This window comes from Aquarana catesbeiana, linkage group LG01 (genome assembly GCF_042186555.1).
Source record: "Aquarana catesbeiana isolate 2022-GZ linkage group LG01, ASM4218655v1, whole genome shotgun sequence".
Classification (NCBI taxonomy): domain Eukaryota; kingdom Metazoa; phylum Chordata; class Amphibia; order Anura; family Ranidae; genus Aquarana; species Aquarana catesbeiana.
In genome coordinates this window covers 960,356,265-960,428,353 of record NC_133324.1, presented here as the reverse complement: position 1 = coordinate 960,428,353, position 72,089 = coordinate 960,356,265, and the positions used below count along the sequence as shown (strand labels likewise).

Here is a 72,089-nt window from a genome sequence, read left to right as displayed (position 1 = left end):
AATGTTATGGGTATTCAGCGGTGATATAGTCGGGTTAATTTTTCTGAAAATTCTGTTCCTCTGCAGTTCAACACCGGACAACCAAATCTCCAGCTAGGCTGTAATAGATCAGTATACGGGAATCTCTGAATGTAGAGTCACTGATCAGAGAAGGGAGAGTTTCGCTTTATATAAGGGAGATGGGCGGGGAAGGCAGAGAATGAAGGAGTTCCATTGGCTGACTTCTAATGGAAATGCTGTGTAAATAACCCCGCATTGTTTTTGCCAATTTGCATATAAACAGGTTTTCTACAGAACAGGTGATAAAATTAAACACGCTGAAACCAAATTTTTTTTAAAACTTTTAAATTCTTCGTTTTTGAGTTTTAAATTTAAACTTTCCACCATATTAACTAGAAAATGGTAATTTTTGGTTTTATATATTTTTTTTATCTAATTCTAGTTTGAGTAACTAATACATGATGGCGTACTAACCAGATATTTATAGAGAAAAAAATGTAACATTGGCTGTATAGGTTCTTGCGGGTTATTTTGTACCATTATGTCTTATTTCTAATAATATTGTACACCAATAAGTTTAGTTAAAAAGGGACTTTATTGAAAAAAATAAAAAACAAAAATTGCTATATCAATATAAAAATATATTTATGAAGATTAAAAGGACCTGTCAGGATTGGACTATTGGAGCTGCCATGTCTGGGCATTTTTCTAGAGATTCATCTCCAAACATCCTGATTATGTCTTCATTACTTGGTTAGTCACCGACCTCGAACAATTATGTGTATATCTAGTAATAGAAAATATCATACTGACATGATGTTCTGGGTGAATGACAAATTAAGTATCGAGACAAGGATGGCAAAAATCGTTAGCTAGCGCCTTCAAAAGCAACAACCTTTTAAAAATGCTGCTGCTTCTGAATACCCATTAAAAAAAAAAAAAAAAAAGGTTTATACATAACTATTCTAACCATTAACACAACAGTAGAGTTTGCCATGGCATTAGGAAGCCTTAAATCATAGTTTCACTACAGAATGAACTCATTGGCAAAAACTATGAATTTCTTTAACTGCTGGAAACTTAATTCCCACGAGAAGAGAATTAGTCTAGATCAGCTTTTCACGTCCAGGGTTCCATGTATATATAAGGTTCCTCCAGAGGTCGCTAAGGGTTCCTTGACCAAAAAGGAATTTCTACTTTGATGATAAGTAGCAACCAACACCATTGATCTTTCTAGATATCTGTAAGGAAGATTCTTCTCACTGACCACAAATATAGGGAACATTTATTCCACCAACCATCACACTAATGTACACAGAGCTTTGGATATAATAGTCATTAGAAGGGGATCTCTGAGATTTGAAAAGTAATCTCGGGGGTTCTCCATTTTGAAGAGTTTGAGAAAGGATGGTTTGGATAATCCAAAATTTTTTTTATACATTTATATAGGAGAAACATACATTATATGTGATCAGTTTAAAATAAAACTAAACATAAGGGACCACATGGCTCTTGCTATAATGTAGCACGTCATGTAAGCACATTATTTTAGCACATTATAGAAAAAATATGATGTCCATGCTGCACCTAGTCGCTCTGTTGCCACCTTCTTCCGTCTTCTGGGTCCAGAGTCTTTAGCGGCTGGGTTTGATGTAACTTTGTTTTGGCACCTATCCCTGCTATGCAGAGATTGCTTGTTGAGTTGTTCTGTATGGCAGTCAGTGTATAATTCAGAAAATAAATCTAGTAGACAAGGAAAGAGCTTCCGTAGCACAAGAGCTATATGGTGTCTCTTCTGACATTAAAACCTACCTGCTAGCATTTATTTTTCAAACAAAGGTGTTTAGCTTTGCTTCAAGTAGAATAAAAATGCTCATATTTACAAGAAGGGAGTCACAATGACTCATTCTATATAGAGAATCTGATTCCATCTTGTCATATTTTGTTTTACTTCTCCTCACCTCAAAGTTTTACCAGCCTGAATAGACTGTATAAAAGCAATACACTTGCTGTGTAGCTTCCCCTTTACGTCACATGTTGTTCATCAGAAATGCCGACTGCATGGAGATGGCCACTAAAAGAAGAACCTGAAAATCTAAAATGTAGTGAAAAATATAAACCGGCAACCATTTAAACATTTGGATAATTAAAAAAATACAACTGAGATTGTGTTATTCACTAAAAATAGAATTTTAGTTTTGCTTAAACTATCTGACAATGACTATCCACAGAAAATAGAGAGAACTGTCACACCCTGGACACAAAGGATCATCTCAATGGTCATGGGCTAGTGAATTGATATGTTAAAGAGGAGGTAGAATACCTGGCTCAGGTGTGGCTGCCACTATTGTTTCCATCACAATGATCATGTTTATGGCAGCCAACCTGCATTGTTGGGACTGGTGGGGTCCATCTGAGACCCTCAGGAAATGCCAAATTTGCATGATAATCTCAGAATAGGAAGGGACCTCCATTGTCTAGATTTTTGGATCTCATTATACAGTGTGTATAATATATATATATATATATATATATATATATATATATATATATATATATATATATATATATATATATATATATATATATATATATATATCTATATATATATATCTATATATATATCTATATATATAGATATATATATCTATATATATATAGATATATATATATAGATATAGATATATATATCTATATCTATATATATATATATCATGTTTTGGAGTTTTAAGCAATTTTCTAGCAAAAAATATTAAGTTGTTTGTTTTGATATTGTAACGGTATTACAATATCAAAGAAGCCAAATCCTAGCTCAAACTGGGTTCACAAAGGGAAGAGACTAGGATAATATAATAAAAACTTGCACATTGGTGGAATATGTTCAGAGAACCGCCATGTCTTCTGGCCGTTGATGCGGAAAAAGCATTTGACAGAGTGGGATGGCGGTTCTTGGAGGAAACACTAATCCAGATAGGAATGGGTCCCAAAATGCTTAGTAGGATCCTTGCATTGTACTCCAACTCAAGAGCTAAGGTAAGAGTAAATTGAATATTATCAGAATATATAAAAATATCAAATGGAACCCGACAGGGATGTCCCCTTTCCCCTTTATTATATATATTGGTAATGGAACATCTTATCACGGCAATAAGAAAAATAAGGATATTAATGGGATAAAGATCAAAGATATAGAATATAAGTCGGCCGTATATGCAGATGATTTGTTAATATATGTAACGAATCCTATCATAACAATTCCAAACTTAATAAAATAATTTAAAAGATTTGGGGAATTGAGTAACTTTAAAGTTAAATTATGATGAATCAGAGGTACTAAATATATCATTATTAAGAAAAAAAACATACACACTTTTGCAAAAAGATTTTCCATTTAAATGGAATTAAGAAGCAATTAAATATCTAGGAATATTTATTCCTGAGGACCAGAATCAACTACAGGAGTTGAATTACAATGCAACGATCCGAAAAGTAATTAAACTATTACAAAAATTTGATAAAATAACATATTCATGGATGGGGAAGAATTAACATAATAAAAATGGATATATTACCAAAGATATTATACATTTTTCAAACAGTTCCCCTAGTCCCTCCTAAGAAACTGATGATGGAACTGAGAAAAGCAATAGTGAGCTTTATTTGGGCTCATAAAACCCCTCGAATAAAGAGAGAAATTTTAATTAGAAATAAAAAAAAATGGAGGTTTAGCATTACCAGATTTTACAAAATACTTACAAGCAGCATCATTAACTAGCATTATTGATTGGCATCATAATAAGGAAACTAAACAATGGGTAAATCTAGAAGAGGAATTAATAGGACCACAACTTAGGTTCCTGCCTTGGATTAAACCCCATTTAAGATCAAAGAAAATAGAATGAACAATTTTTGTAAATGCTACATTAAAAATATGGTATACTATAATAAAAAGGGGGAAACTTTCCACTATGACTGGTCCTATGACACCTTTGTTCTCCAACCCTGAATTTCCGCCAGCTTTAGAAACCACAAATTACTTAAAATGGAATATTTTGGAGAACGCAAGGGTGGAACAGATCCTAGTGGATGGTAAACTACCAAAATTGCAGGACTTGGGGCCTGAATATAAAAGCAAATGGTTACAATATTATCAATTAAAGACATTCATTGAGTTAAAAATACCTTTGTTAAATAGACCAAAAACAAAATTTGAAAACATATTAGTAGAGGAACAAGAACCAACTAAAAATGATCAAAGATATATAACTTATTACTCCCCTCCGGTTCCCTTAGAGAATTAATAGGAATGAAGAAATGGGAAAAGGAAATAGAAAATCCTATATCAGAGGAGGAATGGGAGAACATCTTTGAAATAATACATAAATCATCTATAGCAAATAAATATCAAGAAATAAATTATAAGATCGCAATGAGATGGTATTGGAGCCCAGTAGCTTTAAATATAGTTAACAAAGTTAATACAGAAACGTGTTGGAGATGTGAGGTAGAAAGAGGGACTATGGATCATGTATGGTACAGTTGTCAAGGAGTGAGGAGCTTCTGGGACAAAATATTTGAGATATATCAGAAAGTGTCAGGAGTAGAAAGGAGTCCAAATATAAGCACCTCGTTGTTTTCCCTTACATCAGATACAATAAGGGTAATCAAAATAGATATTCTTCACCACATAACAACTGCAGCTAGAACAATTATAGCGCAAAATTGGAAAAAAAACAAAAAAACAATTAAGCCAACTGTGTTGGAATGGATATGTGAAATTAACAAAATTGAATATATGGAAAAACAGATAAGATAAGAAGGGTATGTAGGGGGTCGGATGCCAGAAATATGGCAAAAATGGGAGGAATTTCCGTCATCGAATAGATTGATGGAGTATTTAAAATTGGAGGGGAATGGGAAGGATATGGGATGAAAGGGAAGTAAGAAGGGGGAGGGAAGGAAGAAGGGGGAGGAAAGGAAAAAGAAAAAAAAAGGAAGGGGAGGGAATTTTTTTTTTTTTTTTTGAATGTTTGGATGTATGTATGAGCAATAGGAAATGCATGTTTTGAGGTATGTATGAATAATAGGAATTTAGTTAGATGATTCTATAGAAACAGGAGGAAGTGGGTATCATTAAGATTATTTATTATGTAAAAGGAATTTTTAATGTATGTATTTTTGAAGATGGTATGATGTGTATTACTTGTCTTTTTAAAAAAAAAAATAATAAAAAGAAGATTGATAACAAAGAAGCCAAATCCTGGTATAGACCTAATCACTACTGATATTACACATGACAATTCACGAGATTCTACGTGCCTACTAGTGCACTTGGAGGACCTTTACACAGATGACAATTAAGTGTATGTAGCCTTACTCACACCTCTCCTCCAGTACAACACACAGCAATTAGAACTAAATCTATCTTTAACCCTACGCATGTGAAGGGACCTTACATGCAAAATTTCTACCAAGAGGTCTACTCTGAGATCCTACAAACCTCTACTCACTCTCCTGCATATTGCAATCTCACCCCAAAAGAAAAACTAGCTCTCAACAGTCTATCTAATCATTTCAGTATCATTATCTAACCAGCTGACAAAAGTGGAGGGATTGTTGTACAAGACAGGGATCAAACCCTGAAGAAGCACATATAATATAATATTGGATACCAACAACTATATTTGACTACAATATGATACCCTATCCCAGTATAGTGAGGAAGCATAAACATTGGTCAACAATGCACCAAGTGAGGGCATCATCAACAAGGCAGGAGCCTCTTTTTTGAAAATAGAAATCTATAATATGCCATATGCCACGTACACACGATCACACATTCCGACAACAAAATCCATGGATTTTTTCCGACGGATCCGTGTACAGGGCATTATATTTACCACCTACCCAAAATCCACAAAAGTCTTCAAAATCCCCCCCCAGGTGTTGTCCCATTGTTGCAGCCAAGGAAAGCGTCACTTCCTCCAGCTCCTGGCCCAGAACCTATCAGTATACATATGTATAATCAGATGGGATTGATGCACTTAAAATGTATTAGAAAAATATATCAATTCAAATTCCATTCAGTGTTAAAAGCATAACGGTTTCGGGCTTTACCGATAGTGTCCTTCTTCAGAATCAGACACATACAATGATCTTAAGTATATATATACACACACACACACACTTTTCTCTCATATGGGATCAATCATGCACTAAAGAAGAACAAACCCTTATAGTGTATATATATAAACACATACATTCACTATTTGTGTTTGTTCTTCTTTAGTGCATATCGAATGTAATGAGAAAGGCGATAGCACCTGAATGACCCATAATCCCATATGAGAGAAGAGTGTGTGTATATATATATATATATATATATATATATATATATATATATATATAAATAGTGACGGTATGGGAGGTGATATAGTGGATAATCGCTATATTTCACCTCACATTCGTTCTGTTGTAAGGGATTGAATCAGAATCCGGCCCGGGTTTTTCCAGCCTATGTGGCAGGCTAGATTCCGGTCTGGATGTTCTGGTCCACTTGAGCCCACACCCTGGTGGACTTTAAAAAACCAGGAAGAGAGCTCAACAAGGCTCTGGTTTTGAGTCTCAGGAAGGAACCTGAATGAGAGGAGCTCTGGCTATTGGACTATAAGGTTTGCTTTACCGCATATTTTATGGGTGACGGGACCAGCCCTGCACTGTCTAGAGAGGAGATGCTTTAGTTAGCGCTGGACGGCAAGGATTTACTTTACTGTTTTGTTAATTTTTATTTTGCAAACATCCTTGTAAATATACCTGGCATCCGCCAGATTTTTTAGAAAATGCCCGTTTGCTGGCTGTCCTTCAGAAAAGGTGATCCCCACGAGCTAAATCTTCCCACCATATATATAACTAGATAGATAGATAGATAGATAGATAGATAGATAGATAGATAGATAGATAGATAGATAGATAAGCTTGTAAAGATCACTATCATTGCATGTGTCTTATTCTGAAGGGCGCTATCTGTATAGCCCAAAACTATCATGTTTTTAACACTGAATGGAATTTGAATTTATATCTTTTTCTAATAATGTGTAAGTGCAGCAATCCCATCTGATTTTCTCTCTATATATGGCCTGTGGAAGGGTCTGATTGCTTAGCACTGCTACATTGGAGCATGTGCACTCCACCCTCAACACTTGTTATATTGTGTGTGTGTATATATAGAACACACACAAACACATATGATGGTATCCACCTTGTAGACATCTTGAAAACATACCTGGGAACCACCATATCTGTGGGTATCCCTTGATGTTAATTCCCTATATACCTCAATCACCCATGAGTTCAGACGTAGAGCAGAGCAATACTTTCTCATCCAAGACCCACTCAAATCTCAGACAAGCCCAATTTATAATGGATGCCACTTATCTTTTTGTGTGTTTTTACACACAACTAATTTTCCTTATAAGGTGACTATTTTTTACAAATACAGGGCACAGCTATGGGGGCAAATTTTGCCCCTAGCTATGCAAATTTGACCATGGACCTATAGGAACACCAGTCTATCTGGAACAACAACCCCTATTCAAGAAATATAGTCTTTTTTTTGGTTGTTCTATTGATGATATCTTCATTTGAGATGGCCTGCGATTCTTGGTAGAGAAATCTGTTACATATTGGAACTCCAAACACCCTAGGCCTCTCATTTACATCTGTATGTGATCCAATCTGACCTTTTTGGATTTAAAATTGTGCCATGCGAAGCAGACTATATATGCAAACAATTGTTAAAACAACCACAGACAATTATTTTCTACAGTTCCATAGCTACTACCATTCTATGTGGACAGCCAACATCCCAAAAAGTCAATTTCATTGACTTAAACATAATTGTACACATAACAAATACTTGTCACAAGGTCACCTCCTGAAACAAAAGTTAAATGAAAATATATCAACCTCCTAAATAGACATGGGCCATGCCAGCAGGAGAGTCGGGTGAAAGATATAGTGCTGTGAAGGCTGTCGGAGGCCCTGAGGGGTACTCCCTAGTCTGGGGGGGTGACCTTGGGCTGGGGCTCAGGTGCTGGAAGTATCTTGCCATAACACTCTGAGGAAGCCCTTCCTGGAGACACGGGAGCAGGAAAGAGGAGAGCATGAGTAGGTCACCACTACTGGGGGCTAATAAGAGGGAAGACTGCCACATCTAGACAGTTCTGCCTGAAGACTGTGCTGTGCTTAAGTCTTCAACCTTTTCCTAGGAGATCTCTTGAGAGTCAGCTGGGTGGGCTGGTGAGAGTCAGTTTGGTAGGCTGCTGTGGAGAAGTTAGCCCGGAGGGCTAATGAAAGAGGCAGATGCAGCCAGGTGGGTTGGCAGTACCTGAAGCGGTGGTGCTGGGATCAGTGACCACAGAAAGGAATTGATGTGAAAGTATAAGCTGTGTCACTCCACTGTTCTACACTCATAGGGGCTGCGAGTCTCTGCCTGTAAGGGGCTGTGGTTACATTTGACTGGAGGCTGTCAGATCATCATAGAGTGACATAGCTGGAACAAGCAAGTGTGTGTTGAAGAAAGAAGTTGGAGCTGTATATAGAGACATGTATAAAATAAGAATGTCCTTTAAGTTTTGTTGTTGAATTCAAGTGGGCATCCCATAATCTCCCATCCCTATCCAAGTTATTAACCCTTAATAATTAACAAAAACAAAGTCACAGACTGTTCTCTGAATCTGCCTGGGAGTGCCTGTGAAATTCAATGTGCCTGGCTGTGCAGGAGTGGGGGGTTCCAGTTTATCTGTGGCTCCTAAGGGGGTGCACTATGCTGAAAGGCTGGCTGGAGGCCAGGCTGGATCTGTGGGAGGAGTCCGGGGCTATATAGCCCTCCATTCACAGCCGGGTTAAGCGTCCGCTCGAGTTCCGGGTTGCCGACGTCACATCCAGTGGATTCAGTTCCTGTGTGTTTTCTTTCTGGGCTTCTAAGTGCAACGCGGCACCTCATAGCGTTTATCCAGTCTGGTGGGTGGAAGGCAGCTGAGGGGGGCCCTCTTCAATGGCTTGGGGGGTGCCGGGGCAATGTGGCTTGTATATAGTATAGTATTATAGTATAACCGGTCCTGTGATGGGGCAGGGGGCGGAGCCTAACCACACGTATATGCTGTCATGCTTGCATCAGGAAAGGAAAATTACTGTTAGGTAAGTATAATTTTTTTTTTTTTTCTTTGGGGTGGGGGGGGGTCCTAGGCATTTTTTTTTTCATTCTCATTGTAGGATGTGCTATTTACAAAGAAATTTACAAAGAATACATGATACCATTTAAATTTCCAACAAAAGGACATTCATTGGCAGTTTATTTAAAAAAACAAAAAACAAAAAAAAAACAAAACCCACACAGACACCTCTAACTCAAACACGCCTCCTAAAATACACAGCAGACCCTTGGAGGGGTCATTATGCTTAACACAATGCAGAGGTCAATCACATATCATTTGCTGGTTTGAGCAACAGTTTTCCTTAGTAAATGACAGCGCCGCTGTGGCACTTTATGTATATCCCAGAGGCAGGAACTGAAGGGTCTGCTATAAATTGGGGGAGACCCCCTGTGTTTTTTGTGGGGCTTCCCATTAACATCTCCATCCTTATATAGGGTCTGGTATAGATGACTGGAATCCCTTGCCCCCTGGATCCTGTTCCCTCGCAAATGCTACGCTCACCCTCTGACTCGATTCTACGCTCTCTAACTCACATTTTCAACCTCTCCCTCTCTTGTGGCATCTTCCCAAACTCTCTAAAACATGCGCTAGTCACCCCCATACTAAAAAAGCCCTCACTGGATCCCACCAATCTCAACAACTTACGTCCCATCTCCTTACTCTCCTTCTCCTCCAAACTTCTTGAAAGACTGGTCTACAACCGATTAAGCGACCATCTGACCATGAATAAACTTCTTGATCCCCTTCAGTCCGGTTTTCGCCCTCAACACTCCACGGAAACTGCTCTCCTTAAACTCTCAAATGACCTACTAATGGCTAAAGCCAATGGACACTATTCTGTACTACTTCTCCTGGATCTCTCTGCTGCCTTTGACACAGTGGACCACCCCCTCCTCCTCAAAAAACTCCACTCCTTTGGTCTCCGTGACTGTACTCTTCGCTGGTTCTCATCCTACCTATCCCACCGCTCCTTCAGTGTCACTTACAACTCTACTTCCTCCTCTCCTCTTCCTTTTTCCGTTGGGGTCCCCCAAGGTTCTGTTCTCGGACCTCTCCTTTTCTCAATCTACACCACCTCCTTGGGTCAGTTGATTGCCTCCCATGGCTTTAAATATCATCTCTACGCTGATGACACCCAAATCTATCTCTCCACCCCCCAGCTCTCTCCATCTGTCTCCTCACGCATTACCAACTTATTAGCAGACATATCAGCCTGGATGTCACATTACTTTCTCAAACTCAACCTATCCAAAACCGAGCTCATGATATTTCCTCCCTCAGGTGCCACTTCCCCTGATCTCCCTGTCAAGATAAACGGCTCAACTATCAACCCATCTCCCCACGCCAAGGTCCTAGGTGTAATCCTGGACTCTGAACTAACCTTTCGACCCCACATTCTATCACTATCCAAAGCTTGCCGCCTCTGTCTTCGCAACATCTCCAAGATACGCCCCTTCCTAACCAATGACACCACAAAGCTTCTAATCCACTCCCTGGTCATCTCCCGCCTTGACTACTGCAACTCCCTCCTCATTGGTTTACCTCTAAATAGGCTATCCCCACTTCAGTCCATCATGAACGCTGCGGCCAGGCTCATCCACCACACAAACCGCTCAGCGTCTGCTACACCCCTCTGCCAATCCCTCCATTGGCTGCCACTCAGTCACCGAATTAAATTCAAGATACTAACTATAACTTACAAAGCCATCCACAATCTGGCCCCTAGCTACATCTCTAACCTAGTCACAAAATACCAACCTAATCGTTCTCTTCGCTCCTCCCAAGACCTCCTGCTCTCAAACTCCCTTGTCACCTCATCCCATGCTCACCTTCATGACTTCTCCAGAGCCTCCCCCATCCTCTGGAATGCTCTACCCCAATCCGTCCGATTTTCTCCTACTTTATCCACTTTCAGACGATCCCTGAAAACTCATCTCTTCAGAGAAGCCTATCTGGCCCCCACCTAACAACTGTACATTTATCTTCTCAATCAGCACATCACCCACAGTTATTACCTCTTGTATCTCTTGACCTTCCCTCTTAGATTGTAAGCTCTAAGGAGCAGGGCCCTCTAATTCCTACTGTATCAAATTTTATTGTATTTGTACTGTCTATCCTCAAGTTGTAAAGCGCTACGTAAACTGTTGGCGCTATATAAATACTGTATAATAATAATAATGATAATCCCCAGTTGTTTAATTACTTCACCCGGGTTTACGTCATATGACGTTGGGGATTTGAAGTGGTGATATCTGAATGATGGGTGCAGCTGCAGGCATCATCCAGCTATTCTTTTCAGCAGGCAATTCCCTGCACAATATAAACATTCATAGCAGCTGTTTCACCGCTTGATTGTTTCTACAGGTGGCGGCAGGGGACGCCCCCCCCACCACCTTCTGGTGCTTCTCCGTCTCGCCCGTGCGATGGACGAGCCAGAGAATGAACTGGCCAGTTGCGGAAGTTTACCATAGAGCTGACCAAAGACCACATGGTGCCCCGTCATCTCTATGACTCTCAGGGGCTGGAAGCAATGCCATGACGTCACTTCCGGCGCCAGCAGATGTAAACACTGTCTTTTTTTGTTAATTTTTTTTTTTTTTTTTTAAATCTCAGACTTTTCAGCCTAGAGGAGAGATGTGGGGTCCTATAGACCCCACATTTCTCCATAAAGAGGACCTGTCATGCAATATTCCTTTTACAAAGGATGTTTACTATCCTTGTAATAAAAATAAAAGTGATCAAAAATGTAAAAATTAAAAGGGAAAGTGTAAAAATAACCCCCGCCATCCCTGTGTGCTCGCATACAGAAACAAACGCATACATAGGTTGCACCCGTACACTTAAACTACATTCAAACCTTACATGTGAGGTAACGCTGCAAACATTAGAATTAAAGCAATATTTCTAGCTCTAGACCTTCTCTGGGACTCTAAACTTGTAAGCTGTAAAATATGTTAAAGCGTAGCTGATGGAGATTTTTAATTAGAAAAGTTTGGTCCCATCCCAGGAGTGTGCACAATTTTAAAATGTTAGGTATCTATTTACTCGGCCTAGCATTATCTTTCACTTTATTCAAAAAAAAAAAAAAGGCTAACTTTAGAGTTGTTTTTTTTTTTTTTATTCATAAAAGTGTTTTTTTCCCAAAAATGTTTGCTATATATATATATATATATATATATATATATATATATATATATATGTATGTGTGTTTGTGTGTGTGTGTTTGGGGGTCTTGAGTAATTTTCTAGCAAGAAAAATGATGATTTTTTAAATGTTAGGAGAAGTGTCAGAATTGCTCCGGGTACAAAGTGGTTGAAAACAGAACAAAGCTGCTGGGAACGATCATCTTTTCCTACTATTAAAACGTGCTTTCTTTTTGTAAATGTCGGTGTTCCTGTAGTAGGTTGCATACATTGTACAGATACAACACTTCACAAGCAGGGTCAGGTCACCCCCAGACTAGGGTTGCCACATCATCCCTTTAATCCAGGACACACATTACACAGGTTCTGTTGTTGATTAAGGTGGTAATTAAACTCATTTGGTGCCTTATCTGCATTAAATCAGCCTCAGAACCGGTTTAATTAATATGTGTCCTGGATTAAAAGGATTTTGTGGCAACACAACCCCAGACATGATGTTTAATGGGGGTTTGCATATGTAATGTTTAAATAAGCGTTTATTAAAGCTCTTCCCAACCAAATTGAATTTTTAGATGTTTTTTCTTTGCTGTATGTCCCTAAGGGCCGTGCCCAGTTCTGCAACTAATGGCATTAAAAAAATTGATTTGGTACATGTCTCCAAGGTCAGTGCCCAACCCCCATCTCATTTGTTTGACATTCTCTTGCCTATTAGGTCAGGAAATGTCCAGAAATGTATTTTTAACATTTGGCTCCCATTGACTTCAAAGGGGTTCAAATTAGGCACGCAAACCTGTTCACCGAACCCTGTTCAACCACCCCCCAGGTGTGGTTGGTTCATCACTACCCACCACCTTTACTCTTTTTATTTATTTTGTTTTTAATTTGTGAGTGGTCATTTGGATGCAGAGTGGCTATATGTTCATTGGCCTTATACTGTAGACTGGGATTTCAATTTATATTGCCTCCTCTTCTATCTTATTCGACCTCCCTATGAATCTCACATCTACAGTAACCCACACTATTATTGTACAGGAGGAATTACAGAGTTGTTTATTTCACAAGCAATTTATATTTCATATAGGCCTTGCAGGACCTTGGTGTGTGTTTTTTTTTTTTTTTTTTCTTTTACCTAGAAGAGGCTTTCACAATACCATTCACTAGAAAAAAAGATTTAATAAGATCCCTTTCACACTGGAGGCATTTTTCGGGCACTTTAGTGCTAAAAATAGCGACTGTAAAGCGCCTGAAAAATGCCTCACCTGCAGTCCCAGTGCGAAAGCCCGAGTTCTTTTACACTGGGGCGCTGCACTGGCAGGACGTTCAAAAAAGTCCTGCAAGCAGCATATCTTTGGGGCACTTTAGGAGCAATGTATACACCACTCCTAAATGGCCCCTGCCCATTGAAATCAATGGGCAGCGCGCCGAAGCGCCCTGCAAAGTGCCATGGTAGCAGCGCTTTTAACCCTATATTCGGACGCTAGCGGGGATTAAAAGCGCACCGCTAGTGGCAGAAAAGTACCTCTAAAATGAAGGAAAAGTGCCGCGCTGTCAGTATGAAAGGGCTCTAAAGGAAAGAGAAAAGGGAGAAAAGAAAAACACACTATCTTCTCAATATACTTAAAAAAATATATATAGATAATAATTACACCCACTCCTCCAGACTGACATCCACCCATCAAGACATTTTCCTAATTGCATAACTCCTCCATGGTTGTCAGTTCAAACAGGAATTTAGGAGCTCACTGGATTTCTGGCAGGATCAGCGGGTATTTTTGTGTATGGAGAAAATTCAAGAGCACAACCCAGTGCACAGGAGGAGTAACTACTATATATGTACAAGTTACATCCCCCCATGTACCAGGCAGGGGTCTTGTTCAACCCTTGGAAATAGTCCAGACTTGTCATCTAAAAAATATAAAGAAATATTGTTGGAGTAAAATAAAGAAAATTATCTGTGAACAGCAAACATGAATATAGAATTAATAATTAAAAAATGCACATGGTCAGTTCTGAAAGATTTCTTCCTCATAGAATGACTGACTATCCTGCCGTAAATAATGATATATGAAATGCTAAACATTTATAAGGTTACAGACACTGACTACATAGGTGTTTTGTGTAAATTAGAAAACAGCCCTGGAATAGCTAATCTTAGTTAATGAGACAATAAACAAAAAGGAATAGAGACCTAAATCATCCAAAAAGAAACCATCCTTTACTAGTTATACTCTTCTAGATTGATAAAAAACAAACTCAAGTTCCTATGAATTACTGCACCAAATATGTAAAAATTGTTCTTGGCAATGTCATATTAAAATTAATCAGTAAATCATTTAAAATAATTAATCACAAAATGATAAGAACATACCCAACAAGAGTCCTGCTATTACCATTGTAAGCTAGAAGACCTTTTATATCAACCTACTTGATTCTAGTTTTGCTTTAATAATCTTAACTGCAAGGCTTAGCCCCACCACTCTGAGAATGGCTAACAAAAGTTATATGTGTCATTGGCATATCTCCCAACTTTCTAAGATGAAAGGGAAGGACAAATAGCACAAAGTATGTACGTATAAAATGTGCCAGTGCCATGTTCGCAATAGTTTAATCGCTGGATGAAAGATTTACTCCGCCACAACATTATTGGTAGTGAAATAGTACATTTCTTTGAAAATCTGTACAGCAGAAGAGGGACAACTGAGGAGGTCAGAGGGATCTATTTCCAAAAAAAGAAGTGATCTCGCTATATGCTTCGGATGAAGATTCCATGCCTTTAGTAACACAGAAATATTAGTAGGGATATAGACAAGAGTAGTGACTACACACTTATTGAAGAACTGCTAGTGTGACATGGTCCTAAAAGTTGGAGTGGACTACAAAATACATATAGAATGTTATGATCAAATTATTTCCCCAAGAAAGTCACATACCTGAGAAAAGTTGAACCTATGTGATGATGTTTCAGACGAGCCATCACTCACCAATATTCCTCATCAAACATAAATTGGTGCCTCTGACATGTTGTCCTTCTGTGGCTCTGGAATCATCTCAGACTGAGATCCAGAGGGGTTTGTGGTCAGAAGCTAAGACAAAGCGCTGATAGTAGATGAGATGGATACACTGCTCTGTGACGTGTTCAGGTGGGAAGCCAATGTCAGCTCAGACTGGACTGAAGAAATCCTTTCAATGGAACCCCCCTCCTCTTGTATTAACCACTTGCTGACCGTAGGACATCCTGGGTTTGTGGGGGTATATCTGAATGATGCCTGCAGCTAGAGACATCATTCAGATAGTCGTTTTCAGCCGGCGATTCCCCCTACACCATAAGGACAATCATAGCAGCGGGTCAGCCGCTTGGTCGTTCTTACGAGCAGCGAGAGGGGATGTCCCCCCCTCCTGCCGCCCTGTGGTGCTTCTACCAACTCACCTCTGCAATCGGTGAGTCGGAGAACGGATCCGCCGGCGCCGGATGTCCACCATAGAGATTTCCGGCAGACCAGATGGTCGCCAGAGTCTCTATGATTGTCGGAGGCCGGGCGCGATGTTATAATGTCACGCCCAGCCTCTGCATTCAAATAAACGGCGCTGCTTCGGCTGGGAATCTGTGATCGTTTTATTTTTCTTTTGCTTTTAGGCTTCCCAGCCTAGAGGTGAGATGTGGGGTCTTATTGACCCCATATCTCACTGTAAAGAGGTCCTGTCATGCCATATTCATATTACAAGGGATATTTACACTCCTTGTAATAGGAATAAAAGTGATCGATTTTTTTTTTTTCAAAAAGTGTCGCACGCAGAAGCGAACGCATACATAAGTCCTGCCCACATATGAAAACGGGGTTGAAACCACATGTGTGAGGTGTCGCCGCGAATGGTAGAGAAAGAGCAATAATTCTAGCCCTAGACCTCCTCTGTAACTCAAAACATGTAAGCAGTTAGAAATTTTAAAGCATTGCCTATGGGGATTTTTAAGTACCGAAGTTTGGCGCCATTTCACGAGCGTGTGCAATTTTGAAGCATGACATGTTAGATTTCTATTTACTCGGCGCAAATTCATCTTTCACATTATGCAAAAAAATTGGGCTAACTTTACTGTTTTTTTTTTTAAAGCATTTCCAAAAAAAAAAAAACGCGTTTGAAAAATTGCTACCATGCAAGATAAAAAGTTGCAATGACTGCCATTGTATTTTCTAGGGTCTCTGCTAAAAAAGCATATATAATGTTTGGGGGTTCTGTGTAATTTTCTAGCAAAAAAAATGATGATCTTTACATGTAGCAGTGAAGGGTCAGAATTGGACGGGTTGGTAAGTGGTTAAAGTCAACTCTGGAGTTTCTTCTTTCCAGCTTTCACCCAGGTATTTTAAGACTACTGAAGTTTTACTTCTTTTGGCGCGATCAATTGCCAAAAGATCCAAAAACATTCTTTGTATGCCAGCAGGAACCTTTTCCCATGTTTCTGGAGGATTAACCTCCCGGAAATCATTTTGCCAGTCAACATACTGTTTATATGATTCATCATCAAGCATGGCCACCCGCCATGGAAACTCTCCTGTGACTAGGCAGTAGATGACAACACCAAATGCCCACACATCAAGGCTGCCATCTACAGCCAGTCCATCTGAAATGTTCAGGTTAAACATCTCTGGGGCCATGTAAGATTTGCTTCCACATCTTGCTCTAATAACTGTCTCTGTGACCTTAGTGAGTCCAAAGTCCGTGATCTTGACACAATGGCAGTCCTGGTCAAACACAAGAACATTTTCTGGTTTGAGGTCCATGTGTACAAAACCTCTCTCAGATATAAATTCCAGAGCACTGGAAATCTGCACAGCACACCTCTTTGCTGCGTCTTCTGGAATTCCCACCTAGAAAAAATCCAAAAACATAATAGATGTTAAATACAGTATGGGAGAATATAAGGATGAATAAAGAATCAGTTAAAAGCATACATGTATGGCCATAAAGGTTTTCATTTATTTATTTTAGGCTAGGGATGGATTTTATTGTTGAATGTGTCACCCCCAGGGAGATTTGCTTTGTCTTAATTTTCAGTGGTCACCAAGACATTTAGAAAAAGTGATGGGAAATTCAAATTATTAGTTTTAACTTTTTTTTAAAAGGATTTAATAAAGAATTGGCCATTCCTACAACTTAATGTACTTACATTTGGAAAGATCATGGAGAACAGATCTCCATCAGGTGCCAGTTCCTGGGCAAAAACAAAATAGTCAATGGTGGAGAAGAAGAAGCCAAAACATCCGATGATATTTTGATGAGAAGACAGTAAATATGAAATACTGAATTCATGGAGGAAAGACTGCTGACTGGTTTTGTCCTTATCCATAACCTTCATTGCCATTCTTTGACCTGTGAAAAAATGAAATAACTTAGATCAAGAACTAGAAATGTTCAATTGGTAATTTTTATATCTTTAACTTGAAAATATTCAATATTTTAAGAAGATATGTTCCTGCCAGATTGAGACTGTACCATGCTTCATTGGAAGCTAAACTACTGCCTTACCAGCACTCAGCTGTACAAGAACTTCTCCAGATAGAGCCCACCTCATTTCTTGACTAGAGGACATCCAGCATCATATGATCCCCAGTCTGACTGTTCCCAACCCCTTCCTTTTATTCATTGGACTTAACATCACATGTGATCATAATCTATGGTGTTCTGCATACAAATACGGTCCATCTAGGAAAGCCCTCTCTTCCAGACAGATATGTACCCATCAAGACATTTTGATATTTGCATAACTCCTCCCAAGAAACAGCCCAATAATTTAGTCTCTAGATAATTTTTCCAACATTAATATTTGAAACATTTTCTATTCATAACAATGTAATAATTTCACGTAATGGGCCATATTTGCTCACTGCATTTACCTGCTATTCTTTATTACGAGTGTTGCACAGTGAATATACTTTATTACTCTTTATCTACAGCTAGTGACCTCTGGAAAAAGCCTGTATCTTGCAGATTGAATTTACATCCATATATACAGAGGTTACTGAAATAGCGGCTAGATTAATTCACTCACCTGTTTGCTTGTCGTTCACCAAGAATACATTTCCATAGCCACCTTTTCCAAGCTCCTCCTCAATGAGGAAGTACTCTTCAAAGTCAATCTGCTGTAGTTCTTGTGCATAGAAAGACACCATTCTATCCAGAAGACCTTCCACATTATGGTCAGCAGAGGCCATAGTGTCCTGCAGAGTAAAACATTAAAACTTGTTACATTAATAAGCAAAAAAAAAAAAACCTTTGATAAGAAACTTTAGAAATGTGTCAAATATAAATACTGTTACCTGCATTTATAAACCTATAAAAACAAAATGCGTAGTAGACCACCATATCTACAAGTATAATATTTGGGAATACAAGTTGGACACTAAATATAGAGATTGAACACAACAGAAATATATTTAGTACAGCTAAAGGACCTTGAGCAAATTCCAAAAACAAAAGGAAAACCCAAGACATATAATACATAAATAAATAGCAGGATATATCCAGTAGCTTCCAGTTCAATTGTGTATGTGTGTGTGTGTGTGTGGGGAGGGGGGGTGCTCTCTAGAACTGGGTCAAAAGACTAATTTTATCTTGAAGTGTCCTTCAGGAAACATGTGGTGTATCTGCTGCCAGATGCAGCTTGGTGACCTTCATATTTTTGGCAGATTCGGTCATTAAAAGACTAAACATACCGTAAGGATGACCTACAAAAGATACCCTGCTTTCTTGTTGCCAAACAGCTATGCAGAGTTTCGGTTTCATTACAGAAAGTCAGGAGGATGAACCCAGAGCTCAGCCAGATAGGAGGTGTAATTTTCATCAGAACTATCATGTAACATATGGAAATGGTTGCTTCACCTTTTGTACTCAATAGAAGACAGCAGAGGCCATGCTAAAGGCCATCAAAAGATATTACTGACACTTACTGAAATCATTCTCCCCATAACGTTAAAGTCCTAGAATGACCCACAATAACCAAACACTCAACTTCCACATCCCTCAATTTTCAGGCACCCTTAATCATTTTCAAGGCATTTTTTGTACAGATTGGAATATACGTGTAAGAGGAGCCTTATATAAATTATACATTACTTGGCCACAAAAACTCATCTGTTTCCCATTGTATTGCATCACACAAATTACCGCCTCAATTTTTATTACATATTCCATATTACTAACAACTTTTTCATCAGGGTGATCATGGCAAGCCTCCAATGTCTATCCTATCTTTTCTATACATTGTATTACATATTATCTTATCCTGAACCTCAACCCATTACCCATTTTCTCAGGAATTCATATATAGTTTTTTATATATTTTTTCACATACACCTCATACATCTCTGGAGAATTGCTATCAAAATGTTCAATAAATAATAAATATCCAATGATTGGTTAGAAAGTTCCTTACCTTAATGTTATGGGTATTCAGCTGTAATGAAGTCGGGTTAATTTTTCTGAAAATCCTGTTCCTCTGCAGTTCAACACCGGACAACCAAATCTCCAGCTAGGCTGTAATAGATCAGTATACGGTAATCTCTGAATGTTGAGTCACTGATCAGAGAAGGGAGAGTTCCGCTTTATATAAGGGAGATGGGCGGGGAAGGCAGAGAATGAAGGAGTTCCATTGGCTGACTTCTAATGGAAATGCTGTGTAAATAACCCCGCATTGTTTTTGCCAATTTGCATATAAACAGGTTTTCTACAGAACAGGTGATAAAATTAAACACGCTGAAACCAAAATTTTTTAAAAACTTTTAAATTTTTAGTTTTTGAGTTTTAAATTTAAACTTTCCACCATATTAACTAGAAAATGGTAATTTTTGGTTTTATATATTTTTTTTTATCTAATTCTAGTTTGAGTAACTAATACATGATGGCGTACTAACCAGATATTTATTGAGAAAAAAATGTAACATTGGCTGTATAGGTTCTTGCGGGTTATTTTGTACCATTATGTCTTATTTCTAATAATATTGTACACCAATAAGTTTAGTTAAAAAGGGACTTTATTGAAAAAAATAAAAAATAAAAATTGCTATATCAATATAAAAATATATTTATGAAGATTAAAAGGACCTGTCAGGATTGGACTATTGGAACTGCGATGCCTGGGCATTTTTCTAGAGATTCATCTCCAAACATCCTGATTATGTCTTCATTACTTGGTTAGTCACCGACCTCGAACAATTATCTGTATATCTAGTAATAGAAAATATCATACTGACATGATGTTCTGGGTGAATGACAAATTAAGTATCGAGACAAGGATGGCAAAAATCGTTAGCTAGCGCTTTCAAAAGCAACAACCTTTTAAAAATGCTGCTGCTTCTGAATACCCATTAAAAAAAAAAAAAAAAAAAAAAAAAAGGTTTATACATAACTATTCAAACCATTAACACAACAGTAGAGTTTGCCATGGCATTAGGAAGCCTTAAATCATAGTTTCACTACAGAATGAACTCATTGGCAAAAACTATGAATTTCTTTAACTGCTGGAAACTTTATTCTCACGAGAAGAGAATTAGTCTAGATCAGCTTTTCATGTCCAGGGTTCCGTGTATATATAAGGTTCCTCCAGAGGTTGCTAAGGGTTCCTTGACCAAAAAGGAATTTCTACTTTGATGATAAGTAGCAACCAACACCATTGATCTTTCTAGATATCTGTAAGGAAGATTCTTCTCACTGACCACAAATATAGGGAACATTTATTCCACCAACCATCACACTAATGTACACAGAGCTTTGGATATAATAGTCTTTAGAAGGGGATCTCTGAGATTTGAAAAGTAATCTCAGGGGTTCCTCCATTTTGAAGAGTTTGAGAAAGGATGGTTTGGATAATCCAAAAATGTATTTATACATTTATATAGGAGAAACATACATTATATGTGATCAGTTTAAAATAAAACTAAACATAAGGGACCACATGGCTCTTGCTATAATGTAGCACGTCATGTAAGCACATTATTTTAGCACATTATAGAAAAAATATGATGTCCATGCTGCACCTAGTCGCTCTATTGCCACCTTCTTCCAGTCTTCTGGGTCCAGAGTCTTTAGCGGCTGGGTTTGATGTAACTTTGTTTTGGCACCTATTCCTGCTATGCAGAGATTGCATGTTGAGTTGTTCTGTATGGCAGTCCGTGTACAATTCAGAAAATAAATCTAGTAGACAAGGAAAGAGCTTCCGTAGCACAAGAGCTATATGGTGTCTATTCTGACATTAAAATCTACCTGCTAGCATTTATTTTTCAAACAAAGGTGTTTAGCTTTGCTTCAAGTAGAATAAAAATGCTGATATTTACAAGAAGGGAGTCACAATGACTCATTCTATATAGAGAATCTGATTCCATCTTGTCATATTTTGTTTTACTTCTCCTCACCTCAAAGTTTTACCAGCCTGAATAGACTGTATAAAAGCAATACACTTTCTATGTAGCTTCCCCTTTATGTCACATGTTGTTCATCAGAAATGCCGACTGCATGGGGATGGCCACTAAAAGAAGAACCTGAAAATCTAAAATGTAGTGAAAAATATAAACCGGCAACCATTTAAACATTTGGATAATTAAAAAAATACAACTGAGATTGTGTTATTCACTAAAAATAGAATTTTAGTTTTGCTTAAACTATCTGACAATGACTATCCACAGAAAATAGAGAGAACTGTCACACCCTGGACACAAAGGATCATCTCAATGGTCATGGGCTAGTGAATTGATATGTTAAAGAGGAGGTAGAATACCTGGCTCAGGTGTGGCTGCCACTACGGTTTCCATCACAATGATCATGTTTATGGCAGCCAACCTGCATTGTTGGGACTGGTGGGGTCCATCTGTGACCCTCAGGAAATGCCAAATTTGCATGATAATCTCAGAATAGGAAGGGACCTCCATTGTCTAGATTTTTGGATCTCATTATACAGTGTGTGATAGATTATATATATATATATATATATATATATATATATATATATATATATATATATATATATATATACCATGTTTGGGAGTTTTAAGCAATTTTCTAGCAAAAAAATATTAAGTTGTTTGTTTTGATATTGTAACGTTATTAAAATATCAAAGAAGCCAAATCCTAGATCAAACTGGGTTAACGAAGGGAAGAGAGACTAGGGATAATATATTAAAAACTTGCACATTGGTGGAATATGTTCAGAGAACCGCCATCCCGACATGTCTTCTGGCCGTTGATGCGGAAAAAGCATTTGACAGAGTGGGATGGCGGTTTTTGGAGGAAACACTAATCCAGATAGGAATGGGTCCAAAATGCTTAGTAGGATCCTTGCATTGTACTCCAACTCAAGAGCTAAGGTAAGAGTAAATGGAATATTCTCAGAACATATAAAAATATCAAATGGAACCCGACAGGGATGTCCCCTTTCCCCTTTATTATATATATTGGTAATGGAACATCTTATCACGGCAATAAGAAAAAATAAGGATATTAATGGGATAAAGATCAAAGATATAGAATATAAGTCAGCCGTATATGCAGACGATATTTTAATATATGTAACGAATCCTATCATAACAATTCCAAACTTAATAAAATAATTTAAAAGATTTGGGGAATTGAGTAACTTTAAAGTAAATTATGATAAATCAGAGGTACTAAATATATAATTATTAAGAAAAAAAAAAACATACACACTTTTGCAAAAAGATTTTCCATTTAAATGGAATTAAGAAGCAATTAAATATCTAGGAATATTTATTCCTGAGAACCTGAATCAACTACAGGAGTTGAATTACAATGCAGTGATCCAAAAAGTAATTAAACTATTACAAAAATTTGATAAAATAACATATTCATGGATGGGAAGAATTAACATAATAAAAATGGATATATTACCAAAGATATTATACATTTTTCAAACAGTTCCCCTAGTCCCTCCTAAGAAACTGATGATGGAACTGAGAAAAGCAATAGTGAGCTTTATTTGGGCTCATAAAACCCCTCGAATAAAGAGAGAAATTTTAATTAGAAATAAAAAAATGGAGGTTTAGCATTACCAGATTTTACAAAATACTTACAAGCAGCATCATTAACTAGCATTATTGATTGGCATCTTAATAAGGAAACTAAACAATAGGTAAATCTAGAAGAGGAATTAATAGGACCACAACTTAGGTTCCTGCCTTGGATTAAACCCCATTTAAGACCAAAGAAAAAAGAATTAACAATTTTTGTAAATGCTACATTAAAAATATGGGATACTATAATAAAAAGGGGGGAACTTTCCACTATGACTGGTCCTATGACACCTTTGTTCTCCAACCCTGAATTTCCGCCAGCTTTAGAAACCACAAATTACTTAAAATGGAATATTTTGGAGAACGCAAGGGTGGAACAGATCCTAGTGGATGGTAAACTACCAAAATTGCAGGACTTGGGCAAATGGTTACAATATTATCAATTAAACACATTCATTGAGTTAAAAATACCTTTGTTAAATAGACCAAAAACTAAATTTGAAAAAAAATATTAGCAGAGGAACAAGAATCAACTAAAAAATGATCAAAGATATATAACTTATTACTCCCCTCCGGTTCCCTTAGAGAATTAATAGGAATGAAGAAATGGGAAAAGGAAATAGAAAATCTGATATCAGAGGAGGAATGGGAGAACATCTTTGAAATAATACATAAATCATCTATAGCAAATAAATATTAAGAAAGAAATTATAAGATCGCAACAAGATGGTATTGGAGCCCAGTAGCTTTAAATATAGTTAACAAAGTTAATACAGAAACGTGTTGGAGATGTAAGGTAGAAAGAGGGACTATGGATCATGTATGGTACAGTTGTCAAGGAGTGAGGAGCTTCTGGGACAAAATATTTGAGATATATCAGAAAGTGTCAGGAGTAGAAAGGAGTCCAAATATGAGCACCTCGTTGTTTTCCCTTACATCAGATACAATAAGGGTAATCAAAATAGATATTCTTCACCACATGACAACTGCAGCTTGAACAATTATAGCGCAAAATTGGAAAAAAAAACAATTAAGCCAACTGTGTTGGAATGGATATGTGAAATGAACAAAATTGAATATATGGAAAAACAGATAAGAGAAGAAGGGTATGTAGGGGGTCAGATGCCAGAAATATGGCAAAAATGGGAGGAATTTTGGTCATCGAATAGATTGATGGAGTATTTAAAATTGGAGGGGAATGGGAAGGATATGGGATGAAAGGGAAGTAAGAAGGGAGAGGGAAGGAAAAAGAAAAAAAAAAGGAAGCGGAGGGAATTTTTTTTTGAATGTTTGGATGTATGAATGAGCAATAGGAAATGCATGTTTTGAGGTATGTATGAGTAATAGGAATTTAGTTAGATAATTCTATAGAAACAGGAGGAAGTGGGTATCATTAAGATTATTTATTATGTAAAAGGAATTTTTAATGTATGTATTTTTGAAGATGGTATGATGTGTATTACTTGTCTTTAAAAAAAAAAAATAATAAAAAGAAGATTGATAACAAAGAAGCCAAATCCTGGTATAGACCTAATTACTACTGATATTACACATGACAATTCACGAGATTCTACGTGCCTACTAGTGCACTTGGAGGACCTTTACACAGATGACAATTACGTGTATGTAGCCTTACTCACACCTCTCCTCCAGTACAACACACAGCATTTAGAAATAAATCTATCTTTAACCCTACGCATGTGAAGGGACCTTACATGCAAAATTTCTACCACATGGTCTACTCTGAGATCCTACAGATGTGCAAACAAACCTCTACCCACTCTCCTGCATATTCCAATCTCTCCCCAAAAGAAAAACTAGCTCTCAACAGTCTATCTAATCATTTCAGTATCATTATCTAACCAGCTGACAAAAGTGTAGGGATTGTTGTACAAGACAGGGATCAAACCCTGAAGAAGCACATATAATCTAATATTGGATACCAACAACTATATTTGACTACAATATGATACCCTATCCCAGTATAGTGAGGAAGCATAAACATTGGTCAACAATGCACCAAGTGAGGACATCATCAACAAAGCAGGAGCCTGTTTTTTGAAAATACAATGCTATAGTATGCCATATGCCCCGTACACACGATCATACATTCCACAACAAAATCCATGGATTTTTTCCGACGGATGTTGGCTCAAACTTGTCTTGCATACACACAGTCAGACAAATCTTGTCGGAAATTCCGAACGTCAAGAACGTGGTGACGTACAACACGTACAACAAGCCGAGAAAAATTAAGTTCAATAGCCAGTGCGGCTCTACTGCTTGAGTCCGAGCATGAGTGGAACTTTGTGCGTCGGAATTGTGTACACACGATCCATGTACAGGGCATTATATTTACCACCTACCCAAAATCCACAAAAGTCTTCAAAATCCCCGCCCCAGCTGTTGTCCCATTGTTGCAGCCAAGGAAAGCGTCACCAATTTTTTTTTCTATCTATATTGACCACTTCCTCCAGCTCCTGGCCCAGAAACTATCATTGTATATATATATATATATATATATATATATATATATATATATATATATATATATATATATATATACACATATATATATATATATATATATATATATATATATATATATATATATATATATATATATATATATACACATATATATATATATATATATATACACACACACACACATATATATATATATATACACACACACCCACACATGTATATATATACATATACATATATATATAAAATTAGATGGGATTGATGCACTTAAAATGTATTTGAAAAATATAACAATTCAAATTCCATTCAGTGTTAAATGCATAACGGTTTCGGGCTTTCTCGATAGTGTCCTTCTTCAGAATCAGACACATACAATATATAATTACATAGTAGGTGAGGTTGAAAAAAGACACAAGTCCATCAAGTCCAACCTATGTGTGTGATTATGTGTCAGTATTACATAACATATCCCTGTATGTTGCGGTCATTCAGGTGATTATGTAATAGTTTCTTGAAGCTATCAATGCTCCCCGCTGAGACCTCCGCCTGTGGAAGGGAATTCCACATCCTTGCCACTCTTACAGTAAAGAACCCTCTACGTAGTTTAAGGTTAAACATCTTTTCTTCTAGTTGTAATGAGTGGCCACGAGTCTTATTAAACTCTCTTCTGCGAAAAAGTTTTATCCCTATTGTGCGGTCACCAGTACGGTATTTGTAAATTGAAATCAAACCCCATCTCAAGCGTCTCTTCTCCAGAGAGAATAAGTTCAGTGCTCGCAACCTTTCCTCATAACTAAGATCCTCCAGACCCTTTATTAGCTTTGTTGCCCTTCTTTGTACTCGCTCAATTTCCAGTACATCCTTCCTGAGGACTGGTGCCCAGAACTGGACAGCATACTCCAGGTGCAGCCGGACCAGAGTCTTGTAGAGCGGGAGAATTATTGTTTTATCTCTGGAGTTGATCCCCCTTTTAATGCATGCCAATGTTCTGTTTGCTTTATTAGCAGCAGCTTGGCATTGCATGCCATTGCTGAGCCTATCATCTACTAGGACCCCCAGGTCCTTTTCCATCCTAGATTTCCCCAGAGGTTCTCCCCCCAGTGTATAGATTGCATTCATATTTTTGCCACCCAAATGCATTATTTTACATTTTTCTACATTGAACCTCATTTGCCATGTAGTCGCCCACCCCATTAATTTGTTCAGGTCTTTTTGCAAGGTTTCCACATCCTGCGGAGAAGTTATTGCCCTGCTTAGCTTAGTATCGTCTGCAAATACAGAGATTGAACTGTTTATCCCATCCTCCAGGTCGTTTATAAACAAATTAAATAGGATTGGTCCCAGCACAGAACCCTGGTGAACCCCACTACCCACCCCTTACCATTCTGAGTACTCCCCATTTATCACCACCCTCTGAACTCGCCCTTGTAGCCAGTTTTCAATCCATGTACTCACCCTATGGTCCATGCCAACAGGCCTTATTTTGTACAGTAAACGTTTATGGGGAACTGTGTCAAATGCTTTTGCAAAATCCAGATACACCACGTCTACGGGCCTTCCTTTATCTAGATGGCAACTCACCTCCTCATAGAAGGTTAATAGATTGGTTTGGCAAGAACGATTCTTCATGAATCCATGCTGATTACTGCTAATGATATCGTTCTTATTACTAAAATCTCGTATATAGTCCCTTATCATCCCCTCCAAGAGTTTACATACTATTGATGTTAGGCTAACTGGTCTGTAATTCCCAGGGATGTTTTTTGGGCCCTTTTTAAATATTGGTGCTACATTGGCTTTTCTCCAATCAGCTGGTACCATTCCAGTCAATAGGCTGTCTGTAAAAATTAGGAACAACGGTCTGACAATCACCTGACTGAGTTCCCTAAGTACCCTCGGATGCAAGCCATCTGGTCCTGGTGATTTATTAATGTTAAGTTTCTCAAGTCTAATTTTAATAACGTCCTCTGTTAACCATGGAGGTGCTTCCTGTGTTGTGTCATGAGGATAAACACTGCAGTTTTGGTTACTGAAGCCCCCCGATTCACTCGTGAAGACTGAGGAGAAGAATAAATTCAATACCTTTGCCATCTCCCCATCCTTTGTAACCAGATGTCCTTCCTCATTCTTTATGGGGCCAATATGGTCTGTCCTCCCTTTTTTACTGTTTACATACTTAAAGAATTTCTTGGGATTTTTTTTTGCTCTCCTCCGCTATGTGTCTTTCATGTTCTATCTTAGCTGTGCTAATTGCACCCTTACATTTCTTATTGCATTCTTTATAAAGTCTGAATGCTGAGGATGATCCCTCAACCTTGTATTTTTTGAAGGCCTTCTCCTTTGCTTTTATATGCATTTTTACATTGGAGTTAAGTCATCCAGGATTTTTGTTCGCTCTCTTAACCACTTGACGACCGCCTCACGCCGATGTACGTTGACAAGGTGGCACGGACAGGCAAAATCACGTACATGTACGTGATTTGCCTTCCGCGGGTGGGGGGGTCCGATCGGACCCCCCCGGTGCCCCAGGCGGTCGTGTTTTGTCCCACGGCGATCGGAGGTGAGGGGGAGGCCATCCGTTCGTGGCCCCCCCTCATGATCGCCACCGGCCAATCGAATTATTCCTTTGCTGCTGTATGCTAAACAGCAGCAAAGGAAATGATGTCATCTCTCCTCGGCTCGGTAATTTCCGTTCCGGCCCGAGGAGAGAAGACTTCACTGTGAGTGCACAACACTACACACACACAGTAGAACATGCCAGGCACACAAAACACCCCGATCCCCCCCCCGATCGCCCCCCAATCCCCCCCAATCACCCCCCCTGTCACAAACTGACACCAAGCAGTTTTTTTTTTTTTTTTTCTGATTACTGCATTGGTGTCAGTTTGTGACAGTTAGAGTGTTGGGACAGTTACTGTTACCCCCTTTAGGTCTAGGGTACCCCCTAACCCCCCCTAATAAAGTTTTAACCCCTTGATCACCCCCTGTCACCAGTGTCGCTAAGCGATCATTTTTCTGATCGCTGTATTAGTGTCGCTGGTGACGCTAGTTAGGGACGTAAATATTGAGGTTCGCCGTCAGCGTTTTATAGCGTCAGGGACCCCCATATACTACCGAATAAATGTTTTAACCCCTTGATGGCCCCTAGTTAACCCTTTCACCACTGATCACCGTATAAGTGTTACGGGTGACGCTGGTTAGTTCGTTTATTTTTTATAGTGTCAGGGCACCCGCCGTTTATTACCGAATAAAGGTTTAGCCCCCTGATCGCCCGGCGGTGATATGCATCGCCCCAGGCAGCGTCAGATTAGCGCCAGTACCGCTAACACCCACGCACGCAGCATACACCTCCCTTAGTGGTATAGTATCTGTACGGATCAATATCTGATCCGATCAGATCTATACTAGCGTCCCCAGCAGTTTAGGGTTCCCAAAAATGCAGTGTTAGCGGGATCAGCCCAGATACCTGCTAGCACCTGCGTTTTGCCCCTCCGCCCAGCCCACCCAAGTGCAGTATCGATCGATCACTGTCACTTACAAAACACTAAAAGCATAACTGCAGCGTTCGCAGAGTCAGGCCCGATCCCTGCGATCGCTAACAGTTTTTTTGGTAGTACTTTGGTGAACTGGCAAGCACCAGCCCCAGGCAGCGTCAGGTTAGCGCCAGTAGCGCTAACACCCACGCACGCAGCATACGCCTCCCTTAGTGGTATAGTATCTGTACGGATCAATATCTGATCCGATCAGATCTATACTAGCGTCCCCAGCAGTTTAGGGTTCCCAAAAACGCAGTGTTAGCGGGATCAGCCCAGATACCTGCTAGCACCTGCGTTTTGCCCCTCCGCCCGGCCCAGCCCACCCAAGTGCAGTATCGATCGATCACTGACACTTACAAAACACTAAATGCATAACTGCAGCGTTCGCAGAGTCAGGCCTGATCCCTGCGATCGCTAACAGTTTTTTAGGTAGTATTTTGGTGAACTGGCAAGCACCAGCCCCAAGCAGCGTCAGGTTAGCGCCAGTAGCACTAACACCCACGCACACAGCATACACCTCCCTTAGTGGTATAGTATCTGAACGGATCAATATCTGATCCGATCAGATCTATACTAGCGCCCCCAGCAGTCTAGGGTTCCCAAAAACGCAGTGTTAGCGGGATCAGCACAGATACCTGCTAGCACCTGCGTTTTGCCCCTCCGCCCGGCCCAGGCCAGCCCACCCAAGTGCAGTATCGATCGATCACTGTCACTTACAAAAGACTAAACGCATAACTGCAGCATTCGCAGAGTCAGGCCTGATCCCTGCGATCGCTAACAGTTTTTTTGGTAGCGTTTTGGTGAACTGGCAAGCACCAGCGGCCTAGTACACCCCGGTCGTAGTCAAACCAGCACTGCAGTAACACTTGGTGACGTGGCGAGTCCCATAAGTGCAGTTCAAGCTGGTGAGGTGGCAAGCACAAGTAGTGTCCCGCTGCCACCAAAAAGACAAACACAGGCCCGTCGTGCCCATAGTGCCCTTCCTGCTGCATTCGCCAATCCTAATTGGGAACCCACCACTTCTGCAGCGCCCGTACTTCCCCCATTCACATCCCCAACCAAATGCAGTCGGCTGCATGAGAGGCATTTTCTTTATGTCCTCCCGAGTACCCCTACCCAATGAACCCCCCCAAAAAAGATGTTGTGTCTACAGCAAGCGCGGATATAGACGTGACACCCACTATTATTGTCCCTCCTGTCCTGACAATCCTGGTCTTTGCATTGGTGAATGTTTTGAACGCTACCATACACTAGTTGAGTATTAGCGTAGGGTACAGCATTCCACAGACTAGGACACACTTTCACAGGGTCTCCCAAGATGCCATCGCATTTTGAGAGACCCAAACCTGGAAACGGTTACCGTTATAAAAGTTAGTTACAAAAAAAGTGTAAAAAAAAAAAAATATATATAAAATAAAAAAAATAGTTGTTGTTTTATTGTTCTCTCTCTCTCAATTGTTCTGCTCTTTTTTACTGTATTCTATTCTGCAGTGTTTTATTGTTATTATGTTTTATCATGTTTGCTTTTCAGGTATGCAATTTTTTATACTTTACCGTTTACTGTGCTTTATTGTTAACCATTTTTTTGTCTTCAGGTACGCCATTCACAGCTTTGAGTGGTTATACCAGAATGATGCCTGCAGGTTTAGGTATCATCTTGGTATCATTCTTTTCAGCCAGCGGTCGGATTTCATGTAAAAGCAACCCTAGCGGCTAATTAGCCTCTAGACTGCTTTTACAAGCCGTGGGAGGGAATGTCCCAACCCCACCATCTTCCATGTTTTTCTCTGGCTCTCCTGTCTCAACAGGGAACCTGAAAATGCAGCCAGTGATTCAGCCAGCTGACCATAGAGCTGATCAGAGACCAGAGTGGCTCCAAACATCTGTATGGCCTAAGAAACCGGAAGCTACGAGCATTTTATGACTTAGATTTCGCCGGATGTAAATAGCGCCATTGGGACATTGGGGAAGCATTTTATCACACCGATCTTGGTGTAGTCAGATGCTTTGAGGGCAGAGGAGAGATCTAGGGTCTAATAGACCCCAATTTTTTCAAAAAAGAGTACCTGTCACTAACTATTGCTATCATAGGGGATATTTACATTCCCCGAGATAACAATAAAAATGATTAAAAAAAAAAAAATTAAAGGAACAATTTAAAAATAAGATAAAAAAGCAAAAAAATAATAAAGAAAAAAAAAAAAAGCACCCCTGTAGCCCCCTGCTCTCGCGCTAAGGCGAACGCAAGCGGCGGTCTGTCGTCAAACGTAAACAGCAATTGCACCATGCATGTGAGGTATCACCGTGAAGGTTAGATCGAGGGCAGTAATTTTTGCAGTAGACCTCCTCTGTAAATCTAAAGTGGTAACCTGTAAAGGCTTTTAAAGGCTTTTAAAAATGTATTTATTTTGTTGCCACTGCACGTTTGTGCGCAATTGTAAAGCATGTCATGTTTGGTATCCATGTACTCGGCCTAAGATCATCTTTTTTATGTCATCAAACATTTGGGCAATATAGTGTGTTTTAGTGCATTAAAATTTAAAAAAGTGTGTTTTTTCCCCAAAAAATGCGTTTGAAAAATCGCTGCGCAAATACTGTGTGAAAAAAAAAAATGAAACACCCACCATTTTAATCTGTAGGGCATTTTCTTTAAAAAAATATATAATGTTTGGGGGTTCAAAGTAATTTTCTTGCAAAAAAAAAATAACTTTTTCATGTAAACAATAAGTGTCAGAAAGGACTTTGTCTTCAAGTGGTTAGAAGAGTTGGTGATGTGTGACATAAGCTTCTAAATGTTGTGCATAAAATGCCAGGACAGTTCAAACCCCCCCCAAATGACCCCATTTTGGAAAGTAGACACCCCAAGCTATTTGCTGACAGGCATGTCGAGTCCATGGAATATTTTATATTGCGACACAAGTTGCGGGAAAGAGACAAATTTTTTTTTTTTTTGCACAAAATTGTTACTAAATGATATATTGCTCAAACATGCCATGGGAATATGTGAAATTACACCCCAAAATACATTCTGCTGCTTCTCCTGAGTACGGGGATACCACATGTGTGAGACTTTTTGGGAGCCTAGCCGCGTACGGAACCCCGAAAACCAAGCACCGCCTTCAGGCTTTCTAAGGGCGTGAATTTTTGATTTTACTCTTCACTGCCTATCACAGTTTCGGAGGCCATGGAATGCCCAGGTGGCACAAAACACCCCCAAATGACCCCATTTTGGAAAGTAGACACCCAAAGCTATTTGATGAGAGGTATAGTGAGTATTTTGCAGACCTCACTTTTTGTCACAAAGTTTTGAAAATTGAAAAAAGAAAAAAAAAAGTTTTTTCTTGTCTTTCTTCATTTTCAAAAACAAATGAGAGCTGCAAAATACTCACCATGCCTCTCAGCAAATAGCTTGGGGTGTCTACTTTCCAAAATGGGGTCATTTGGGGGGGTTTTGTGCCACCTGGGCATTCCATGGCCTCCGAAACTGTGATAGGCAGTGAAGAGTGAAATCAAAAATTTTCACCCTTAGAAATCCTGAAGGCGGTGATTGGTTTTCGGGGTCCCGTGCACGGCTAGGCTCCCAAAAAGTCCCACACATGTGGTATCCCCATACTCAGGAGAAGCAGCTAAATGTATTTTGGGGTGTAATTCCACATAGGCCCATGGCCTGTGTGAGCAATATATCATTTAGTGACAACTTTGTGCAAAAAAAAAAAAAAAAGTGTCACTTTCCCGCAACTTGTGTCAAAATATAAAATATTCCATGGACTCAATATGCCTCTCAGCAAATAGCTTGGGGTGTCTACTTTCCAAAATGCGGTCATTTGGGGGGGTTTGTGCCACCTGGGCATTCCATGGCCTCCGAAACTGTGATAGGCAGTGAAGAGTGAAATCATAAATTTACACCCTTAGAAATCCTGAAGGCGGTGATTGGTTTTCGGGGTCCCGTACGCGGCTAGGCTCCCAAAAAGTCCCACACATGTGGTATCCCCATACTCAGGAGAAGCAGCAGAATGTATTTTGGGGTACAATTCCACATAGGCCCATGGCCTGTGTGAGCAATATATCATTGAGTGACAACTTTTTGTAAAGATTTTTTTTTTTTTTTGTCATTATTCAATCACTTAGGACAAAAAAACTAAATATTCAATGGGTTCAACATGCCTCTCAGCAATTTCCTTGGGGTGTCTACTTTCCAAAATTGGGTCATTTGGGGGGGTTTTGTACTGCCTTGCCATTTTAGCACCTCAATAAATGACATAGGCAGTCATAAACTAAAAGATGTGTAAATTACAGAAAATGTACCCTAGTTTGTAGACGCTATAACTTTTGCGCAAACCAATAAATATACGCTTATTGACATTTTTTTTACCAAAGACATGTGGCCGAATACATTTTGGCCTAAATGTATGACTAAAATTGAGTTTATTGGATTTTTTTATAACAAAAAGTAGAAAATATCATTTTTTTTCAAAATTTTCGGTCTTTTTCCGTTTATAGCGCAAAAAATAAAAACCGCAGAGGTGATCAAATACCATCAAAAGAAAGCTCTATTTGTGGGAAGAAAAGGACACAAATTTCATTTGGGTACAGCATTGCATGACCGCGCAATTAGCAGTTAAAGCGACGCAGTGCCAAATTGGAAAAAGACCTCTGGTCCTTAGGCAGCATAATGGTCCGGGGCTCAAGTGGTTAAATTTATTACCCAATGGGATACATTGGCTAATGCCCTTATTTAATATGCTCTTAAAGCAAACCCATCTCTCCTCCGTATTCTTTGTTCCTAATATTTTATCCCAATTTATGCCTTTTAGCAAGGTTTGTTTTTTAGGGAAGTTGGCTCTTTTTGAAATTCAGTGTCTTTGTGTTCCCTTCATGTTTCCTATTTGTGTGATTTATACTGAAACTAATTAAACATATAGCTGATGATAGTTTGGGGAGCTGTCATTCAGCTACATGTACCATCGAGATCAATTGACAATAGATTTAAATTGGAAACATTTTGGGTGTATTTTTTTGAAATAGAGGACTTGGAAAATGTTTGTGTGTCTTTATATCTTGGTTGGAACTTTTTTGTGGATGATAAGGGGCACTTCGGCCGATATCAATGGGGCCCCTAAATTATTAAAGGGGGTTTTCAAAATATTGATACATCCCCTACAACCACCAGCCAGTGTTATGGGGAGGAGGCCCTTGCTCTTATCAACTTGTGGATAATGTGCCCCTAGCATGGCCCCCTTTGTTGAGAGTATGATTGGGGGGGTTACAAGCTTATCCCCCCTTCCTGGCCAGTCAGGCTGAGCACTTGGATTACTGGTCTGGTAGTTTTTTGTTTTTTTTAGGGGGACCTTTCACCTTTTTGGGATTTTGTGTATGCTTCCCCTTAAAACTCATATCAGATTCAAAGCGATTATGCATTTTTTTTCTTTGGGGGGGTGCTAGGCATTGTTTTTTGTTTCATTCTCTTTGTAGGATGTGCTATTTACAAAGAAATTTACAAAGAATACATCATACCGTTTAAATTTCCAACAAAGGACATTTATTGGCAGCTTATTTAAAAAAAAAAACAGACAAAACCCACACAGAGCACACAGACACCTCTAACTCAAACAAGCCTCCTAAAATACACAGCAGACCCTTGGAGGGGTCATTATGCTTTAACACAATGAAGAGGTCAATGACATATCATTTGCTGGTTTGAGCAACAGTTTTCCTTAGTAAATGACAGCACCGCTGCGGCACTTTATGTATATCCCAGAGACAGGAACTAAAGGGTCTGCTATAAATTGGGGGGGCCCCTATGTGTTTTTTGTGGGGTTTCCCATTAACATCTCCATCCTAATATAGAGTCTGGTATAGATGACTGGAATCCCCAGTTGTTTAATTACTTCACCCGGGTTTACATCATATGACGTTGGGGACTTGAAGTGGCGATATCTGAATGATGGGTGCAGCTGCAGGCATCATCCAGCTATTCTTTTCAGCAGGCGATCCTCTGCACAATAGAAACATTCATAGCAGCTGTGTCGCCGCTTGATTGTTTCTACAGGTGGTGGCAGGGGACGTCCCCCCCACCGCCTTCTGGTGCTTCTTCGTCTCGCCCGTGCGATGGACGAGCCAGAGAATGAACCGGCCAGTTGTGGAAGTTTACCATAGAGCTGACCAAGGACCACATGGTGCCCGGTCATCTCTATGACTCTCAGGGGATGGAAGCAATGCTATGACGTCACTTCCGGCGCTGGCAGATGTAAACACTGTCTTTTTTTGTTAAAAAGCCTGAGATATTTTTTTTTTTTTAAATCTCAGGCTTTCCAGCCTAAAGGAGAGATGTGGGGTCCTATAGACCCCACATTTCTCCATAAAGAGGACCTGTCATGCACTATTTCTTTTATAAAGGATGTTTACTATCCTTGTAATAATAATAAAAGTGACCAAAAATTTAAAAATTAAAAGGAAAATGTAAAAATAAAAACAAAAAAAAAACCAAAAAACCAAAAAATAAAACCCTCCGTCCCTGTGTGCTTGCACACAGAAACAAACGCATACGTAGGTTGCACCCGTACACGTAAACTACATTCAAACCTCACATGTGAGGTAACGCTGCAAGCATTAGAATTAAAGCAATATTTCTAGCTCTAGACCTTCTCTGGAACGCTAAACTGGTAAGCTGTAAAATATTTTAAAGCGTAGCCGATGGAGATTTTTAAGTAGAAAAGTTTGGTGCCATTCCAGGAGTGTGCGCAATTTTAAATTGTGACATGTTAGGTATCTATTTATGTTAAGTATCTATTTACTCAGCCTAGCATAACCTTTCACTTTATACAAAAAAGGCTAACTTTAGAGTTTTTTTTTTTTTTTTTTTTAAATTCATAAAAGTGTTTTTTCCAAAATATATATATATATATAATGTTTGGGGTCTTGAGTAATTTTCTAGCATGTCAGTGTCAGAATTGCCCCGGATACAAAGTGGTTGAAAACAGAACAAAGCTGCTGGGAACGATCATTTTTTGCTGCAATTAAGATATGCTTTCTTTTTGTAAATGTCGGTGTTCCTGTAGTAGGTTGCATACATTGTACAGATACACCACTTCACAAGCAGGGTCAGGTCACCCCCAGACTAGGGTTGCCACATCATCCCTTTAATCCAGGACACACATTAATTACACAGGTTCTGTTGTTGATTAAGGTGGTAATTAAACTCATTTGGTGCCTTATCTGCATTAAATCAGCCTCAGAACCTGTTTAATTAATATGTGTCCTGGATTTAAGGGATGTTGTGGCAACACAACCCCAGACATGATGATGGGGGGGTCGCATTTTTAATGTTTAAATAAGCGTTTATTAAAGCTCTTCCCAACCAAATTGAATTTTTAGATTTTTTTTCTTTGCTATATGTCCCTAAGGGCAGTGCCCAGTTCTGCAACTAATGGCATTAAAAAATATTGCTTTGGTACATGTCTCCAAGGTCAGTGCCCAACCCCCATCTCATTTGTTTGACATTCTCTTGCCTATTAGGTCAGGAAATGTCCAGAAATGTATTTTTCACATTCGGCTCCCATTGACTTCAAAGGGGTTCAAATTAGGCACGCAAACCTGTTCACCGAAACCCTGTTCAACCACCCCCCAGGTGTGGTTGGTTCATCTCTACCCACCACCTTTACTCTTTTTATTTATTTATTTTTAATTTGTGTGTGGTCATTTGGATGCAGAGTGGCTATATGTTCATTGGCCTTATACTGTAGACTGGGATTTCAATTTATATTGCCTCCTCTTCTATCTTATTCAACCTCCCTATGAATCTCACATCTACAGTAACCCACACTATTATTGTACAAGAGGAATTACAGAATTGTTTATTTCACAAGCAATTTATATTTCCTATAGGCCTTGCAGGACCTTGGTGTGTTTTTTTTTTTTTTTCTTTTACCTAGAAGAGGTTTTCACAATACCATTCACTAGAAAAAAAGATTTAATAAGATCCCTTTCACACTGGAGGCGTTTTTCAGGCACTTTAGTGCTAAAAATAGCGACTGTAAAGCGCCTGAAAATTGCCTCACCTGCAGTCCCAGTGCGAAAGCCCGAGTGCTTTTACACTGGGGCACTGCACTGGCAGGATGTTCAAAAAAGTCCTGCAAGCAGCATATCTTTGGGGCACTTTAGGAGCAATGTATACACCACTCCTAAAGGGCCCCTGCCCATTGAAATCAATGGGCAGTGCGCCGAAGCGCCCTGCAAAGTGCCGTGGTAGCGGCGCTTTTAACCCTTTATTCGGCCGCTAGCGGGGGTTAAAAGTGCACCGCTAGTGGCTGAAAAGTACCTCTAAAATAATGGAAAAGTGTCGCGCTTTCAGTGTGAAAGGGCTCTAAAGGAAAGAGAAAAGGGAGAAAAGAAAAACACAATACCTTCTCAATGTACTTAAAAAAAATATATTTAATTACACCCACTCCTCCAGACTGACATCCACCCATCAAGACATTTTCCTAATTGCATAACTGAATTTAGGAGCTCACTGGATTTCTGGCAGGATCAGCAGCTATTTTTGTGTATGGAGAAAATTCAAGAGCACCACCCAGTGCACAGGAGGAGTAACTACTTATATATGTACAAGTTACATCCCCCATGTACCAGGCAGGGGTCTTGTTCAACCCCTGGAAATAGTCCAGACTTGTCATCTAAAAAATATAAAGAAATATTGTTGGAGTAAAATAAAGAAAATGATCTGTGAACAGCAAACATGAATATAGAATTAATAATAAAAAAATGCACATGGTCAGTTCTGAAAGATTTCTTCCTTATAGAATGACTGACTATCCTGCAGTAAATAATGATATATGAAATGCTAAACATTTATAATTTTACAGACACTGACTACATAGGTGTTTTGTGTAAATTAGAAAACAGCCCTGGAATAGCTAATCTTAGTTAATGAGACATTAAACAAAAAGGAATAGAGACCTAAATCATCCAAAAAGAAACCATCCTTTACTAGTTCTACTCTTCTAGATTGATAAAAAACAAACTCAAGTTCCTATGAATTACTGCACCAAATATGTAAAAATTGTTCTTGGCAATGTCATATTAAAATTAATCAGTAAATTATTTAAAATAATTAATCACAAAATGATAAGAACATAACCAACAAGAGTCCCGCTATTACCATTGTAAGCTAGAAGACCTTTTATATCAACCTACTTGATTCTAGTTTTGCTTTAATAATCTTAACTGCAAGGCTTAACCCCACCACTCTGAGAATGGCTAACAAAAGTTATATGTGTCTATGGCATATCTCCCAACTTTCTGAGATGAAAGGGAAGGACAAATAGCACAAAGTATGTATGTATAAAATGTGTCAGTGCCATGTTCCCAATAGTTTAATCGCTGGATGAAAGATTTACTCCACCACAACATTATTGGTAGTGAAATAGTACATTTCTTTGGAGATCTGTACAGCAGAAGAGGGACAACTGAGGAGGACAGAGGGATTTATTTCCAAAAAAAGAAGTAATCTCGATATATGCTTCGGATGATGATTCCATGCCTTAAGTAACACAGGAATATTAGTGGGGGATATAGAGAAGAGTAGTGATTACACACTTATTGAAGAACTGCTAGTGTGACATGGTCCTAAAAGTTGGAGCGGACTACAAAATACATATAGAATGTTATGATCACATTATTTCCCCAAGAAAGTCACATACCTGAGAAAAGTTGAACCTATGTGATGATGTTTTAGACGAGCCATCACTCACCAATATTCCTTATCAAACATAAATTGGTGCCTCTGACATGTTGTCCTTCTGTGGCTCTGGAATCATCTCAGACTGAGATCCAGAGGGGTTTGTGGTCAGAAGGTAAGACAAAGCGCTGATAGTTGATGAGATGGATACACTGCTCTGTGACATGTTCAGGTGGGAAGCCAATGTCAGCTCAGACTGGACTGAAGAAATCCTTTCAATGGAACCCCCTTCCTCTTGTATTAACCACTTGCTGACCGTAGGACGTCCTGGGTTTGTGGGGGGTATATCTGAATGATGCCTGCAGCTAGAGACATCATTCAAATAGTCGTTTTCACCCGGCGATTCCCTACACCATAAGAACGATCAAAGCAGCGGGTCAGCCGCTTGGTCGTTCTTACGAGCAGTGAGAGGGGATGTCCCCCCCTCCTGCCGCCCTGCAGTGCTTCTACCGACTCATCTCTGCAATCGGTGAGTCGGAGAACGGATCCGCCGGCCCCGGATGTCCACCATAGAGATTTCCGGCAGACCAGATGGTCGCCAGAGTCTCTATGATTGTCGAAGGCCGGGCACGATGTTATAATGTCACGCCCAGCCTCTGCATTAAAAAAAACGGCGCCGCTTCGGCTGGGAATCTGTGATCGTTTTATTTTTCTTTTGCTTTTAGGCTTCCCAGAGCAATAATTCTAGCCCTAGACCTCCTCTGTAACTTAAAACATGTAAGCAGTTAGAAATTTTAAAGCATTGCCTATGGGGATTTTTAAGTACCGAAGTTTGGCGCCATTTCACGAGCGTGTGCAATTTTAAAGCATGACATGTTAGATTTCTATTTACTCGGCGCAAATTCATCTTTCACATTATGCAAAAAAATTGGGCTAACTTTACTGTTTTTTTTTTTTCTTTTAAAGCATTTCCAAAAAAAAAATGCGTTTGAAAAATTGCAAGATAAAAAGTTGCAATGACTGCCATTGTATTTTCTAGGGTCTCTGCTAAAAAAGCATATATAATATTTGGGGGTTCTGTGTAATTTTCTAGCAAAAAAAATGATGATTTTTACATGTAGGAGTGAAGGGTCAGAATTGGCCGGGTTAGTAAGTGGTTAAAGTCAACTCTGGAGTTTCTTCTTTCCAGCTTTCACCCAGGTATTTTAAGACTACTGAAGTTTTACTTCTTTTGGCGCGATCAATTGCCAAAAGATCCAAAAACATTCTTTGTATGCCAGCAGGAACCTTTTCCCATGTTTCTGGAGGATTAACCTCCCGGAAATCATTTTGCCAGTCAACATACTGTTTATATGATTCATCATCAAGCATGGCCACCCGCCATGGAAACTCTCCTGTGACTAGGCAGTAAATGACAACACCAAATGCCCACACATCAAGGCTGCCATCTACAGCCAGTCCATCTGAAATGGTCAGGTTAAACATCTCTGGGGCCATGTAAGATTTGCTTCCACATCTTGCTCTAATAACTGTCTCTGTGACCTTAGTGAGTCCAAAGTCTGTGATCTTGACACAATGGCAGTCCTGGTCAAAAACAAGAACATTTTCTGGTTTGAGGTCCATGTGTACAAAACCTCTCTCAGATATAAATTCCAGAGCACTGGAAATCTGCACAGCACACCTCTTTGCTGCTTCTTCTGGAATTCCCACCTAGAAAAAATCCAAAAACATAATAGATGTTAAATACAGTAGGGGAGAATATAAGGATGAATAAAGATTCAGTTAAAAGCATACATGTAAGGCCATAAAGGTTTTCATTTATTTATTTTAGGCTAGGGATGGATTTTATTGTTGAACGTGTCACCCCCAGGGAGATTTGCTTTGTCTTAATTACAGTGGTCACCAAGACATTTAGAAAAAGTGATGGGAAATTCAAATTATTAGTTTTAACTTTTTTTAAAAGGATTTAATAAAGAATTGGCCATTCCTACAACTTAATGTACTTACATTTTTAAAGATCATGGAGAACAGATCTCCAACAGGTGCCAGTTCCTGGGCAAAGACAAAATAGTCAATGGTGGAGAAGAAGAAGCCAAAACATCCGATGATATTTTGATGAGAAGACAGTAAATATGAAATACTGAATTCATGGAGGAAAGACCGCTGACTGGTTTTGTCCTTATCCACAACCTTCATTGCCATTCTTTGAGCTGTGAAAAAATGAAATAACTTAGATCAAGAACTAGAAATGTTCAATTGGTAATTTTTATATCTTTAACTTGAAAATATTCAATATTTTAAGAAGATATGCTCCTGCCAGATTGAGACTGTTTCATGCTTCATTGGAAGCTAAACTACTGCCTTACCAGCACTCAGCTGTACAAGAACTTCTCCAGATAGAGCCCACCTCATTTCTTGACTAGAGGACATCCAGCATCACATGATCCCCAGCCTGACTGTTCCCAACCCCTTCCTTTTATTCATTGGACTTAACATCACATGTGATCATAATCTATGGTGTTCTGCATACAAATACGGTCCATCTAGGAAAGCCCACTCTTCCAGACAGATATGTACCCATCAAGATATTTTGATATTTGCATAACTCCTCCCAAGAAACAGCCCAATAATTTAGTCTCTAAATAATTTTTCCAACATTAATATTTGAAACATTTTCTATTCATAAGGATGTAATAATTTCATGTAATGGGCCATATTTGCTCACTGCATTTACCTGCTATTCTTTATTACGAGTGTTGCACAGTGATTATACTTTATTGCTCCTTTTATTTTAAACAAAGTCTACAGCTAGTGACCTCTGGAAAAAGCCTGTATCTTGCAGATTGAATTTACATCCATATATACAGAGGTTACTGAAATAGCGGCTAGATTAATTCACTCACCTGTTTGCTTGTCGTTCACCAAGAATACATTTCCATAGCCGCCTTTTCCAAGCTCCTCCTCAATGAGGAAGTACTCTTCAAAGTCGATCTGCTGTAGTTCTTGTGCATAGAAAGACACCATTCTATCCAGAAGACCTTCCACAATATGGTCAGCAGAGGCCATAGTGTCCTGCAGAGTAAAACATTAAAACTTGTTACATTAATAAGCAAAAAAAAAAACCTTTGAAAAGAAACTTTAGAAATGTGTCAAATATAAATACTGTTACCTGCAGTTATAAACCTATAAAAACAAAATGCGTAGTAGACCACCATATCTGCATGTATAATATTTGGGAATACAAGTTGGACACTAAATATAGAGATTGAACACAACTGAAATATATTTAGTACAGCTAAAGGACCAAAAACAAAAGGAAAACCCAAGACATATAATACATAAATAAATAGCAGGATATATCCAGTAGCTTCCAGTTCAATTGTGTATGTGTGTGTGTGGGGAGAGGGGGGGGCTCTCTAGAACTGGGTCAAAAGACTAATTTTATCTTGAAGTGTACTTCAGGAAACATGTGGTGTATCTGCTGCCAGATGCAGCTTGGTGACCTTCATATTTTTGGCAGATTCTGTCATTAAAAGACTAAACATACCATAAGGATGACCTACAAAAGATACCCTGCTTTCTTGTTGCCAACCAGCTATGCAGAGTTTCAGTTTCATTACAGAAAGTCAGGAGGATGAACACAGAGCTCAGCCAGATAGGAAGTGTAATTTTCATCAGAACTATCATGTAAAATATGGAAATGGTTGCTTCACCGTTTGTACTCAATAGAAGACAGCAGAGGCCATGCTAAAGGCCATCAGAAGATATTACTGACACTTACTTAAATCATTCTCCCCGTAACGCTAAAGTCCTAGAATGACCCACAATAACCAAACACTCAATTTCCACATGCCTCAATTTTCAGGCACCCTTAATCATTTTCAAGGCATTTTTTTTTGAACAGATTGGAATATACTTGTAAGAGGAGCCTTATATAAATTATACATTACTTGGCCACAAAAACTCATCTGTTTCCCTTTGTATTACATCACACCAATTACAGCCTCAATTTTTATTCCATATTCCATATTACTAACAACTTTTTCATCAGGGTGATCATGGCAAGCCTCCAATGTCTATCCTGTCTTTTTTATACATTGTATTACATATTATCTTATCCTGAACCTCAACCCATTGCCCATTTTCTCAGGAATTCATATATAGTTTTTTATATATTTTTTCACATACACCTCATACATCTCTGGACAATTGCTATCAAAATGTTCAATAAATAATAAATATCCAATGATTGGTTAGAAAGTTCCTTACCTTAATGTTATGGGTATTCAGCGGTGATGTAGTCGGGTTAATTTTTCTGAAAATTCTGTTCCTCTGCAGTTCAACACCAGACAACCAAATCTCCAGCTAGGCTGTAATAGATCAGTATACGGGAATCTCTGAATGTAGAGTCACTGATCAGAGAAGGGAGAGTTCCGCTTTATATAAGGGAGATGGGCGGGGAAGGCAGAGAATGAAGGAGTTCCATTGGCTGACTTCTAATGGAAATGCTGCGTAAATAACCCCGCATTGTTTTTGCCAATTTGCATATAAACAGGTTTTCTACAGAACAGGTGATAAAATTAAACACGCTGAAACCAAATTTTTTTAAAAACTTTTAAATTTTTAGTTTTTGAGTTTTAAATTTAAACTTTCCACCATATTAACTAGAAAATGGTAATTTTTGGTTTTATATATTTTTTGTATCTAATTCTAGTTTGAGTAACTAATACATGATGGCGTACTAACCAGATATTTATAGAGAAAAAAATGTAACATTGGCTGTATAGGTTCTTGCGGGTTATTTTGTACCATTATGTCTTATTTCTAATAATATTGTACACCAATAAGTTTAGTTAAAAATGGACTTTTTTTTTTTTTAAAGTATAATTTTATTGAGTTTACACAAGTGTTACATAAATGAAAGCATGAAAGTAAATGTCACATATTAGCCCATAGCCAGATATAACATTACATCATAATGCATGACATTATAAGTACTATAACATAGTATGAACAAACGAACGAAGGAACTACAATCAGAAATTTTGTAGGTGATATCTTATGTGGTGGGGGAATAAGCCTTGAGTTGTGGTAAAATATATCTGCGAAATTCTCTTGTCATTAAAATGCATTGCCAATGTGGCAGGAAAGGATGGAATAAAAAAAAAAAAAAAAAAAAAAGGGGAATAAACCATAGTACGCTATCATCCCAGACTTTATAGGTATTAATGTGTTTACGTCTACATCTAAGGTAAGGTGTGTATTATATCAGTACAATGCAATTATATCTACCTTTGAGTCAAGGTGTAACTTAGGTCGATAAAATTGGAATTTAAGGTAGCAGTTTGAATGAAAATTGTTGTAAAAGCGTATTGTTATGTTTTCAATTAAATCCTATCTCCAATTCCTCCTTTCTCTTCTCCTTATCATCCGGTCAGCAACCTACTCTATTTCCCTGCTTTCTTTCCTAAAGTCTTTCCTTGTCCTTAACCGACCTTGGTTGCTCCGTTCCACCTCTGGGCACCCCTATTGGGAGCAATCTGTGCCCAGTGTGGGACATATGAGGACAGAGAAGACAGAAGCATGTCGAATCTGCCTAGATAGTTTGAAAAAAGGCGTAACTGTGATGCCTATCAGATCTCAGAACGGCAGCGAGGGATCATGCAGATCATTAGTGATCCCTTGGGTGGTAGAGAGGGTCCTACGAGGGAGGGGGAAGGGGGAAGGAATGATGGAAGAACAATGAAAGCCCAAAGATAATTCCATGGATTAAGCAGTTGAATGCGTGTGTACTGTCTCTCCATTCCTTTGAGGGGTGGGGTCAGAGGAAGTGTGCAGTATGTGGGTTGATTTGAAATGAGTCCAACAAGCCCATATATGTTCATACTTGGATGGTGTATCATTGGATTGATGTATAAGGTGTTCCATTTCAGCTATTCTGTCTACCCTCTGCATCCATTCTTGAATAGTGGGGGGGGAGGTGTCTCTCCAGTGGATAGGGATGCATAAGGTAGCTGCGTTGATGAGGTGTAGAACCAGGGATTTCTTGTAGGTGTGTTGTGGAAGGGAGGTGTGATGAAGTAGGTATTGGGCCGGGGTGAAATCAGGCGAATAAGTCGTAATCTGTGTAATTAGTCGATGTATGTCTATCCAGTAATTTTGTATGAGGGGACAATCCCACCATATGTGGAGGAGAGTGCCCCTGGATGCTTGACAACGCCAGCAGAGGGGGGGAAGGTTTGGGTGGAATTTGTGTATCCTATCTGGAGTTCTGTACCATTTTGTAAAGATTTTATATCTGTTTTCCTGTGTGGAGATATTGAGAGAACCCTTGTGTATATGAGTAAGGGCATGTTGCCAGTCTTCTGTGGTGAGGTCTAGATTTAAATCCCTTTCCCATTGTAAAATCAGACTATCAGATTTGATTTCTTGTGATGTGAATAAGAGTTTATATATAGACGAGATAAGGTGTCTTTGGGGCTCTGGGTTATTACAAAAGCTTTCAAAGGGTGTAAGATCTCTGTGTAAGTTTGCAATAGGTTGGACGCTATTGGCGAAGTGGCGTATCTGCAGGTATTTATAAAAGGGAATGTGGTAGTCTGGAAATGTCCGAGTCATGGTCTGGAAAGACATGAGAGTGCCCTGTTGGAACAATTGTTGTAGTCTAAGGTTGGGGCGATTCATATCCGTCTTTGGGGTCTTATTATGTATTCCTGGTATGAAGTCCGGGTTGTTTTCCAAAGGTGTCAAGGGACCCGGTGTGGGTGTCAGTTGGAGTAGTTTGCAGGCTACTTTAAAAGTGTTTAGAGTTGCATTGATGAATTGGTTATGTGTGGCCCCCTCAGGTATTTTATTTTGCTTAATCCATGGTAAAAGATGTAGAGGTATTGCGGTAAAAGCATTTTCTACATGTATCCAGTCTTTGTTAGGTCTGTTATTGTGCCAGTCAACTATCCTAGCGAGGTGACATACCCAGTAATATTTTTGTATATCTGGTATGTGTAAGCCTCCTTGGAGTTTAGGAGACGTCAATCTGTTCCATTTCAGTCTGGGTTGTTTAGAAGACCATACGAAGTTCCTACATGTTCTCTTAAGTATGCCAAAGAAGGAAGGAGGGAGTTGTATAGGGATGGTTTGGAATAAGTAGAGCAATCTGGGAAGTATGTTCATTTTTAGGATCGCCGTCTTTCCGAACCAGGAGAACGGTCCCAAGCTCCATTTTTTTAGATCTGCTTGGATGGTTTGTAAGATGGGTAAAAAGTTTAGTTTATATAGGTCTGTCAATTTGGAGGGTATTTTAATGCCAAGATACGTGAGCGCATGAGGTTCCCAGTCAATCGGGAAGTTAAGTTTACATTGAGTGACTATTTCATCAGGTAGAGATATGTTTAGTGCTTTGGACTTAGAGAAATTTATTTGTAGGTTAGAAAGAAATTTGAAGTGAGCAAATTCTTTAAGTAGGTTAGGAATGGTAATGAGCGGGTCAGTGAGGAACAGTAGGATATCGTCCGCGTAAGCGGCTATTTTAAAGTGTTTATTGTCGATTTCCAGCCCTTTGATGTTCGGGTTATCCCTAAGTTTGCGGAGGAATGGTTCTAGAGTGATAATGAAAATCAGTGGGGATAAGGGGCATCCCTGTCTGGTACCATTGGATACGGAGAAGGCGTTCGACAGGCGACCATTCACCCTCACCTTTGCTGTGGGGGAAGAATACAGTGTCATGATCATCCGGAGTAAGTGTGGAGGCAAACCTATGTAATGCAGGGTAGCCTCCATGAAGTCCCATGCCACCCTGTCGAACGCCTTCTCCGCATCGAGGGACAAGAGGAAGCCTTTGGAGTTAGAGGTAGTGATCCAATGGTGGATGTTTAGCGCTTTGGTGGTGTTGTCTCGGGCCTCGCGGCCGGGGACGAAACCTACCTGTTCTGTGGATATTAGTTTGGGGAGTAGAGGTATAAGACGGTTGGCGATAGCTTTGGCAAACAGTTTGATATCTACGTTTAGTAGAGAGATAGGGCGGTAGTTGGTGACCATGGTTTCATCTTTACCTGGTTTCGGGATAAGGGAGATGTGTGCTTCTAATGTGTCTCTGATAGCGACACTAGAAGGCGGAAAGTTGTTGTACGCTTTGGCTAGAGGTGGGATTAAAATGTCAGTAAAGGCTTTGTAGTATCCTACCGTAAGTCCGTCTGGGCCCGGACTTTTGCCTGGTTTCATCTGTGTTAAAGCTAGTGTAAGCTCCTTTATCGATAGGGGAGAATCTAGTGCCTCTGAGTCCTCTGCCGTGAGTGGGGTCGGGGCGTATTGGGCTAGGAAATGGTTGATAGCTTCCTGTCTATCCTCTAGGGAATTTGGCGTATGGAAGGTTCGTAAGTTATATAATTTTGTGAAGTATTGGACAAATTGATGTGCTATGGCTTCGGAGGAAACATGACGTGTACCAGAAGGGTCTTTAATTGTGTGTATGGTATGTGCGGCTCTCTTGGCCTGCAGTGCTCTCGCTAGGAGTTTTCCTGACTTATCACCAAACTCATAAAAACATTTCCGCTGTAAAATGTATTTGCGCTTTAATCGTTTGTGGAGTTCTTCTAGTAAATCATTTCTGGCTTGCGTTAGGTCGGTAAGTGCCTCAGAAGCTAAGGATTGTTTGTGTTTTTGTTCTAAATGCGCGATAAGTTTAGTCAGTTCATCTATTTTCGCTTTTCGAAGTTTGGTGCGATTTGCAGCTGCAGAGATGAGTATGCCTCGTACCACACATTTGTGTGCTGCCCATACCACTTCAGGTGTGGGCTCTCCCTCGCCATTTTCCATGAAGTACTTGGTAAGTTGATGGGAGATCGAATTTGTGACAGCAATGTCAGATAGGAGGGAATTATCTAAACGCCATATTGGGGAGTGTAGTCTTTTGGCGGGCAGTTGTAAAGTTAATGATATGGGGCTGTGATCTGATAAGACCATGGGTTCAATAGAGGATTTTTTGACCATTGGTAAGTCGTCTTGGGAAATGAAAAAATAGTCTAACCGTGAGTACTTAGAGTGTGGTGGGGAGTAAAAGGTGAAATCTTTTTCATTAGGGTATAGAGTACGCCAGGTATCGTGCAAGAGTAAGCCTCTCAGTTGTTGTTTTATGGCCCGAAGGGCTCTGTATGTGAGGGAGGAGTGACCATTGGATGTATCAAGGTTAGGGTTTAACGGGACGTTAAAGTCACCTCCAAGTATTAACAGACCTGATCGAAAAGATGTGAGTGTCTGAAGAGTGTCGCGGAAAAAGGAGACTTGTCGCGAATTTGGGGCATACAGGTTTGCTATAGTTATTGGTTGTTCATGTAGGGTGCCTTTTAGGAAAATGTATCTCCCAAGGGGGTCCCTAAGGGTATCTGAAACAACAAGTGGGCAATTTTTAGATATGAGGATGCACACCCCTTTCGATTTGGCTTCATCATTAGATGCGTGATAACTTGTTGGGAAATGCCGGTCCTGTAATTTGGGAATTGTGTCCGTTCTGAAATGTGTTTCTTGGATCAGAGCAATATGGGTCCGGGACTTGTGCAGAGAGGAGAGTAAGAGGGAACGTTTTTCTGGTGTGTTCAGACCGCGTATGTTGACGGAATGAAGATTTAGAAGAGCGGGAGATAGCTCCTTATCAGCTAGTGCGTGATTAAGATCCATAGCCTTCAATCACAAAAAAAAAAAAAAAAAAAAGAAAGGGGGGGGGGGGTTTGATTATCCGAAGAGATTACGGAGATAATCAATCCCTTGATTATCCCGCCTTCTCAGGTCTACAAAAGGGATCGGAATAATACAGCGTGGGTGCAGCTCCTATCCCGTGGGATACGGGTTATTATACTGCACCGTTGCCGTGTGGGGGTTGGTGTAAACCTTACACGAGTGAGGTGGTGTGTGAGTGAGAGGGGTGTAGGCCCCGCCATCACGTGACCATGAAAGTTAAATAAAGGAGGGGTACACTATCAGTGCACTATCCGTTGACGTTGGGGTTCACCATGGATAGCAAAAGAGGTGATGGTTGGATCACCTCAGTGATTCCGAAGAACATCCTATGTGTGCTTTACTCGAGATAGAGTACCATGTTTTTTGTTTCGTTAAGAGTCACTCAGACCTCTGGAATTGCAGCAATGTCTGTGGAGATATGCAGCAAAGATTCCAAGGTGTGAGATTAAGCATAAGATAAAATCTACATAGTATAGCGAATGAGCTTAAAACCTATTCTATGCTTAAGTCTACTAACCATTACAGTATAAGGCTCAACATACCTTCGAAGAATATTAGTAAAACTATAAAATTAAGACAAAATGCAGTCCACGCCAGCAGTGAATACCTCCGGTAAAGTGCTCTATGAGGCGTACCTATGAAGAAAAAGGGGTTAGCAGGATCATCCGTAGTTAGACATCAGCTTTGGTAGTAAGCAACTTCGGCTACGTTATGTGTCCTCAGTTCCTAGAAAATCTCAATATCCGGAGCACCTGCTGTTATTCTGGGATCAAGGTGTAAAGTGGGAAGCCCTTCAGTATTAGGGATCCGAAGTCCATCAGCCATTCGGTATGGAGGTATCAGAGTTCCCAAGGGATTAAGCAAGCAAGGCTGTATGATACGGTGGTCATCTTTCCTTGGCTGTTAGTTTTTAGGTCCGGTTCAAACGTGTACTGCGGTGTATGCTGCGATTGAGCTGCGATTGAGCCGTATATCGGAGATATTCTTCCCGAACTTCTTGGAATGTAGGGGTTCACTGGGGGAAGCATGACATAGTGGGAATCCGGGAACTTGAAGACCTATTGCCTTTGTTGAGACAGGGACTGTGAGGTGCGCTAATCAGGGAGCACTTAGTCATTCCGCAGCCGGCAGGAGGGCAGGTATTCGTTACCGAGATCAGCGCTAAGGGCGTCATGGGGGTTGTATGCTGCCGCTCATACCTCAATCCTTCTAGACATGAGGTTTGCTGCTAAGGTAGAGCCTACAAGCCCAATGGCGGATTCCAGACAAGGCCTAACGGTCTGTGCTTACGCAGCAAGTCTAGCCCTGTGATGACCATTTTAGGAAAGTTATCAGCAGTGGAGCACAATCCCTCGCTATTCTATTTTAATAAAGATGAAGGTAACTGTTCGCCTAACATGGCATAACTGTGTGGTTGGGCGTCTGTGACATTAGGCGCTTCTCTAACCGGTTATCGGTCCCGTCTGGCTCTTCTCGAGGTGGGCGAGGTTGCTGCACTGAATTCACGATGATGATAGCGGGAGGTGCCGTGGTACGACGGGGCAGAAGGCGATCGTCTCCTCCTGTGTCCAGCATTCATGGCCTCCATAGGTTCTTCAGGCTGGCGTTCTCTACGGACAGCCGATCGGCGAAATTCCGCATACCACTCCGGAACCTCCACGGTGGGGATGTTCAGGGTTTCACAGAACTGGGGAAGATCCTCAGGTACTCTGAGGAACGCCGAGCGCCCCTGCGAAGATGCCGCGAGGCAGAAGGGGAACTTCCATTTGTATGGTATGCCTCTGGTACGTAGAGTGTCTAGGAGCGGCTTCAGATCTCTGCGGTGCTGTAGGGTTATGCCAGAAAGATCCTGAAAGATTTGTACCGTTTTTCCTTCATGGACGATTTGCGGGATACTCCTGGCCTGGCGTAAGATTTCTTCCTTAATCTTGTAGTCCACCAGACAGCAAATCACGTCCCTGGGAGGTTCAGTAGCTTTTCCTTTGGGTCTCAGTGCGCGGTGGATTCGTTCGAATTCGACCGGTGTCTGCTGTGGCCTATGCATTATGCCATTGAACAGGCTAGTTACTGAGGGCAAGAGTTGATCCCCCTCAATCGTCTCAGGGAGCCCCCGTATCCTTAGGTTCCGTCTTCTGCCCCGGTTGTCGAGGTCTTCGAGATGCCTCTGCATATCCCTCATTTGGAGGGTATGTGTGTCCACTTGTCTGGTGGTTTTGCGGATTTGAAGGTCTTGCTGCTCTGCCGTTCTTTCTGTCACCGCTACTCTGTCCGTCAGGGCACGGATGTCCAAACGAAGTTCCGATACGGCTGCTGCAAGGGCGTCTTTTATGTCCGTGGCGATCATCCGTAAGTCGCTTATGTTTAAAGGATGCTCTTCCGTGACATTCTCCCCTATTTGGCTATGAGGTAGGGCTACTGATGGTGTGCCCTGTGAGGAAGATGTGGCCTGGGCGCTTCTATGGCGAGAAGACGCCAAGTTTCCTCTGCTCGAGCGGAACATGTCCGGAATATTGTGCCCGGGGTTATCAGGCTGTTCCCTCGGTGATCTGGAACGGGATGCGGATGTGTTTCTGGATGCGGTCCCCATGTGTTAGAATGGTTGTAGCTCAGTTTAGCCTCCGTTATACTGATCGTAGGTCGTGTGATGGCGGGGGCTGAGGAGTTAAGCCGCCATCGTCATGGAGGGTCAGGCCACGCCGAGAAAAAAGAAAAAAGGCCCGGGGACGCTGGAGGCTCCACAAACCTCAAGATGGCGGCAGGCTGCTAGTGGTCTGATGTATTTTCGACTATGTTTGCCAGCTCGTATAGTGTCCCCTACCAAACTTCTCCCGGGAGAGTATTAATATCTTTTGGCAATGCGATGTCTCTTAATTCGGCCGATCACGGCACTCGAGTCTGGGGATGGTGAGGGCCTGTGGGCCGCAAGATGGCGGCGAATCTCTGTTATGAGGGGCCGGCCTAATAGCAGCTTAGTCAGCTAACCAAACTCGATAATTTCCCCAGGGGCAGATGTATCCGGTGTCCAGTGACTAATGTGTGAAGTTTTGAGGCTCACCTAGGTAAGTAAATTGTAGGATGGCGATGGATTGGCAAGATGGCCACCGTTTGCTGTATGTAGAGCAGAGCCTCAGCTTTACCTAGGTGGTGGTCTGGGGTGGACTTTCCTTAGTTTTTCCCGGCCATCAGGGTCTCTACAGCATACCTCTATTATCCGGATGAGTCTGTGAAAGGAAGGGCCGGGATGGCTATCGCCCGTACCGCCGAATGCGGAACTCGAGCCCGGGGATGCTGGAGGCTTCACAGGCCGCAAGATGGCGGCGGGCCGCAAGTGGTCGGAGGTACTATCAGCTATGTCGGCCGGCTTATAATGTGTCCGTACCCCTGCCGAACCTCCTCCGGAAGAGTATGAACAACTTTTGGCGGTCCGATGTCTCCTAATTCAGCCGATCACGGCACTTGAGCTTGGGGATGGTGAAGGCCTAAGGGCCGCAAGATGGCGGCGAGTCACTGTTATGAGGAGCCTGCCGCGGCCTAATAGCGGCACGATCAGCCAGCCAAACTCGGTAATTTCACCAGGGGTAGATGTATCCGGTGTCCAATGACTGGTAAGTGAAGTTTTGGGGCTCCCCAAGTTATGGAATTTGTAGGATGGCGTTGGATTGTCGAAGGCTCAGCGGAGCTATAGAGCAGTACGTCTGGTATCCTCAGTGTCCGGACACGCCCCCTAAAAATGGACTTTATTGAAAAAAATAAAAAATAAAAATTGCTATATCAATATAAAAATATATTTATGAAGATTAAAAGGACCTGTCAGGATTGGACTATTGGAGCTGCCATGTCTGGGCATTTTTCTAGAGATTCATCTCCAAACATCCTGATTATGTCTTCATTACTTGGTTAGTCACCGACCTCGAACAATTATGTGTATATCTAGTAATAGAAAATATCATACTGACATGATGTTCTGGGTGAATGTCAAATTAAGTATCGAGACAAGGATGGCAAAAATCATTAGCTAGCGCCTTCAAAAGCAACAACCTTTTAAAAATGCTGCTGCTTCTGAATACCCATTAAAAAAAAAAAAAAAAAAAAAGGTTTATACATAACTATTCAAACCATTAACACAACAGTAGAGTTTGCCATGGCATTAGGAAGCCTTAAATCATAGTTTCACTACAGAATGAACTCATTGGCAAAAACTATGGATTTCTTTAACTGCTGGAAACTTAATTCCCACGAGAAGAGAATTAGTCTAGATCAGCTTTTCATGTCCAGGGTTCCATGTATATATATGGTTCCTCCAGAGGTTGCTAAGGGTTCCTTGACCAAAAAGGAATTTCTACTTTGATGATAAGTAGCAACCAACACCATTGATCTTTCCAGATATCTGTAAGGAAGATTCTTCTCACTGACCACAAATATAGGGAACATTTATTCCACCAACCATCACACTAATGTACACAGAGCTTTGGATATAATAGTCTTTAGAAGGGGATCTCTGAGATTTGTAAAGTAATCTCGGGGGTTCCTCCATTTTGAAGAGTTTGAGAAAGGATGGTTTGGATAATCCAAAAATGTATTTATACATTTATATAGGAGAAACATACATTATATGTGATCAGTTTAAAATAAAACTAAACATAAGGGACCACATGGCTCTTGCTATAATGTAGCACGTCATGTAAGCACATTATTTTAGCACATATGATGTCCATGCTGCACCTAGTCGCTCTATTGCCACCTTCTTCCAGTCTTCTGGGTCCAGAGTCTTTAGCGGCTGGGTTTGATGTAACTTTGTTTTGGCATCTATTCCTGCTATGCAGAGATTGCATGTTGAGTTGTTCTGTATGGCAGTCAGTGTACAATTCAGAAAATAAAATCTAGTAGACAAGGAAAGAGCTTCCGTAGCACAAGAGCTATATGGTGTCTCTTCTGACATTAAAACCTACCTGCTAGCATTTATTTTTCAAACAAAGGTGTTTAGCTTTGCTTCAAGTAGAATAAAAATGCTCATATTTACAAGAAGGGAGTCACAATGACTCATTCTATATAGAGAATCTGATTCCATCTTGTCATATTTTGTTTTACTTCTCCTCACCTCAAAGTTTTACCAGCCTGAATAGACTGTATAAAAGCAATACACTTGCTGTGTAGCTTCCCCTTTATGTCACATGTTGTTCATCAGAAATGCCGACTGCATGGAGATGGCCACTAAAAGAAGAACCTGAAAATCTAAAATGTAGTGAAAAATATAAACCGGCAACCATTTAAACATTTGGATAATTAAAAAAATACAACTGAGATTGTGTTATTCACTAAAAATAGAAATTTAGTTTTGCTTAAACTATCTGACAATGACTATCCACAGAAAATAGAGAGAACTGTCACACCCTGGACACAAAGGATCATCTCAATGGTCACGGGCTAGTGAATTGATATGTTAAAGAGGAGGTAGAATACCTGGCTCAGGTGTGGCTGCCACTACGGTTTCCATCACAATGACCATGTTTATGGCAGCCAACCTGCATTGTTGGGACTGGTGGGGTCCATCTGTGACCCTCAGGAAATGCCAAATTTGCATGATAATCTCAGAATAGGAAGGGACCTCCATTGTCTAGATTTTTGGATCTCATTATACAGTGTGTGTATATATATATATATATATATATATATATATATATATATATATATATATATATATCATGTTTGGGAGTTTTAAGCAATTTTCTAGCAAAAAAATATTAAGTTGTTTGTTTTGATATTGTAACGTTATTACAATATCAAAGAAGCCAAATCCTAGATCAAACTGGGTTCACGAAGGGAAGAGAGGCTAGGGATAATATAATAAAAACTTGCACATTGGTGGAATATGTTCAGAGAACCGCCATCCCGATATGTCTTCTGGCCGTTGATGCGGAAAAAGTATTTGACAGAGTGGGATGGCGGTTCTTGGAGGAAACACTAATCCAGATAGGAATGGGTCCCAAAATGCTTAGTAGGATCCTTGCATTGTACTCCAACTCAAGAGCTAAGGTAAGAGTAAATTGAATATTATCAGAATATATAAAAACATCAAATGGAACCCGACAGGGATGTCCCCTTTCCCCTTTATTATATATATTGGTAATGGAACATCTTATCACGGCAATAAGAAAAAATAAGGATATTAATGGGATAAAGATCAAAGATATAGAATATAAGTCGGCCGTATATGCAGACGATTTGTTAATATATGTAACGAATCCTATCATAACAATTCCAAACTTAATAAAATAATTTAAAAGATTTGGGGAATTGAGTAACTTTAAAGTAAATTATGATGACTCAGAGGTACTAAATATATCATTATTAAGAAAAAAAAAACATACACACTTTTGCAAAAAGATTTTCCATTTAAATGGAATTAAGAAGCAATTAAATATCTAGGAATATTTATTCCTGAGAACCTGAATCAACTACAGGAGTTGAATTACAATGCAGTGATCCGAAAAGTAATTAAACTATTACAAAAATTTGATAAAATAACATATTCATGGATGGGAAGAATTAACATAATAAAAATGGATATATTACCAAAGATATTATACATTTTTCAAACAGTTCCCCTAGTCCCTCCTAAGAAACTGATGATGGAACTGAGAAAAGCAATAGTGAGCTTTATTTGGGCTCATAAAACCCCTCGAATAAAGAGAGAAATTTTAATTAGAAATAAAAAAAATGGAGGTTTATCATTACCAGATTTTACAAAATACTTACAAGCAGCATCATTAACTAGCATTATTGATTGGCATCATAATAAGGAAACTAAACAATAGGTAAACCTAGAAGAGAAATTAATAGGACCACAACTTAGGTTCCTGCCTTAGATTAAACCCCATTTAAGACCAAAGAAAAAAGAATTAACAATTTTTGTAAATGCTACATTAAAAATATGGGATACTATAATAAAAAGGGGGAAACTTTCCACTATGACTAGTCCTATGACACCTTTGTTCTCCAACCCTGAATTTCTGCCAGCTTTAGAAACCACAAATTACTTAAAATGGAATATTTTGGAGAACGCAAGGGTGGAACAGATCCTAGTGGATGGTAAACTACCAAAATTGCAGGACTTGGGCAAATGGTTACAATATTATCAATTAAACACATTCATTGAGTTAAAAATACCTTTGTTAAATAGACCAAAAACAAAATTTGAAAAAAAATATTAGCAGAGGAACAAGAATCAACTAAAAAACGATCAAAGATATATAACTTATTACTCCCCTCCGGTTCCCTTAGAGAATTAATAGGAATGAAGAAATGGGAAAAGGAAATAGAAAATCCTATATCAGAGGAGAAATGGGAGAACATCTTTGAAATAATACATAAATCATCTATAGCAAATAAATATTAAGAAAGAAATTATAAGATCGCAACGAGATGGTATTGGAGCCCAGTAGCTTTAAATATAGTTAACAAAGTTAATACAGAAACGTGTTGGAGATGTAAGGTAGAAAGAGGGACTATGGATCATGTATGGTACAGTTGTCAAGGAGTGAGGAGCTTCTGGGACAAAATATTTGAGATATATCAGAAAGTGTCAGGAGTAGAAAGGAGTCCAAATATGAGCACCTCGTTGTTTTCCCTTACATCAGATACAATAAGGGTAATCAAAATAGATATTCTTCACCACATGACAACTGCAGCAAGAACAATTATAGCGCAAAATTGGAAAAAAAAAAAACAATTAAGCCAACTGTGTTGGAATGGATATGTGAAATGACACATATATGGAAAAACAGATAAGAGAAGAAGGGTATGTAGGGGGTCAGATGCCAGAAATATGGCAAAAATGGAAGGAATTTCGGTCATCGAATAGATTGATGGAGCTTAGGCTGTCTATAAATTTATGGCAGCTTATGGGGTGGCGCAGACAGGGGCATGGCGCAGACATCATGGCTCTTTCCTGAGTGGCTCTGTCACGAGTGATGCGCAGTTTCACCGACGCAGTTATCAATTCTGATCATGTCTTCTCTGCTCTTTTACAGGTAATTGTTTCCTATCTCCTATCCAACTGTACATCCCTACTGAACTGGCTTTGCTGAGTCTGCTATTAATATTTTTGGTAATTGTTTCCTATCTCCTATCCAACTGTACATCCCTACTGAACTGGCTTTGCTGAGTCTGCTATTAATATTTTTGGTAATTGTTTCCTATCTCCTATCCAACTGTACATCCCTACTGAACTGGCTTTGCTGAGTCTGCTATTAATATTTTTGGTAATTGTTTCCTATCTCCTATCCAACTGTACATCCCTACTGAACTGGCTTTGCTGAGTCTGCTATTAATATTTTTGGTAATTGTTTCCTATCTCCTATCCAACTGTACATCCCTACTGAACTGGCTTTGCTGAGTCTGCTATTAATATTTTTGGTAATTGTTTCCTATCTCCTATCCAACTGTACATCCCTACTGAACTGGCTTTGCTGAGTCTGCTATTAATATTTTTGGTAATTGTTTCCTATCTCCTATCCAACTGTACATCCCTACTGAACTGGCTTTGCTGAGTCTGCTATTAATATTTTTGGTAATTGTCTCCTGCTGCCATATCTTTAAACTTCCATATTTACTGCTAGCTCTATAACAAACACACTGAGAAATGCATCCCAGCTTAGGCTGTCTATAAATTTATGGCAGCTTATGGGGTGGCGCAGACAGGGGCATGGCGCAGACATCATGGCTCTTTCCTGAGTGGCTCTGTCACGAGTGATGCGCAGTTTCACCGACGCAGTTTAACGAAAGCAGGATAACTAAAGCTGCATGAACAACAGGAACTCTGCTCCACTCTGCAAGACGACAAGCAAACCAACTTGGAAATTTATTTTATATTAGGTTAGTTTCCCACTCTCTAGCCACTAACATGCTCCTTATTCTCTTCCTTCTCACATTGGTGTCTTCTATCCTCAAATTATCTTTACTCTACCCCTCCTCTCTTCCCTGCAGCATGCACATATCACCCTCACTCCTACCCTCTCCCTACTATGGCACCCATCATCTCCTGCATTTGCTGCACCCACATGCTGACATAAACTCCAGGGCCACTAGACACGTGCGCTCATGCACATCCCACTCCCACCTTGCCTTCCTCACCCTCCTCCTTCTCCTAGTCTCAGGTGATATTTCTCCTAATCCTGGTCCGCCATTTTCCAAATGCAAGCCACATATCCAATACCCCTCCCCCTCTGGCAACCACCGCAATCCACTCAGTTTAATTTCTATCCCCCTACTTCCTCAAAGCACCCCACCAATCTCATGTGCCCTGTGGAACGCCCGCTCCATCTGTAACAAGCTAACATCTATACATGACCTCTTCATCTCTCATGGCTTGAACATACTGGCCATAACAGAAACCTGGCTGCAAAATTTTGACTCAGCTTCTCCTGCTGCCCTCTCCCATGGTGGTCTCCATTGGACTCACTCCTCCAGACCCAACAGACAGAAAGGAGGTGGAGTTGGCTTCCTTCTGTCCCCACAAAGCACCTTCCAAGTTCTTACTGTCCCTCCCTCTCTATCCCTCTCTTCTTTCGAGATGCACTGTATTCGTTTGTTTTCTCCCATTTCTCTGAGGATTGCAGCAATTTATAGGCCTCCAGGACCGGTATCGCGCTTCATTGATGACTTTGCTGCCTGGCTACCCTACTTTCTCTCCTCTGAAATACCCACCATTATTCTTGGTGACTTTAACATTCCTGTCAATGTCAACAGCCCAACTACAGCTAAACTTCTCAACTTAACCTCATCTTTTGACCTAACCCAATGGACACATACTTCCACTCACTCCAATGGTAATACCCTTGACCTTGTATTCTCCCATCTCTGCAACCCTGGCAACCTCACCAACACCCCCTTTCCTCTATCTGATCACAACCTCATTACTTTCACTGTATCCTTGCCTCCAACCACCCATCCCTCCAAGCAGCAAACAATTACTTGTAGAAACCTTCGCCACTTTAACCCTTCTCTTCTCTATTCTGCTACTGACAACCTATATGACATAATCTCTCCCCTGTCCTGTCCTGACCTGGCCACTTCTGTCTACAACAGTTCACTCTCATCATCACTAGATGCACTTGCTCCCCTAACCACACGCAGAATTAGGCCCCGACCGTTACAACCCTGGCAAACTGACAACACTAGAAATCTCAAGAGACATTGCCGTGCTCTTGAACGACTGTGGCGTAAAACCAAATGCCTGCAAGATTTCACCCTATATAAATCTGCCCTTCTAAAATACAATTCATGCCTCCATGCTGCCAAACAAGCCTACTTTGTCTCTCTTATTAATTCCTTGTCATCCAGTCCCCGTCGGCTCTTCTCAACCTTTAACTCTCTGCTTCGTCCACCACCCCCTCTACCCACTAACTCACTCACTGCCCAAGAGATTGCCAATCACTTCAAAGACAAGATCAATGCAATTCGTGAGGACATCTCCACTGTGCGTACATCTTCCCCACCCATCATACCTTGCCCAGCAGCACATTCAACCCTCTCCTCTTTTGAATTGGCTACTACGGAAGAGGTTACAAAAATTTTCTCGAATGCCCACCTAACCAATTGTCCCTTGGATCCTGTTCCCTCACAACTACTACGGTCACCCTCTTCTTCTATCCTATGCTCCCTCACCCACATCTTCAATCTCTCCCTTTCTAGTGGCATTTTCCCCTCCCCTCTAAAACATGCACAGATCACTCCCATTCTTAAAAAGCCCTCACTGGACCCTACCGACCTGAACAACTTAAGTCCCATCTCATTACTCCCATTCACCTCTAAACTTCTAGAACGCTTAGTCTACAACCGTCTTAGCTCCTACCTCAATGAAAATAACCTTCTTGACCCCTTACAGTCTGGCTTTCGCTCGCAGCACTCCACGGAAACTACCTTATTAAAACTCACTAACGATTTACTAACTGCTAAAACCAACAGCCAGTACTCCATACTCCTACTACTTGACCTCTCTGCGGCCTTTGATACTGTTGACCACCCGCTCCTTCTCAATAAACTACATTCCCTTGGCCTCCGAGATTCTGCTCTATCCTGGTTCTCTGGCTATTTATCACAGCGCTCCTTCAGTGTCACCTACAACTCTGTCTCCTCCTCTCCATTGCCCCTTTCTGTGGGGGTCCCCCAAGGCTCTGTTCTTGGACCCCTTCTCTTCTCTATCTACACCACCTCCCTTGGTCACCTAATAACTGCCCACGGCTTCCAATACCACTTATACGCTGATGACACCCAAATCTATCTGTCTACTCCTCACCTCACTCCTTCAGTCTCCTCTCGCATTACTAACTTACTAACTGACATATCAGCATGGATGTCGCACCACTACCTTAAACTAAATCTCTCTAAAACTGAGCTATTAATATTCCCCCCCGCCCGTGCCCCCCTCCATGACTTTTCCATCAAAATCAACAATGCAACCATCAGTCCCTCCCCTCACGCCAGGGTACTAGGTGTAATCCTAGACTCCGACTTGTCATTTCAGCCTCAAATCCAATCATTGTCAAAAGTTTGTAGAATTCACCTCCGTAACATCTCTAAAATTCGGCCTTTTTTAACAAATGAAACCACCAAGCTCCTCATTCACTCCCTTGTTATCTCTCGCCTTGACTATTGCAACTCTCTTCTCATTGGCCTACCGCTCCATAGGCTATCCCCTCTTCAGTCTATCATGAATGCTGCTGCCAGACTTATCCACCTTACCAACCGCTCAGTGTCTGCCAACCCTCTACTTCAATCCCTACACTGGCTCCCAATCACCCAGCGAATTAAATTCAAAATTCTAACCACAACATACAAAGCCATTCACAACTCTGCCCCAAGCTACATCACTAATCTTGTCTCCAAATATCACCCAAATCGTCCTCTCCGCTCTTCTCAAGACCTCCTGCTTTCAAGCTCTCTCATCTCCTCCTCCCATGCTCGTCTCCAGGATTTCTCCAGAGCCTCTCCCATCCTCTGGAACTCGCTACCTCCATCTATCCGGCTAGCCCCTACTCTTGCTACCTTCAGGCAATCCCTGAAAACTCATCTCTTCAGGAAAGCCTATCACGTCTCCAACTAATCTCCTACCACTTCCACCAGCTCATTCCCCACAGTTACAACCTTTTGTACCACCTGCCCCACCCTATTAGATTGTAAGCTCTTCTGAGCAGGGCCCTCTTAATCCTATCGTATTGTATTATATTATAACTGTATTGTCTCCCTTTTATATTGTAAAGCGCTGCGTAAACTGTTGGCGCTATATAAATCCTGAATAATAATAATAATAATAATAATGGAGTATTTAAAATTGGAGGGGAATGGGAAGGATATGGGATGAAAGGGAAGTAAGAAGGGGGAGGGAAGGAAGAAGGGGGAGGAAAGGAAAAAGAAAAAAAAAAGGAAGAGGAGGGAATTTTTTTTTTTTTTGTGAATGTTTGGATGTATGTATGAGCAATAGGAAATGCATGTTTTGAGGTATATATGAATAATAGGAATTTAGTTAGATGATTCTATAGAAACAGGAGGAAGTGGGTATCATTAAGATTATTTATTATGTAAAAGGAATTTTTAATGTATGTATTTTTGAAGATGGTATGATGTGTATTACTTGTCTTTTAAAAAAAAAAAATAATAAAAAGAAGATTGATAACAAAGAAGCCAAATCCTGGTATAGACCTAATCACTACTGATATTTCACATGACAATTCACGAGATTCTACGTGCCTACTAGTGCACTTGGAGGACCTTTACACAGATGACAATTAAGTGTATGTAGCCTTACTCACACCTCTCCTCCAGTACAACACACAGCAATTAGAACTCAATCTATCTTTAACCCTATGCATGTGAAGGGACCTTACATGCGAAATTTCTACAAGAGGTCTACTCTGAGATCCTACAAACCTCTACTCACTCTCCTGCATATTCCAATCTCACCCCAAAAGAAAAACTAGCTCTCAACAGTTTATCTAATCATTTCAGTATCATTATCTAACCAGCTGACAAAAGTGGAGGGATTGTTGTACAAGACAGGGATCAAACCCTGAAGAAGCACATATAATCTAATATCGGATACCAACAACTATATTTGACTACAATATGATACCCTATCCCAGTATAGTGAAGAAGCATAAACATTGGTCAACAATGCACCAAGTGAGGGCATCATCAACAACGCAGGAGCCTCTTTTTTGAAAATAGAATGCTATAGTATGCCATATGCCCCGTACACACGATCACACATTCCGACAACAAAATCCATGGATTTTTTCCAACGGATCCGTGTACAAGGCATTATATTTACCACCTACCCAAAATCCACAAAAGTCTTCAAAATCCCCCCCAGGTGTTGTCCCATTGTTGCAGCCAAGGAAAGCGTCACTTCCTCCAGCTCCTGGCCCAGAACCTATCAGTATATATATGTATAATCAGATGGGATTGATGCACTTAAAATGTATTAGAAAAATATATCAATTCAAATTCCATTCAGTGTTAAAAGCATAACGGTTTCGGGCTTTACCGATAGTGTCCTTCTTCAGAATCAGACACATACAATGATCTTAAGTATATATATACACACACACACACACACACTTTTCTCTCATATGGGATCAATCATGCACTAAAGAAGAACAAACTCTTATAGTGAATATATATATATATATATATATATATATATATATATATATATACACACACATACATTCACTATTTGTGTTTGTTCTTCAGTGCATATCGAGTGTAATGAGAAAGGTGATAGCACCTGAATGACCCATAATCCCATATGAGAGAAGAGTGTGTATATATATATATAAATATACTCAAATACCCACTCAAATCTCAGACAAGCCCAGTTTATAATGGATGCCACTTATCTTTTTGTGTGTTTTTACACACAACTATTTTTCCTTATAAGGTGACTATTTTTTACAAATACAGGGCACAGCTATGGGGGCAAATTTTGCCCCTAGCTATGCAAATTTGACCATGGACCTATAGGAACACCAGTCTATCTGGAACAACAACCCCTATTCAAGAAATATAGTCTTTTTTTTTGGTTGTTCTATTGATGATATCTTCATTTGAGATGGCCTGCGATTCTTGGTAGAGAAATCTGTTACATATTGGAACTCCAAACACCCTAGGCCTCTCATTTACATCTGTATGCGATCCAATCTGACCTTTTTGGATTTAAAATTGTGCCATGTGAAGCAGACTATATATGCAAACAATTGTTAAAACAACCACAGACAATTATTTTTCTACAATTCCATAGCTACTACCATTCTATGTGGACAGCCAACATCCCAAAAAGTCAATTTCATTGACTTAAACATAATTGTACACATAACAAATACTTGTCACAAGGTCACCTCCTGAAACAAAAGTTAAATGAAAAATGATATCCCACACCTTTAGTACATGAAGCATACACTGCTTCTAGGGGTAAACAATGTTCACTTAACATCAACCTCCTAAATAGACATGGGCCATGCCAGCAGGAGAGTCGGGTGAAAGATATAGTGCTGTGAAGGCTGTCGGAAGCCCTGAGGGGTACTCCCTAGTCTGGGGGGGTGACCTTGGGCTGGGGCTCAGGTGCTGGAAGTATCTTGCCATAACACTCTGAGGAAGCCCTTCCTGGAGACACGGGAGCAGGAAAGAGGAGAGCGTGAGTAGGTCACCACTACTGGGGGCTAATAAGAGGGAAGACTGCCACATCTAGACAGTTCTGCCTGAATACTGTGCTGTGCTTAAGTCTTCAACCTTTTCCTAGGAGATCTCTTGAGAGTCAGCTGGGTGGGCTGGTGAGAGTCAGCTTGGTAGGCTGCTGTGGAGAAGTTAGCCTGGAGGGCTAATGAAAGAGGCAGATGCAGCCAGGTGGGTTGGCAGTACCTGAAGCGGTGGTGCTGGGATCAGTGACCACAGAAAGGAATTGATGTGAAAGTATAAGCTGTGTCACTCCACTGTTCTACACTCATAGGGGCTACGAGTCCCTGCCTGTAAGGGGCTGTGGTTACATTTGACTGGAGGCTGTCAGATCATCATAGAGTGACATAGCTGGAACAAGCAAGTGTGTGTTGAAGAAAGAAGTTGGAGCTGTATATAGAGACATGTATAAAATAAGAATGTCCCTTAAGTTTTGTTGTTGAATTCAAGTGGGCATCCCATAATCTCCCATCCCTATCCAAGTTATTAACCCTTAATAATTAACAAAAACAAAGTCACAGACTGTTCTCTGAATCTTCCTGGGAGTGCCTGTGAAATTCAGTGTGCCTGGCTGTGCAGGAGTGGGGGGTTCCAGTTTATCTGTGGCTCCTAAGGGGGTGCACTATGCTGAAAGGCTGGCTGGAGGCCAGGCTGGATCTGTGGGAGGAGTCCGGGGCTATATAGCCCTCCATTCATAGCTGGGTTAAGCGTCCGCTCGAGTTCCAGGTTGCCGACGTCACATCCGGTGGATTCAGTTCCTGTGTGTTTTCTTTCTGGGCTTCTAAGTGCAACGCGGCACCTCATAGCGTTTATCCAGTCTGGTGGGTGGAAGGTAGGTGAGGGGGGGCCCTCTTCGATGGCTTGGGGGGTGCCGGGGCAATGTGGCTTGTATATAGTATAGTATTATAGTATAACTGGTCCTGTGATGGGGCAGGGGCGGAGCCTAACCACACGTATATGCTGTCATACTTGCATCAGGAAAGAAAAATTACTGTTAGGTAAGTATAAATTTTTTTTTTTTTCTTTGGGGTGGGGGGGTCCTAGGCATTTTTTTTTCATTCTCATTGTAGGATGTGCTATTTACAAAGAAATTTACAAAGAATACATGATACCGTTTAAATTTCCAACAAAAGGACATTCATTGGCAGTTTATTTAAAAAAACAAAACAAAAAAAAACAAACAAAACCCACACAGACACCTCTAACTCAAACACGCCTCCTAAAATACACAGCAGACCCTTGGAGGGGTCATTATGCTTTAACACAATGCAGAGGTCAATCACATATCATTTGCTGGTTTGAGCAACAGTTTTCCTTAGTAAATGACAGTGCCGCTGCGGCACTTTATGTATATCCCAGAGGCAGGAACTGAAGGTTCTGCTAGAAAATTGGGGGAGACCCCATGTGTTTTTTGTGGGGCTTCCCATTAACATCTCCATCCTTATATAGGGTCTGGTATAGATGACTGGAATCCCCAGTTGTTTAATTACTTCACCCGGGTTTACGTCATATGACGTTGGGGATTTGAAGTGGTGATATCTGAATGATGGGTGCAGCTGCAGGCATCATCCAGCTATTCTTTTCAGCAGGCGATCCTCTGCACAGTATAAACATTCATAGCAGCTGTTTCACCGCTTGATTGTTTCTACAGGTGGCGGCAGGGGACGTCCCCCCCACACCGCCTTCTGGTTCTTCTCCATCTCGCCCGTGCGATGGACGAGCCAGAGAATGAACCGGCCAGTTGCGGAAGTTTACCATAGAGCTGACCAAAGACCACATGGTGCCCCGTCATCTCTATGACTCTCAGGGGCTGAAAGCAATGTCATGACGTCACTTCCGGCGCCAGCAGATGTAAACACTGTCTTTTTTTGTTAATTTTTTTTTTTTTTTTTTAAATCTCAGGCTTTTCAGCCTAGAGGAGAGATGTGGGGTCCTATAGACCCCACATTTCTCCATAAAGAGGACCTGTCATGCAATATTCCTTATACAAAGGATGTTTACTATCCTTGTAATAAAAATAAAAGTGATCAAAAATGTAAAAATTAAAAGGGAAAGTGTAAAAATAACCCCCGCCATCCCTGTGTGCTCGCATACAGAAACAAACGCATACGTAGGTTGCACCCGTACACGTAAACTACATTCAAACCTTACATGTGAGGTAACGCTGCAAACATTAGAATTAAAGCAATATTTCTAGCTCTAGACCTTCTCTGGGACTCTAAACTTGTAAGCTGTAAAATATGTTAAAGCGTAGCTGATGGAGATTTTTAAGTAGAAAAGCTTGGTCCCATCCCAGGAGTGTGCACAATTTTAAAATGTTAGGTATCTATTTACTCGGCCTAGAATTATCTTTCACTTTAGAGTTGTTTTTTTTTTTTTTTATTCATAAAAGTGTTTTTTTCCCAAAAATGTTTGCTATCTATCTATTTATATATATATATATATATATATATATATATATATATATATATATATATATATATATATATACCGTATTTATCGGCATATAACACGCACTTTTTTCCCCTGAAAAATCAGGGGAAAATCGTGGGTGCGTGTTATAGGCTGATCCCCCCCCAATTGTGTGTGATCGAAGCGATCGCGGCAATTGCCGCGATCGCCGCCGACATACACAGCCGTGTGGAAATTCAAATACGGCGCCGAGACTGCAGGGACTCGGCGGAGCGGAGCTACACATAGCCGAGAGTCCTCGGGTTTTCTTGGCGCCGCTTACAGTCCCGCCCATAGGGCGGAACTGGGTCGGACTGTAAGCGGTGCCGAGAAAACCCGAGGACTCTCGGCTATGTGTATCAGCGCTCTGCCGAGTCCTTGCAGTCTCGGCGCCATATTTAAATTTACACAGGGCTGTGTATGACGGCAGGGATCACGGCGATCCCACAAAGCTGCACGGGGGCAAGGCTGCACGGGGGGGCAAGGCTGCATGGGGGCAAAGCTGCACTGGGGCAAGGCTGCACTGGAGAAAAGCTGCACTGACAAGGCTGCACTGACATGGCTGCACTGACAAGGCTGCACTGACAAGGCTGCACTGACATGGCTGCACTGACAAGGCTGCACTGGGGCAAAGCTGCACTGACAAGGCTGCAATGGACACTGGGGCAAGGCTGCACTGACACTGACAAGGCTGCAGATGGACACCGATAACGCTGCATTGATGGGCATTTTAATGTAAGTTTTTCTTCCTTATACTTTACTCCTAAAAGTTTTTTTCCTTAAAATTCCCTCCTTAACTTGGGTGCGTGTTATACACCGGCGCGTGTTATACGCCGATAAATACGGTATATATATATATATATATATATATATATATATATATATATGTATGTGTGTGTGTTTGGGGGTCTTGAGTAATTTTCTAGCAAAAAAAACACTTCACAACACTTCACAAGCAGGGTCAGGTCACCCCCAGACTAGGGTTGCCACATCATCCCTTTAATCCAGGACACACAATAATTACACAGGTTCTGCGGTTGATTAAGGTGGTAATTAAACTCATTTGGTGCCTTATCTGCATTAAATCAGCCTCAGAACCTGTTTAATTAATATGTGTCCTGGATTTAAGGGATGTTGTGGCAACACAACCCCAGACATGATGATGGGGGGGGTCGCATTTTTAATGTTTAAATAAGCGTTTATTAAAGCTCTTCCCAACCAAATTGAATTTTTAGATTTTTTTTTCTTTGCTGTATGTCCCTAAGGGCAGTGCCCAGTTCTGCAACTAATGGCATTAAAAAAATTGCTTTGGTACATGTCTCCAAGGTCAGTGCCCAACCCCCATCTCATTTGTTTGACATTCTCTTGCCTATTAGGTCAGGAAATATCCAGAAATGTATTTTTAACATTTGGCTCCCATTGACTTCAAAGGGGTTCAAATTAGGCACACAAACCTGTTCACCGAACCCTGTTCAACCACCCCCCAGGTGTGGTTGGTTCATCACTACCCACCACCTTTACTCTTTTTATTTATTTATTTTTAATTTGTGGGTGGTCATTTGGATGCAGAGTGGCTATATGTTCATTGGCCTTATACTGTAGACTGGGATTTCAATTTATATTGCCTCCTCTTCTATCTTATTCAACCTCCCTATGAATCTCACATCTACAGTAATCCACACTATTATTGTACAGGGGGAATTACAGAGTTGTTTATTTCACAAGCAATTTATATTTCATATAGGCCTTGCAGGACCTTGGTGTGTTTTTTTCTTTTTTTTTTCTTTTACCTAGAAGTGGTTTTCACAATACCATTCACTAGATAAAAAAGAATTAATAAGACCCCTTTCACACTGGAGGCATTTTTCAGGCACTTTAGCGCTAAAAATAGCGACTGTAAAGCGCCTAAAAAATGCCTCATCTGTAGTCCCAGTGCGAAAGCCCGAGTGCTTTTACACTGGGGCGCTGCACTGGCAGGATGTTCAAAAAAGTCCTGCAAGCAGCATATCTATGGGGCACTTTAGGAGCAATGTATACACCACTCCTAAAGGGCCCCTGCCAATTGAAATCAATGGGCAGCGCGCCGAAGCGCCCTGCAATGTGCCGTGGTAGTGGCGCTTTTAACCCTATATTCGGACGCTAGCGGGGGTTAAAAGTGCGCCGCTAGTGGCAGAAAAGTACCTCTAAAATGACGGAAAAGTGCCGCGCTGTCAGTATGAAAGGGCTCTAAAGGAAAGAGAAAAGGGAGAAAAGAAAAACACACTATCTTCTCAATATACTTAAAAAAAAATATATAGATAATATTTACACCCACTCCTCCAGACTGACATCCACCCATCAAGACATTTTCCTAATTGCATAACTCCTCCAGGGTTGTCAGTTCAAACAGGAATTTAGGAGCTCACTGGATTTCTGGCAGGATCAGCGGGTATTTTTGTGTATGGAGAAATTCAAGAGCACCACCCAGTGCACAGGAGGAGTAACTACTTATATATGTGCAAGTTACATCCCCCCATGTACCAGGCAGGGGTCTTGTTCAACCCCTGGAAATAGTCCAGACTTGTCACCTAAAAAATATAAAGAAATATTGTTGGAGTAAAATAAAGAAAATTATTTGTGAACAGCGAACATGAATATAGAATTAATAATAAAAAAATGCACATGGTCAGTTCTGAAAGATTTCTTCCTTATAGAATGACTGACTATCCTGCAGTAAATAATGATATATGAAATGTTTAACATTTATAAGGTTACAGACACTGACTACATAGGTGTTTTGTGTAAATTAGAAAACAGCCCTGGAATAGCTAATCTTAGTTAATGAGACAATAAACAAAAGGAATAGAGACCTAAATCATCCAAAAAGAAACCATCCTTTACTAGTTCTACTCTTCTAGATTGATAAAAAACAAACTCAGGTTCCTGTGAATTACTCCACCAAATATGTAAAAAATGTTCTTGGCAATGTCATATTAAAATTAATCAGTAAATCATTTAAAATAATTAATCACAAAATGATAAGAACATACCCAACAAGAGTCCTGCTATTACCATTGTAAGCTAGAAGACCTTTTATATCAACCTACTTGATTCTAGTTTTGCTTTAATAATCTTAACTGCAAGGCTTAGCCCCACCACTCTGAGAATGGCTAACAAAAGTTATATGTGTCATTGGCATATCTCCCAACTTTCTGAGATGAAAGGGAAGGACAAATAGCACAAAGTATGTATGTATAAAATGTGCCAGTGCCATGTTTGCAATAGTTTAATCGCTGGATGAAAGATTTACTCCGCCACAACATTATTTGTAATGAAATAGTACATTTCTTTGGAGATCTGTACAGCAGAAGAGGGACAATTGAGGAGGACAGAGGGATCTATTTCCAAAAAAAGAAGTAATCTCGCTATATTCTTCGGATGAAGATTCCATGCCTTTAGTAACACAGGAATATTAGTGGGGATATAGACAAGAGTAGTGACTACACACTTATTGAAGAACTGCTAGTGTGACATTGTCCTAAAAGTTGGAGTGGACTACAAAATACATATAGAATGTTATGATCAACTTATTTCACCAAGAAAGTCACATACCTGAGAAAAGTTGAACCTATGTGATGATGTTTTAGACGAGCCATCACTCACCAATATTCCTCATCAAACATAAATTGGTGCCTCTGACATGTTGTCCTTCTGTGGCTCTGGAATAACCTCAGACTGAGATCCAGAGGGGTTTGTGGTCAGAAGCTAAGACAAGGCGCTGATAGTTGATGAGATGGATACACTGCTCTGTGACGTGTTCAGGTGGGAAGCCAATGTCAGCTCAGACTGGACTGAAGAAATCCTTTCAATGGAACCCCCCTCCTCTTGTATTAACCACTTGCTGATGGTAGGACGTCCTGGGATTGTGGGGGGTATATCTGAATGATGCCTGCAGCTAGAGACATCATTCAGATAGTCGTTTTCAGCCGGCGATTCCCTACACCATAAGAACGATCATAGCAGCGGGTCAGCCGCTTGGTCGTTCTTACGAGCAGCGAGAGGGGATCTCCCCCCCTCCTGCCACCCTGCGGTGCTTCTACCGACTCACCTCTGCAATCGGTGAGTCGGAGAACGGATCCGCCGGCGCCGGATGTCCACCATAGAGATTTCCGGCAGACCAGATGGTCGCCAGAGTCTCTATGATTGTCGGAGGCCGGGCGCAATGCTATAATGTCACGCCCAGCCTCTGCATTAAAAAAAACGGCGCCGCTTCGGCTGGGAATCTGTGATCGTTTTATTTTTCTTTTGCTTTTAGGCTTCCCAGCCTAGAGGTGAGATATGGGGTCTTATTGACCCCATATCTCACTGTAAAGAGGTCCTGTCATGCCATATTCATATTACAAGGGATATTTACACTCCTTGTAATAGGAATAAAAGTGATCAATTTTTTTTTTTTTTCAAAAAGTGTCGCACGCAGAAACGAACGCATACATAAGTCCCGCCCACATATGAAAACGGTGTTGAAACCACACATGTGAGGTGTCGCCGCGAATGTTAGAGAAAGAGCAATAATTCTAGCCCTAGACCTCCTCTGTAACTCAAAACATGTAAGCAGTTAGAAATTTTAAAGCATTGCCTATGGGGATTTTTAAGTACCGAAGTTTGGCGCCATTTCACGAGCCTGTGCAATTTTGAAGCATGACATGTTAGATTTCTATTTACTCGGCGCAAATTCATCTTTCACATTATGCAAAAAAATTGGGCTAACTTTACTGTTTTTTTTTTTTTTTTTTTAAAGCATTTCCAAAAAAAAAAACGCGTTTGAAAAATTGCTACCGTGCAAGATAAAAAGTTGCAGTGACTGCCATTGTATTTTCTAGGGTCTCTGCTAAAAAAACATATATAATGTTTGGGGGTTCTGTGTAATTTTCTAGCAAAAAAAAATGATGATCTTTACATGTAGGAGTGAAGGGTCAGAATTGGCCGGGTTGGTAAGTGGTTAAAGTCAACTCTGGAGTTTCTTCTTTCCAGCTTTCACCCAGGTATTTTAAGACTACTGAAGTTTTACTTCTTTTGGCCCGATCAATTGCCAAAAGATCCAAAAACATTCTTTGTATGCCAGCAGGAACCTTTTCCCATGTTTCTGGAGGATTAACCTCCTGGAAATCATTTTGCCAGTCAACATACTGTTTATATGATTCATCATCAAGCATGGCCACCCGCCATGGAAACTCTCCTGTGACTAGGCAGTAAATGACAACACCAAATGCCCACACATCAAGGCTGCCATCTACAGCCAGTCCATCTGAAATGTTCAGGTTAAACATCTCTGGGGCCATGTAAGATTTGCTTCCACATCTTGCTCTAATAACTGTCTCTGTGACCTTAGTGAGTCCAAAGTCCGTGATCTTGACACAATGGCAGTCCTGGTCAAAAACAAGAACATTTTCTGGTTTGAGGTCCATGTGTACAAAACCTCTCTCAGATGTAAATTCCAGAGCACTGGAAATCTGCACAGCACACCTCTTTGCTGCGTCTTCTGGAATTCCCACCTAGAAAAAATCCAAAAACATAATAGATGTTAAATACAGTAGGGGAGATTTTAAGGATGAATAAAGTTTCAGTTAAGAGCATACATGTATGGCCATAAAGGTTTTCATTTATTTATTTTAGGCTAGGGATGGATTTTATTGTTGAACGTGTCACCCCCAGGGAGATTTGCTTTGTCTTAATTACAGTGGTCACCAAGACATTTAGAAAAAGTGATGGGAAATTCAAATTATTAGTTTTAACTTTTTTTTAAAGGATTTAATAAAGAATCGGCCATTCCTACAACTTAATGTACTTACATTTGGAAAGATCATGGAGAACAGATCTCCAACAGGTGCCAGTTCCTGGGCAAAAACAAAATAGTCAATGGTGGAGAAGAAGAAGCCAAAACATCCGATGATATTTTGATGAGAAGACAGTAAATATGAAATACTGAATTCATGGAGGAAAGACCGCTGACTGGTTTTGTCCTTATCCATAACCTTCATTGCCATTCTTTGATCTGTGAAAAAATGAAATAACTTAGATCAAGAACTAGAAATGTTCAATTGGTAATTTTTATATCTTTAACACAACAG

The 72,089-nt window shown here is 40.2% G+C and overlaps 1 protein-coding gene across 1 annotated transcript; it reads right to left on the bottom strand.

The window, feature by feature from the left end:
* Positions 1–16,641: 16,641 nt before the first annotated feature.
* LOC141128623 (serine/threonine-protein kinase SBK1-like) lies at positions 16,642–39,298 on the bottom strand. The gene is made up of 5 exons (XM_073616017.1): positions 39,164–39,298; positions 38,009–38,068; positions 18,402–18,570; positions 17,520–17,722; positions 16,642–17,220 (listed from the first exon to the last, which is right to left on the bottom strand). Exons 1-5 carry the CDS (start codon positions 39,296–39,298, stop codon positions 16,642–16,644), a joined length of 1,146 nt encoding a protein of 381 aa, XP_073472118.1.
* Between the last annotated feature and the right edge of the window lie 32,791 nt (positions 39,299–72,089).

What these genes read in the sequence shown, in the direction of transcription:
- LOC141128623 (XM_073616017.1), bottom strand. Translation starts at nt 39,298, where the DNA reads ATGTCACAGAGCAGTGTATCCATCTCATCAACTATCAGCGCTTTGTCT. An exon ending in CTGCCTGGTACATGGGGGAT is followed by an intron (nt 18,571 to 38,008) that starts GTAACTTGTACA and finishes TTTACTCTGCAG; the next exon opens with GACACTATGGCCTCTGCTGA. An exon ending in GGTGAACGACAAGCAAACAG is followed by an intron (nt 17,723 to 18,401) that starts GTGAGTGAATTA and finishes ATTTTTTCACAG; the next exon opens with GTCAAAGAATGGCAATGAAG.